At 33.5% G+C, this 72,089-nt stretch overlaps 1 protein-coding gene and 1 long non-coding RNA gene across 2 annotated transcripts; both read right to left on the reverse strand.

The window, feature by feature from the left end:
* Window positions 1–24,572: 24,572 nt before the first annotated feature.
* On the reverse strand, window positions 24,573–25,798 carry LOC120214066 (trihelix transcription factor GT-3b-like). The gene is made up of 2 exons (XM_039212064.1): window positions 25,281–25,798; window positions 24,573–25,191 (listed from the first exon to the last, which is right to left on the reverse strand). The coding sequence occupies exons 1-2, from the start codon at window positions 25,605–25,607 to the stop codon at window positions 24,643–24,645; spliced, it is 876 nt and encodes a 291-aa protein (XP_039067995.1). The 5' UTR covers window positions 25,608–25,798; the 3' UTR covers window positions 24,573–24,642.
* Window positions 25,799–48,171: 22,373 nt separating this feature from the next.
* On the reverse strand, window positions 48,172–51,489 carry LOC120214088. The gene is made up of 3 exons (XR_005524838.1): window positions 51,319–51,489; window positions 50,780–50,786; window positions 48,172–48,182 (listed from the first exon to the last, which is right to left on the reverse strand). It is a non-coding gene; the product is annotated as an uncharacterized LOC120214088 (long non-coding RNA).
* Window positions 51,490–72,089: the final 20,600 nt, after the last annotated feature.

Consider the following 72,089-nt stretch of genomic DNA (forward strand, 5'->3'; position numbering starts at 1 on the left):
AACGCTTGCGTGGAATTCTATTTGATAAAGAAACAAAAAATTCGTAACTTATAACATTTGACCTTTAAATGCCCCCCTTCTTTTTTTTTTTACAATAATATGTTTTTTATGCGTTCCTAGATTTTCACCTTGTCTTGGCATCATTATCAAAATCTTTTTTCTTGAGTTCTTCTGTAAATAATGAGACCCTTTCCTACAGAGTCAAATTCATCCATAAGGTGCTTCTCATACGAGGATAAAGAGTTCTAAACTTTATCAATTGTGAGATACTTACGATGTTAAAGTATGCACATAGATGAATTATTAGATAATTATAAAAAGGTAATAAATAATATCAGGAGCAGTTGGAATAGTATTTCTCCCTGAATTAGCAAATAGCCAGAAACTGATTAGGGAAAGAAAATATGGCTCGATTCAGAAAATCCAAGATAAGTTCCTAACAGAAGCAGAACAGAAGAAAAGAGACAGGGCTCAAAGAAGACAGAAGAAAAAGGAGAAGATAGCGGACTCACCAGAACTAGAGGGATGATCACTTTTAGATTCTGATATGCAGGCGAGGTGGAAGAGCTACACAAAAGAGGCAAAGAAGGCACTCCTTCTAGGTAAAGAGCTCGGCATTGAAATTAGGGGAGACGAAGAGGAGGCAATAGAAGAAATTGCAAGGTTTGTGGAATTATATCAAGGAAGCAAGAAATTTGACTGAAATAGATTCGACAAAAATTTACAGCTATGTCAACGGTGTAGGTTTAGAATGGCAACGGGGAGCATTTGTTTTCGATGAAATTAGGTTTAGAATGAGATTTGAAGGGGTAAATGCTCGCGTAGGATTTAAGTAACAATTGCGGCGTTTGTAATACAAACGCAACTAGAGTTATACTCTATTGGGGTGTTTTTTAATAAACGCAGCTAATGTCCATATATATTGCGGTGTTTGTGTCTAGAAACATCGTAACAATTCAAATATATTGCGGCGTTTTCTAAAAAATGCCACTATATAGTACACCTATTACGGCGATTGTTATAAACGCCATTAATAAACAAATTTTGCGGCGTTTTTATTTAAAAACACCAATAAAATACAAATATTTTGCGGCTTTTGTTATAAGAACGCGACTATATAATACACCTATTGCGGCGTTTGTAAAAAACCGCCGCTATTGTACTACTCATTAGCGGCATTTATATCTAAAAACGCCGCAAAATGTGTAATATAGAGCGGCATTTTTGGATACAAACGCCGCTAAATACCTTTATTTATATAAGATTAACATATTTTAAATATTTCGTTTCTTCTATACATAACCTAAAGTTACAACCATACATTTTAATTAAGACAGAAGTACTTATGCATAAAACTACTTAACAACAAAATACATTATAATTTAGAAACATTAAAGTACTTATGCATAAACAGTCTTCACCATACATTATAATTTAGAAACATTAAAGTACTTATGCATAAACAGTCTTCACCATACATTATAATTTAGAAACATTAAAGTATTTATGCATAAACAGTCTTCACCATACATTATAATTTAGAAACATTAAAGTACTTATGCATAAATAGTCTTCACCATATTGTTCAGTACAATTTAGTCTTCATTGCTCCTTCGTGGGGAAAGGACGTAGGAAAGCTGTTTTCCTTGTTTGACGACGCATCGTTAAGTTTTTCCTCCATGTAAATTCTATATGGAGAAACTCTTCATCCATTTCACCAAATAAATCTCCTACCTTCGGTTCACCAAGAAGACTCCTTGCGCGCTTCAGTGCTTCACTTGAAACAGATAACGACCCTCCACCTACAGTATAAAACTTAATTGGAGGTGCTTGGGAATTGAATCAAACATTAAAATATATTTAAATAGATGATATAAACGTTTACTTGGAGTAACAGTAGAGGCAACATCGTCTTCATTGAGGATCGATACTGCTTTTGCAATTGAAGATTCTTTCAACGCCACAGAGTTACCAAATTCGGTTCTAAACATAGGGTATTTATCCATTTCTCTATCATCATTCTCAATAAGCTTCGAAGATCCTACATGCGTACGATCTATGAAATTTGAGTGACCGTACAAAAAGGGAAATATAGCGGCATAAAGATTCATAGAATTTTACCTTCAAGTAGGAGTTCGGCCATGGAAGGGTATGGAGCAATATGAGTTCCTGTCGAGTCATCATCGAGTTTCGACGGCGAAACCGGACCGATAGGATCCCAGCGATAATTTGATCCATCGTCAGAGCAAAGACGCCACGTAGACATTCCGACGATAATTTCTCTTACTCAAGGCAAGACATGTTCTTTTTTTCTCAAATATGTTAGCTTTCTGGGTTTTCCCCATTTTCAGAATACCAACCAAAATAAAATTGAAAAAGATCATTAGTGATAAGAGGGATCAAACCGTAGAATTGTGTTATAGTTCGTCGGTGAGAGGGCCGATTTGGTCGCCGGGATAGACAAAAGATGACGTCGCTTGGAATCGTGTGAGGGTCGTTGTTGTACCAGAGAAGAAACTGTGAGGGAAGAAGAGTTGAAATGATTTTAGGGTTTGGGTGGGAGAAAAGGGAGGACATTATATTTAACATTTTGCGGCGTTTTTAAAAAATGCCACTATATCACATGTTTTTTGCGGCGTTTATATACAAAAGGCCGTAAATTTACCACTCTATTGCGGCGTTTTTTGTATAAACGCCGCTAAATTAACACTATATTACGACGTTTTAGCTAAAACGCCGCTACATGTCTACTATATTACGACGTTTTTACTATAAACGCCACTATTGTTTAACCTTTATGTGGCGTTTGTCTAAAAACGACGCAAAAACTATTATTAATTGCGGCGTTTGTTGAAAAACGTCACTATATACCATACTATAGCGGCGTACGCCGCTATATTTATACTCTATTACAGCGTTTTCACAAAAAAAACGCCGCTAAAGTCTCAATTTGTGGCGTTTGGATTGAAAACACTGCTATATGTAATACTTTTGTGGCGTTTTATCAACAAACGCCGCTAAAAACACCACTACAGAACAGTTTTGTTGTAGTGATGGTGGTAACGAATGAAGGTGAAGACAACAAATGATCCTCTGTTGAAAAGTCGAATAAATATAAACAAAAAAAGATTGAGTTAATTTGTCCACGTCATGACGTTGTTAGATATTTAACAGCGGAGTAACAAAAAAATTAATCATAAATTTTAGTGAGTAAATTGAAACAAATTAAAAGTTCAATGAGTAAAATATGAGATATAGTAAAATTCAGTGATGAACTATGTACTTTATCCAATTAATAAATAATATCTGAAAACTGGGAGGAGTTTCGGTAACCCAAAAGAATTGGATTCAAATTCTAACAAAAAGAGGTAATTTGAAGTACAAATCCCTAAGATCTTTAAGATTTACAATTTTTCCTATAAGTTCTAAGAATTGTATAAATCATCCCTAAATTTTTGTATTTTTTATAATATAATTTTTTAAGTAAAATTCATTTAAACTTTTAAGTCATAATTTAGGGCGTGACAATGTCTACATGGTATGACTGATGTGTGTTGTTAATAGGTTAAGAAAGTTCTGAACATATACTACCTTGTAAACTGTAATCACCACCGATTATTAAAAAATGAATCCTTGAAAAATATTTTTCATAAGTGGTTTTCAATTAATTGATTTGAGAAGCGCTTTTAAAAAGCTAAAAGTTTTAGGTTTAAATTTTTCAAAAAACAACTGAGCAACATTATTCGTTTGCTCTTATTTATATCACCTTTATACTTTCAAAAGCAATGTCTAAAATAGACATTCTATATATACTTAAAAGCAATTTTTAAAAGAATCTGATATTTGAATATTTAACTTTTTAAAAATACTTTTAGAACATATTTTTAAAAGCACTTTTCAAGAATATTACTAAAGCGTAATAAAATAATATTTCTTAAAAGTGATTTTGGAAAGTGCTTATGGGTTGTTTTGTTTAAAAAAACATACGCCTTGGAGTGGCTTTTGGTGTGGCTTAGGGGTCCTGGACTACGGTGTTGCTGGCTAATGGGGTAGGGTATCTGTTTGGACTTGGCTGGCCTTTGCTTGGGTTGGATCCCTCTGTCCCACTATACATGTATGTGCCTTTTTTTTACTTTGGCGTAATTATAAAAAGGTTATCATTTTAGGCACTCGGACAGTAAACGTTGTTAATTTTTTTTATTAACATATGTCATATTCTACTAATTAAAATTTGTTTAATTAAAATTAAAATATTCAAATTATATATTTAAGAAAAACATAATTTTTGAAATAGCCCTAAAACTTTGAAAACATTCATTTTAACCCCTAAATCCACACCGACCACCGTCTTTTACCATCAATGAAGCTTCACTCTATCTCACCTCCCCTGGCAATCAATACCCCTATGAAATCACGACCAATTAACGAACAATCGATATTTTGTATCCACGAACTTTAGGATAAAAATCACAATCCCATTTAATTTTAATGACTAACGATGACAACTACAATCGCGTATAACCATGTTCCAAAAGTTTGGCACTCATAAACTTACAAAGAAAAAAGGAGCAAAAGTCGGCCCAAGTTCCTATATTAAAATATTTTCTTTTCCTCCAAGACATAATCAAGTGAGCTATTGGATGATGCCATATCTGATTAAAGTAGTAAATAATCATTCATTACCATTTGAATTGGACCCACCGTAATAAATAATAAAATCACTCTTAACATATTTTCATGGATTTGTTGGTTCACCGACTTCGGTTTTATTCTGGGTAAACTAGATGATTATTACTTCAATTATCATTTTTATTTCATTCTCATTCTAGTTATTTAACTATTTTTTTGAAAACCATATATAATTTTTAGTTTTAATTTTTTCGCCCACTATTAAAAGAATAACGATAATATTGATGTGTCACCATAAGATAATATCACGTTATCATTGAAAAATAAAATATCACGTCAACGGTTTTATTATTTTTTTTAATGGTGTGTGATCAAAATAAAATCAAAACGTAAAGTAAAATATGAGCCTGAAAAAAATAATTGAGTTCCTAAATGAAACAAAAGTAATAATTGAGGTACTAAATGTTAGTTTATTTTTTATGATAAACTACGTATTTATTACCTAAACTATTAGTTTGGTTCGTTTTAGTACCTAAACTTTTTTTCATAAGCATACGTTTAGTTTTTGTTTCATTTTAATAACCAACTGTTAAAAACTTTTCAGACAGAATGACATGACATAACTCCGATTGATGGACAACCAACCTAAATGGTGAACCACAAGAGAATGATCAGTCAACCCACATAGTCTAGTTTCAGGCCCATCGGACGGTGCACCATGGAGATAAGAGGATGAAGAAATCAAAGAGTCCATCATTGATTTAAGGAGATTGAGATATTTCCCAGTGAAACGGAAGTCGAAATTGCGTTTAGGGGTCGAAAAGGTACGGGTTGAAAAGTTTGAGCTTCATCGGCTGACGGATGTGACGACTGACGAGCACACACGTTAAATTTTAACGACAGATACTAAAATGAAACAAAAAAACTAAATATTACGTATGATTTTGAAAAAAATACAAGTTTACAGATTAAAAATATCAAAATTGATAGTTTAGGTACTAAATACGTAGTTTATCCAAGCTTATAATATCATTAATTGGTTTAGATATGTAATATCTTTGGTTGGTTGTCCCTTTTTTCCCATATGTATGGAGTAAGGGGGAGGTAAGATAGTAGGCTGCCCCTAATACCAAATTGAGTGCAGCTTCCGTAGGAGACCTCCGAATTATGAAATGCCCTCCGTGGAACTCGATCCCACGACCTCAATGTTAAGAACCTTGTGCTCTACCAACTGAGCTGGATGGTCATTTCATATGTAATATCTTTAATTATCTCAATTAAAATATTGATTTGGAGAAACTAATCAAGAACAGGCAGAACTCCCTCGATAAAATTATTCTTTTAAATCTCTCAAAATCGTAAAGTTATCAATAGATCAAACCGTTAATTTGTATATAATAGAAATTCTAAAACCATAATTGGATTAAAAACAAAAAAGTTAGAATAATTAACAGCCACAATCCTTAATAATGTTCATCCAATTAACAAATTGAAAAAAATGAGAAAGTAGGCGATTGTTCCCAAAAATCACCAGTGATCGGTATATATACCGATCTAACACCGGTCAGATTATATTTTTTGATCTAACACCTGTAGCAGTAAAGCGTGCCCCCTAAACCGCGCTATATGCTGATTTGGCGCCACGTGGAGTATAGTGCACCCCCTGTACCGCGCTATACACTGACTGAGTTACACGTGGGGTATAACGCGCCCCCTGCTCCGTGCTATACGTCACGTAGGGTATAGCGCGGATCAGTTGCCGCACTACACGCCGTACCAAAATTATATTTAACGTGGCCTCAGATCCGCGCTATATAATAATTATATATAACGCGGTGCAGGTACCGCGCCTTATATGTTTATAAATACCTCTCGTTCTCGCATCTCTCCTCACATCTCCTCGCATCTATCCTCTCTTATAAATTAATACAACAATTCCGTCAACGAGTAATAATTCTGGCAATCTTCTTATATTTGATTTAGAAGTTCGTGCGATTTTTCGTTATAAGGTAATTTTGTTACAATTTTTTAATTATACTTATTGTTTATTATCATTATTTGAAAAAATATTATACTAATTATTTTAATTAATTTTTATGTTTGTAAAATTGAAAAGCGGGAGCATACGTCGAAATAGTTTTGCGGTGCAAGTAATAATATAAAATTATATTATTTAAATTATTTACGTTGATGTGTAAAAAAAATTTGTGTTATATTTTCGTTCATATATAATTTATTTAATCAGGTTTGTTTAAGCTATTTTTTTGCAGATATAATATTGTCGCACTTTTAAACTCAAAGAATGACGCGACTTTCAGCTATTGTTTATTATGATGGTGAAATTCGAGAAGATGAAACAGACGTTGTTTTCGTATCAAATGAGCATATTAAAATATCATTAAAGAGAAACATAACTCTTGAGGAGCTGATAACGAAGATTTCAAGGAAGATTCATGTTGGAAGTAACAGAAGAATGTCGTCGTTGCAGTACAGATTTCCAACATCATTGTTGCCATTAACTTATACAGCGTTCGAACTTTCGAACAATGATGATGTTCAAATTATGGTTGAAGCTCAAAGTAATTATTCAGACGCCGCTATTGAGATTTATTCACATTTTGTTCAAGTGCGTGTTGTTCGGGGTCAATCTTTGAGCTCACACTATGGGCTGGCTGAACAAGTTAATCAAGTTGACAGCCCGACTACAATAATGTGTAATGATTTTAATGTCATAATGGGGAGACATTCATCCGCAACTCCTTACGATATGTACCGAGGTGGGTCCACGAACAATCCGTATGGCAACACTGCTTCCAGTTCAAGAGGAAGGCATTCATCTGCAAATTTCTTTGACCATATGGAGATGCCATCGACGCAACCATCTGTGTAGTTTCCATTTGACACGATGGCTTCAAGCTCCAGGGGGAGGCATTCGACTGCGAGCTTTTTCGATCTCAATGTCGATATGCCTTTCAGTTCAAGGGGAAGGCGTGCAAGTAGTAGTAGGTTCTTCGACCTAAATGTGGAGAGCATGGAGGAACCATCATCTCCACCAGAAGAATCGCTTCGCGAGCCTGGTGCGGATGGTGCTGAGACTGGACTATTCATTCACCCAGAATCACCGTAATTCAACTCTGATGATGATGAAGTTCCATGAAATGTGACACAAACTGACCCTCCTGCACACATGTATGAAGCTGATTATGGTGCAATGTATGGGCCAGAATTTGCGGATATGCCTCATCTCGGTGACTATGGATATTACTCATCAATAAATAATGGTGAGTTATCTTTAGGCATGGAGTTTTCAAGCAAAGAAGAAGCGATGATGGCTATAAAAAATTACAATATCTGTAATTCTGTTCAGTCCAGAGTCAACCGATCAACGACTAAAAAAATATGTATGCTACTGTACCCGATGCGAAAACAGATGCAATTGGATGGTTCGCGTATCGAAAATGAAGAGGAAAAACAACATATGGGAACTAACAGTATACAACGGTCCTCACACATGTTGTGCTGGAGGGGTCAACCAAGATCATCCCAACTTGGACTCTGAAGTGATATGCCAAACCATCATGCCCATGGTAAAAGTAAGCTCTCATATAGTTGTTGCAGTGTTGATTTCAGCTATACAATCGCAATATGGGTACACCGTCTCCTATAAAAAAGCTTGGTTGGCAAAACAAAATGTCATTGTCAAACTTCATGGCGAATGGGATGCATCTTACAACGAACTTCCAGGTTGGTTTAGGCTGGTGCGGACGTTGAATCCTGGGACAATTGTGGACTTCGAAACCTCCTATGCATACCATAATGATCGAGTTCTTCGCGATCGATGCCAATTCTACCGGGTTTTTTGGAGTTACCCACAATGCGTTAATGCTGCCAAATACTGCAAGCCTGTGGTCCAGATCGACGGGACTTTCTTGTATGGAAAATACAAGCAAGTTTTATTATTGGCAGTTGTCCAAGATGGAAATCGCAACATTCTTCCAGTTGCTTTTGCTCTTGTCGAAGGAGAAGATACATATTCTTGGGCTTTTTTCCTCCGAAATTTACGTGCACATGTTATCACGAGGGAAAAAATCTGTGTCATTTCATATCGCGGAGCTGGGATCAAAGCAGCAATGAAGTCTTTGGGTCAAATGTGGCAACCACTCTTTGTCCAACATAGGTATTATCTCCGACACATTACTGCGAACTATCATGGAAGGTACAAAAAGAATGATGAGCATCAATTAATTGTGCGCATGGGTAAGTGAAAGCAAGTTAGTAAGTTATACATTTTTTGATCATTTTAATTTTGCAAAGAAAGCAAGTTAGTAAGTTATACATTTTTTGATCAGGTTACGAATTACTTCCTCGAACGTTTGAATCAATGCTTCAAGATTTGCAGGCGAAGAACGAGGAAAGATACGATTACATCAGCCTCTTCGATAAAGAAATGTGGACGAACGCATATGATGGTGGATATCGATATGGACACATGACGACCAACTTGGCTGAGGCAATCAATTCAACCTTAAAATGTGCATGTCACTTACCTGTAGCGGCTTTGGTAAAAACTACATATTTTCGTTTGGGGGTGCTTTTTGTGAAGCTCGGGGGACAATCTCAAACCTGGATGCAAGGCGGTCATGTCTATCACCCTAGATTAGTTGCAGATCTACAGAAAAAAATTCCTGCATTAAATGGAAAATCTATAACAAGCTTCTCAAGAAGACATGAAATGTTTCGTGTCACAGAGTTGCCGCGACCTCTTCAAGGGATTGAAGCTGTGTCGTTAAGAGTAAATCTAAGGGACAGAATGTCTCTGTCCACGAGTCGAGGTCCTGCTGGTGCAACTGAGGATGAACCGGAAGCACCTGCTCTCCGTCCACGAGTCGGGGGACGATGGTGCTGTGTCGGTGAACATCTATGTTGACGTTGTGAAAAGGTCTGCCCTCGTGCATCCTCGGGAAGTAGAAACGGTTTCCCGTTACTGTTGAACCACTCATAATAATCCTCAGCATACATCAAGAGGTCATCAAAAATGGGCTCTCTACGGGGAAGGCGCCGATGTCGATCCTCCCACAACACGACCCACTCATGATGCCTCACCAGCCAATCTGTATCTGTCTTGCCGCGTCTATCTAAGCTATGCAACTCATCCATATTGCGAGGTGCTTCCGGAATTGGTTGAAAACAACCAAACTGCCAGAGCATGCGATCAGTAGAATGCCACTCGACAGTCGCATAACATATCAGAGGGACCATCGCCTTCCAAACATCTGATGGACCCCTCAACTCAGGTGAGATCACCGCCCTCACATCATCAGTAGAATATGGCACCCATTTAAACTAAAACAAATAATATATAATTTTTATCAAAATAATAATCTAATTATATAACTATAATCTAAAATCAATTTTTAAACATTAAAATTCATACCTGTGTGCCAGTCTTCTGATCGATTAGCACCCTAATTTTTTCTAAATCATCAGGTAGCTCCTGATGATTTTTCCTATCAGTAGACCACCTATTCAAGGGAAAAAATTTGTTATACGCTGTATAAAATTATCAATATACAAAATCAGTTTTATAATTACCTCAGAAGTAATGGAAATACGAATGGGTTCTTCACAACAGGACATAAAAAGGGAAATCGATACCATGCCCAAGACTACAACAGCAGGAGACATCCGCTGATAGCATTACGTCTATAGTCAGTGGCTCCACACATCTTCCTGTATAGCAAAGCCAAAACTGTCGAGCCCCAACTGAATGATCCGGCGAGACGAAATTCGCTAAGATGTCGCAACCACGTGCAGTGAACTAGGTTGCGCGATTTGTCCGGCATCAGCAACCCTCCTATCAACTACAGTATGCATGCCCGTGCATACATCTTAACCTCATCCTCAGAGGCGTCTGCGCTCAACTCCCGAAAATTGGCATCTAACCAATTTAACGGTATCCTACCTCCGGTAAAATTTTCCGGGACACGTCCTAGACTATCCCAACACAAAGTAGTCCAAGAACCGGAAGCTATCCCTGATATCACATCTCCATCCACCGGAAGCCCCAGGTGCATAGAAACATCCTCAAGCGTGATCGAGCACTCTCCGCACGGAAGATGGAATGTGTGGGTCTCCGGCCTCCACCGCTCTACTAAGGCAGAAATCAGGTCTGGCTCTATCTTACAGTGACCTTGATATCTACCTATGTAACCGAATCCAGCCTCTACTAAATACGACAAGACACGACTGGGTATCACTAACTTAAGATTCCTAATAAAAGGATCTAATACACGGTCCTTCTCCTAAAAATAAATAATTACAAAAATTAATTCTTACTCTAATAATCATGCATTAAATAAATCAACTAATTATTACTAATAATTTAAATTAAATTAAAACGTTAAAATGTTACCGTATCAGCAAAGTGTCGAGATATTTAATTCTTAATCTAATAATCATGCATTAAATAAATCAACTAATTATTACTAATAATTTAAATTAAAATAAGACGTTAAAATGTTACCGTATCAGCAAAGTGTCGAGATATTTAATTCTTAATCTAATAATCATGCATTAAATAAATCAAATAAATATTACTAATAATTTAAATTAAATTAAAACTTTAAAATGTTATATCAGCAAAGTGTAGAGATATATGATTTCCATCCGAGCGAAGTAGACTGTCTTCCATTATATATCTGCAAAAGAATTATATTAGTAAAATATTAAATAAAGTAAATACATAATAGTAAAAATATTATAAAATATACCTTAAAAAGATAGAGTATTTGAGAGAAATTTAGAGAATTTGAGAGAATTTGGTGTGATAAAAGTGATTGAGGATGAGGGTATTTATATGGAGGTTGGGAACGTAAAGGGATGGGTATTTAGGGGTATAGCGTGCCTCCTGCACCGCGCTATACCCCACGTGTCAGATACTCATGTATAGCGCGGATCAGGGGGCGCGCTATACTGACGTGGCGCCAGATCATCGTATATCGCGGGGCAGGGGGCGCGCTATACCCACGTGGCGTCAAATCAACGTATAACGCTGTTCAGGGGGCGCGCTTTACTGCTACAGGTGTTAGATCAGAAAATATAATCTGACCGATGTTAGATCGATAAATATATCGATCACCGGTGATTTATTGGTAAAATTGCCGAGAAAGTAGATACGGAAGATAACCCCTCTAACAGACAGAAAAAACAAAAACTAAATATTACGTATGATTTTGAAAAAAATGCAAGTTTACGGACTAAAAATATCAAAATTGATAGTTTAAGTACTAAATACGTAGTTTATCCAAGCTTATAATATCATTAATTGGTTTAGATATGTAATATCTTTAATTATCTCAATTAAAATATTGATTTGGAAAAACTAATCAAGAACAGGCAGAACTCCCTCGATAAAATTATTCTTTTAAATCTCTCAAAATTGTAAAGTTATCAATAGATCAAACCGTTAATTTGTACATAATAGAAATTCTAAAACCATAATTGGATTAAAAAAAAGTTAAAATAATTAACAGCCACAATCCTTAATAATGTTCATCCAATTAACAAATTGAAAAAAATGAGAAAGTAGATACGGAAGATAACCCCTCTAACAGACAGAAAAAACAAAACAAGAAACAAAAAAAGTGGTTGAATCTTATTGCATTGGGATCGGTATGTAATAATTGTGGTTTGTGTAGAATCTTGCTTTCTCCCCTTACATTTTTTTTGTGACCCTTGACATTATGGGTAATTTTGTTACACGGTAGTCTCATATTAGACTGTTTTTACTTATATATCCTCTGATATAATTGTTGCTAATAACCAAGTAATTTGTTACTTTTATGCTTTCTTTTGCTAATTAAATTTATCTTTATATTAATTTCATGTCCAAGAATTGTTTAATTGTTGGGTAAACTATATATTTAATACTTAAATTATTAGTTTTAGTTTGTTTTAGTATCTAAACTTTTAACTTTTTCAGAATCATACTTAACGTTTAGTTTTTGTTTCATTTTAGTACCCACCGTTATAAACTTAACGCGTTTAGTACTTAAACTATCAATTTTGGTATGTTTTAGTGCTTCAACTTTTAAATTTTTTCAAAACTTACATTAATGTTTGAACGTGGTACTAAAATAAAATAAAAATTAAACTTTAGGTATGCTTTTAAAAAAGTTGAAAGTTTAGGTACCAAAAAGGATCAAAACTGATAGTTTAAGTACTAAATGCATAATTTACCCTTAATTATTTTATCACTATTCCATTTTCTTTTGCTTTTTTATTCTCGTTCATGGAGATCTTTCTCGTATGAGTTTCAAAAGTTTGATTCTGGGTTTAAAATGAAATATAAAAGAATCAATGAGTAGGTAATTAACTCATTAGTAAGATTTCATACTTAAATGAATATAAAAGTATAAGTTGAATGTAAATTATGTTAAATTAACTACGAACCTACGAGTTGAAGATTTAAATCATAGACAAAACTCACACACTGATGTATAAATTGTTCAGTTTAGATTTGTAAACTTCAAATCTCTCTCTGTTTTAGAATTATCATAAAATTTAACTTACTAATAATTAGTATAAAAATTAAGTTTGATTTAAGAAAAGATCATGCTATTTTTAAAAAATAAAATTGCAACGTTATAATTTCTGAGCACGTTAAAATTCAATACTCCATAATTAATTGAATTGAAATCATAGTTTAACTTGGGATATAAAGTTTTGTTTTCTAGTACAGCCGTTTCTTGAAGCATTAACATCTAGGCATGTAAACGAACATAACAAACATGAACGGGATATGTTTGTGTTCGTTCGTTTAACTTTAACGGAATAAATGAACGAACATGAACATAAATGAACAAAAAATTTATTGTTCGTGTTCGTTCGTTAAGGAATGTTGTTTGTTCATGTTCGTTCATTTAAATGATAAACGAACAAAAATGAACGAACGGATGTAAACGAACATAAATGAACACAATAAACGAACGTAAACTAACATAAATGAACGTAAACGAACACAAACGAACAAACATAAACAAACACAATAAATGAAGATAAACAAACGTAAACGAACATAAATGAAAATATATTTTTTTCCTTTCCTAACAATTTTAGGATTATATTATATTTAATTGTTTTGGTTTTTTTATTTTAATTTAAAATTAATTGAATTTTAAAATATTTATGGGTATCAGATTAAAATTTATTGGGCTTTAATATTTTAAATGGGTCTAGTGAGATTGAATTAAACATAAATGAACTAGCATAAAAGAATATAAACGAATGACCATAAACGAACGAACATAAACGAACATAAATGAACAAACATATTACCGAACGTTCACGAACGTAAATGAGCGAACGAGTCATATGTTCGTGTTCATTCATTTAATTAAACGAACACAAAATCTTGTTCATGTTCGTTCGTTTAATAAATAAACGAACATAAACAAACTTCAAGCCGAACGGTTCACGAACTATTCGTTGAACGTTCGGTTCGTTTACGGTCCTATTAACATCAGGTCAAACAAGAAGTTGGTTCATGTGGTTAATATCATTACGATAAGTACAGATTAAGCTGGCTTTCACATGCAAAAAACATTTCAAGAATAATAGTCAACTTGCTATAAGAAAAAAGAACGCAAGCAGAATAAGAAAAAGAAAACAGCTTCTATAATTTGGATCGAATACAAGATACAGTAATACACATTTCTGGTGAGATAATCAAAATCCCCATGGAACACGCTTTCATTTAATTAATTCAACTAAAAGAATAATATTCATGCCAGTGACATCTTGTTCATTGGTAAGATCTAAGTTCAAGGTTTGAGTTGTATCACACATTTGTAATGTGTGATTCTTAATCTAGATTTAAAGATTAGTATTTTCGGATTTAAACCAAATAAATTAATATATTTGATTTGACATTTTAAATTTGAGTTATTTTATTAGTTTTATTAATCATTTTAGTTAATTTTTAATTTTATAATTGAATCAATTATAAAACTAATCTATATATCAATTTTAATTATTTTAAATATATAAAATCTCCAAATTGAACCCTAAACCACTGAAATTTATTGTTTTCTTCTTCCCAGGAGATGATGTATGATAGGATGTGTGACATTATTTCTCATGTAATATGATGGTATCATCATAATTGTCTACTTTACCTACCCATCCATTAGGACACTGTGAAATCTAGGTTCACGTCATATTGGATTACCGGAGAAATGAAATGTCATTTCTTCGTTTGATTGACAAACATTCTCAATCATCAGTAATCCTTTATTCACAATAGTGATATTTTGGGGGTATATTACCGGGAATGTGATTACCATTTCCCTTAGATATTGTTGGATTATCGGTGTTTTATACTAAAATGCCCTTAATTTTTTTTCTTCAAACATAGCATTCTTCTGTCATTGAATAATAAAAATTCTACGAAGGTTAAATTACAAATTTATCCTTAAACTATTTTAGATTTACAAAAAAATACCATAATTAGAATTTTAAATAAAGTTCAGAGGTTAAAATAAAATTTTATTCTTTCATTAAACCTATTTATCTTTTCAATTTTTTTTAAATATATAAATTTTATGAATTTAATTTTTTTTAAAGAAAATATATAAATTAATTATAATCAAATTATAGTAGAATTCAACTGGTTAAAAAAACAAATATATAATAAGGACAATTTGGTAAAATATACATTCCAATAATTTTTTTATTCCTTTAACCAAACACTGTAATCTTACATTCATGCTAAACGAACTAAACACAAAATATAACATTCCCAGTAATTTTATTCCCACCAGTAATTCTATTCCCACTGATAATCTTACATTCCGTGAACCAAACGCACCCTAATACCATTTGTTATAGTGATATTATCCTATTTTCCAAAATACATTTTCGATAAAATATGCAAAGTCGCTATCAATATCACCCATTTTCTTTCGGATGTGAGATTAATATGATCTTTTTCTTTTTCAAAACGTTATATTAGAAACTAATTTGAATATATTTTATAGGCGTTTTTCTCAAAAAATCACCGGTGATCGGTATATTTATCGATCTAACACCGGTCAGACTATATTTCTTGATCTAACACCCTTCGCAGTAAGGCGCGCCCACTGCAGCACGCTATACGATGATTTGGCGTCACGTGGGGTAAGGTGCGCCCCCTGCGACACGCCTTATGCTGACATGGATACACATGGGTATAGCGCGGCCCCTGGGGCGCGCCTTACGCCATGTAGGGTATAGCGCGGGTCAGGGGTCGCGCCTGACCTTTATAATTATATATAGCGCGGGGCAGGTACCGCGCCTTGTATAATTGTTACGACTTTTCTCGGCTATAAATACCTTTCTCCCCCGGGTTAAGTTCCTCACATCTCCTCAAATCTCTCCTCTCAACTTAAAAATTAATACAACAATTCCGTCAATGAGTCAATAATTCTGACAATTTTCTCATATTTTATTCAGAAGTTCGTGCGATTTTTCGTTATAAGGTAATTTTGTGATACTTTTTTTATTATATTTATTGTTTATTATAATTATTTGAAAAAAAATATTATGCTAATTGTTGTCAATTAATTTCTGTGTTTGTAAAATTTGAAAGCGAGAATATACGTCGAAATAGTTTTGCGGTACATGTAATAATATAAAATTATATTATTTAAATTATTTACGTTTATGTGTAAAAAATTTATTCTGTTATATTTTTGTTCTTATATTATTTATTTAATCAATATTGTTTCAGTTGTTTTTTTTGCAGATATAATATTACCGCACTTTTAAACTCAAAGAATGGCGCGACTTTCAGCTATTGTTTATTATGATGGTAAAATTCGAGAAGATGAAACCGGCGTTGTTTTCGTATCAAATTAGCGTGTTAAAATATCATTGAAGAGAAACATAACTCTTGAGGAGCTGATAACGAAAATTTCGAGAAAGATTCATGTTAGAAGTAGTAGAAGAATGTCGTCATTGCAGTACAGATTTCCAACATCATTGTTGCCATTAACTTATACAGCGTTCGAACTTTTGAACAATGATTATGTTGAAATGATGGTTGAAGCTCAAAGTAATTATTCAGACGCCGATATTGAGATGTATGCAAATTTTATTCAAGTGCGTGTCGTTCGGGGTCAATCATTAAGCTCCCACTATGGGCTGGCTAAACAAGTTGATCAAGTTGACAGCCCGACGACAGTAATGTGTAATGATTTTAATGCCATAATGGGGAGACATTCATCCGCAACTCCTTACGATATGTACCGAGGTGGGTCGACGAACAATCTGTATGGCAACATCGCATCCAGTTCAAGGGGAATGCATTCATCTACAAATCCGTTTGACCTTAATATGGAGATGCCATCGACGCAACCATCTGTGCAGTTTCCATTTGACACGATGGCTTTAAGCTCCAGGGGGAGGCATTCGACTGCGAGCTTTTTCGATCTCAATATCGATATGCCTTCCAGTTCAAGGGGAAGACGTGCAAGTAGTAGGTTCTTCGACCTAAATGTGGAGAGCATGGAGGAACTATCATCTCCACCAGAAGAACCGCTTTGTGAGCCTAGTGCGGATGGTGCTGAGACTGGACTATTCATTCACCCATAATCACCACAATTCAACTCCGATGGTGATGATGATGTAGATGAAGTTCCAGCAAATGTGGCACAAACTGACCCTCCATCACACATGTATGAAGTTGATTATGATGCAATGTACAGGCCAGAATTTGCGGATATGCCTCATCTCGGTGACTATGGATATTACTCATCAATAAATAATGGTGAGTTATCTTTAGACATGGAGAAGCGATGATGGCTATAAAAAATTACAATATCCGTAATTCTGTTCACTCCAGAGTTGACCGCTCCACGACTGAAAAATATGTATGTTATTGTGTCTGACGCGAAAACGGATGCAATTGGATGGTTCGCGTATCGAAGAGGAAGAGGAAAAACAACATATGAGAACTAACAATATACAACGGTCCTCACACATGTTGTGCTGGAGGGGTCAACCAAGATCATCCCAACTTGGACTCTGAAGTGATATGCCAAGCCATCATGCCCATGGTAAAAACAAGCTCACATATAGCTGTTGTTGTGTTGATTTCAGCTATACAATCGCAATATGTGTACACTGTGGTTGGCAAAATAAAATGCCATTGTCAAACTTCATGGCGAATGGGATGCATCTTACAACGAACTTCCAGGCTAGTTTAGGCTGGTGCGTAGGTTGAATCCTGGGACAATTGTGGACTTCGAAACCTCCTATGCATACCATAATGATCGAGTTCTCCGCGATCGATGTCAATTCTACCGGGTTTTCTGGACTTACCCATAGTGCGTTAATGCTGTCAAATATTGCAAGCATGTGGTCCAGATCGACGAGACTTTCTTGTATGGAAAATACAAGCAAGTTTTATTATTGGAAGTTGTCCAAGATGGCAATCGCAAAATTCTTCCATATGCTTTTGCTCTTTTCGAAGGAGAAGATACAGATTCTTGGGCTTTTTTCCTCCGAAATTTACGTGCACGTGTTATCACGAGGGAAAACAGCTGTGTCATTTCAGATCGCGGAGCTGGGATCAAAGCAGCAATGGAATCTTTGGGTCCAATGTGGCAACCACCCTTTGTCCAACATAGGTATTGTCTCCGACATATTGCTGCGAACTACCATGGAAGGTACAAGAAGAATGATGAGCGTCAATTAATTGTGCGCATGGGTAAGTGAAACTGATGTAGTTTGTTTTCTTTCGATCATTTTAATTTTGCAAAGAAAGCAAGTTAGTAAGTTATACATTTTTTGATCAGGTTACGAACTACTTTCTCGAACGTTTGAATCAATGCTTCAAGATTTACGGGCGAAGAACGAGGAATGATACGATTACATCAGCCTCATCGATAAAGAATTGTGGACGAACGCATATGATGGTGGATATCGATATGGACACATGACGACCAACTTGGCAGAGGCAATCAATTAAACTTTAAAGGGTGCACGCCACTTACCAGTAACGGCTTTGGTAAAGACTACATATTTTTGTTTGGGGGAACTTTTTGCGAAGCTCGGGGGACAAGCTCAAACCTGGATGCAAGGCGGTCATGTCTATCACCCTAGATTAGTTGCAGATCTACAGAAAAAAATTTCTGCATCAAATGGAATGTTTGTAACAAGCTTCTCTAGAAGGCATGAAATGTTTCGTGTCACAGAGTTACTGCGACCTCTTCAAGGGATTGAAGCTATGTCGTTAAGAGTAAATCTAAGGAACAGAATGTGCGACTGCGGGTTTTTTTAAGCTCTTAAGTATTCATGCTCTCATGTGATAGCAGCTTGCTCGCATACACGTCAAGACTATAACCATTTTGTGGATCCCGTATACCTACTATATGAAGTTTTTAAGGTATACGAATTTGAGTTTCCCCCCATAGGTAATGACAAAGACCCTGATGAGGTTCAAGATTGGCTTCCGATTATACCAAAACCGAGTTTATTGAGGGAGCGTGGTCTTCCAAAATCCAATCGAATTTATTGCGATATGTATATTCGAGAAAGATCTAGACAAGACAGAAGATGTGGGCATTGTAGAAACCCAAGACACACTAGAAAAACATGTCCACTTCTGTTGCCATCAAGTAACAATTGATGAGGAAATGATGTATTTGTTTATCAAATAATAATTCTTGTACTTTAATTTGCATTTACTTCAAGATAATGTCATTCGATAATCGCTGATGAAGATTAAAAAATGATACAATAATACGAGATTGGACGTTTGCGTTATATGTGATTATAATAAAAGAGATAATAAGTGACAAACTTAAGAAAGTTATCAAACAATTTGGTATTTCAAAATAATTTTAAATAAAACAATCTTACAATAAATATTAAATGGTAAATGATAACCAAATTACAATATCTGATATTAAATGGTAATAAACAAAATTAACTGAAATACATTAAAAAAAGTCAAACAAATTTAACAAAATAAAGTAAGTGTTAAATGAGAAATAATAAAAAAATAAAATTAAAAAGTCCAATAAACTAAATACAAATATAATAAAAAAACAAAATCTATCGATGCCTGTGACGCGAATGTGTTCCTCAGGGCGGTGGCTGTCGGTCTTGAGGAGGATTTCTTCGTATCACTGGTTGTGACTCCTCACTGTCATCATCATCACCATCATCATCGTCGTCCTGAGTAGGTACATTAGGTTGACGAGGAGCTGATGACGATGAAGCACCTCCATAGAATAAGGACCCTAGAGGTGTATGACTGACTATCCCATCGGCCTGCGAAAACTGGGAAAACTCATAAAACCCAGACATCGCTGAATGTGAAAATTGTACAGGAGGTGTCTGTGCTGCGACCATGGGTGATGAGGTTGAACCCGCCAAATATCTAGTATATGAACCCCAAGTCAGATCTACAAAATAGACCCATAATAGCCTCCAGGAGGGGTCATCTGTGACGGCGGCGGCGGCGGGGTCATAAAAGCAGGTGAAGGTGGCAGCGACATCTAGTAATGGAAAGGCGGTGGTGGCATCATATATGGTTGCGGTATGTAAGTCGCTAGATACGGTGGCTGTTGTGAAGGTCCGGCTGGTACAACTGAGGATGAACCGGAAGCAACTACTCTCCGTCCACGAGTCGGGAGACGATGGTGCTATGTCGGTGAACGTCTCTGTCGACGTCGTGGAAAGGTCTACCATCGTGCATCCTCGGGAAGCAGAAACTGTTTCCCGTTACTGTTGAACCACTCGTAATAACCGTCAGCAACCATCAAGAGGTCAAGTAAAATGGGCTCTCTACGGGGAAGGTGTCGATGTCAATCCTCCCACAACACGACCCACGCATGATGCCTCACCAGCCAATCTGTATATGTCTTGCTGCGTCCATCTGTGTTATGCAACTCGTCCATATTGCGAGGTGCTTCCGAAATTGGTTGAAAACAACCAAATTGCCAGAGCACGCGATCAGTGGAGTGCCACTCGACGGTCGCATAACAGATCAAGGGGACTGTCGCCATCCAAACATCTGATGGGCCCCTCAACTCAGGTGGGATCACTTTCCTCACATCATCAGTAGAATATGTCTCACCCATTCAAACTAAAACAAATATATATAATTTTTATCAAAATAATAATCTAATTATATAACTATAATCTAAAATCAATTTTTAAACATTAAAATTCATACCTGTGTGCCAGCCTTCTGATCGATTAACACCCTAATTTTTTCTAAATCATCAGGTAACTCCTGATGATTTTTCCTATCAGTAGACCACCTATTCAAGAAAAATAATTTCTTATTCATTGTATAAAATTATTAATATACAAAATCAGTTTTATAATTACCTCATGAGTAGCGGAAAAACGAATGTGTTCTTGACAACGGGACATAAAAAGGGCAATCGATACCATGCCCAAGACTGCAGCAGCAGGAGACATCTGCCAATAGCATTACGCCTGTAGTCAATGGCTCGACACATCTCCATGCACAGGCAAGCCAAAACTGCCGAGCCCCAACTGAGTGATCCGGCTAGATGAAAGTTGCCAAGATGTTGCAACCACATACAGTGAACTTGGTTGCGCGATCTGTCCGACATCAACAACCCTCCTATCAGCTGTAGTATGCATGCCCATGCATACTGTTTAACTTCATCGTCAGACGCGTCCTCGCTCAACTCACGAAAATTGGCATCTAACCAATTTAACGGTATCCGTCCACTGTTAAAATTTTCTGGGACACGTCCTAGACTAACCCGACACAAAGTAGTCCAAGAACCGGAAGCTATCCCTGATATCACACCTCCATCCATCGGAAGCCCCAGGTGCATAGAAACATCCTCAAGCGTAATCGTGCACTCTCCGCATGGAAGATGGAATGTGTGGGTCTCCGGCCTCCACCGCTCTACTAAGGCAGAAATAAGGTATGGTTCTATCTTACAGTGACCCTGATATCTACCTAGGTGACCGAATCCAGCCTCTACTAAATACGACATTACACGAGTAGGTATAACTAACTTAAGGTTTCTAATAAAAGGATATAAAATACGGTCTCTCTCCTAAAATATAAATAATTACACAAATTAATTTTTAAACTAATAATCATGCATTAAATAAATTAATTAATTAAATTAAAACGTTAAAATGTTACCGTATCAGTAAAGTGTCGAGATATATGATTTCCATCCAACCAAAGTAGACCGCATTCCATTTTATATCTACAAAAAAATTAATTAAATAAAATATTAAACAATTAAAATAATTAAATAAATTACTAAAAAATACTAAATATAATAAAATATACCTTAATAAGAGAATATAAGAGTATTTGAGAGAAGTTGAGAGACGATTTGGTATGATGAAAGTGATTGAAAATGGGATATTTATAGGGAGGGATGGTGGGTGTGAACGGGCGGGGGTAATTTGGTAATTAAGGGTATAGCGTGGACCAGGGGCCGCGCCTTTCTAACGCGTGTCAGAATCACAGGTAAGGCGTGGCCCCTGCGCCGCGCTATACCCTTAATTACCAAATTACCCCCGCCCGTTCACACGTGTATCCATGTCAGCATAAGGGCGACGCAGGGGGCGCATCTTACCCCACGTGACACCAAATCAACTTATAGCGCGTTGCAGGGGGCGCGCCTTACTACAAAGGGTGTTAGATCGGGAAATATAGTCTGACCGATGTTAGATCGGTAAATATATCGGTCACCGGTGATTTTTTGGGGAAAACGCCTATTTTATATGTTAATTTGATTGTATTTTTAATAATTGATTCTTGTGATAATAATTCGGATACTATTTACTTGTATTTACTGTAACGTTGAAAATATATATGGGATTCAAGGGACCACCGGTAACTTGAGTCAGCTGAGGAGCCAAATCTGAATCTGACTGAAAATTTACAGCTACTAGTTTATATCTTAGGGTTTTTTCTGACAAATCCATGCACGAGACAGCATGTGTGTATATATACGTCGGTGAATTTTATATATCTATTTCTCCTATGAGAAACACGGTTATAACGATAGCTGTCCAGCAAAGATGAAGCTTCTTTTTGTTGTTTGTTTTTAATTTTAACCTATTTCTGTATGTTTTCAAATCATATCTGAATCTATGGGTGGATTGAGTAGACGGTGAAACTGTACGAGGCATGTTTGTCTTCGATATCCAATCAAGAATGGTAATAAGTCAAATTCATTTGAAAATCAAATCAGCAAACATATTTTCGAAGAAACAACCCATCGAGCTATGATGATGGGGAAAAAAAGCTGTTTTGCAGTAACTGGAAAAAAATGAAATGATATCAATACAAGAAACATGTATGTATGTATGTACCAAAAAATATATCATCACCATTAGTTGTGGGTTTGCAATAGGGACAGTAATTTACAGAACTCGTAAAGAATATTGTCGACAAAATGCCATAACTCATTGCTTGAATCACTTCTGCAAACAATGAGAGAGCAAAAATGCTATGTGAGATGTGAAATAAAACAAAACTCCAGCATACAAATATGTCTTGCCTTCACATGAGGACTCATAGCTTGCTTTCACTCTTTTTCATATACAGTGAAAACTTTCATTATTTCACCTGAAGACAGTTTATTACATGGAATGACCATTAGAAACAATATTTCATATTTCAATAGAAATAAAGAAAATTGATATATTCTATAAAAAAAAGTGATATATCAATAAGGATTATTATCTCATATGTGGCGAAAACAAATTCCATAAGAAATGTTGAACGGAGTTATGTATTTTATTTAAGGTTTAGGGTTTAAGATTTAGAGTTTGAATTTTAGAATTATAGATTAGAGTTTAGAGTTGAGGGTTTAAAGGTCTCTAAATATAACACATGAAAGTCTTAAAATCTGTTTGTAAATTATTTTATTTTTATAATGAGTGCATGGAATAATAACCCTATCTAGATGGTACATGATATTCTTGTTCCTATCTAGTTAATTATCTCCCGTATATTATTTTCTCATGTTTGAAGCTAGCTAGGCAGATGTAACATATATAAACCCTAGAAATCAGCCCCACATACTTGATCCATCTGTTATCATTATCTCTACCACTGAATCCTAAGATAATTATTGTACAAAGATCCTCAGATCGTTTTAATAGTTCTATTTTTTTAAAAATAAAAGAGCTTTTAAGAATAAATTAAATTCCATATGTTAATTGCTACTCCAAATAAGATCTTCTCCTTAATTGCTATTCCATATGTTAATTGAATGTAAAGTGTTAATTGAATGTAAAGTAATATGCTTAATGAACATAAAGATAGCAAAGCTTAAAGTTAAATTTGGGTTCACATCACATAGTACATAGGTGTGCAAGAAACAATTCATCTTCAATTATTCCTCATAGTGATAAATATGAACAAGGAAAGCTCGCATAGCAAGCCACCCATACTCCATCAACTTACAGTGAGACAAATACATCAGTTAGACAATGACTTAATTTAACAAGTATGACGCTCATGTATAATATATATATATATATACCTACTTGTATAAATTTAATATATGATTTTCAAGCTGGCACACAAGTTTACTAGATAGGTAATAGTTTAACATATAAGCAAACCCGTGCATCTATAGTCAGAAATAGAATTAGCCGAGCTTAACAAACAGGTTAAACTCGTTTCACCTAAGCTGCTAATTGACATACTTTGCCTGTTCTAGTTTTGCGTGGAAGGTTATCATTTTAGAGTGGATGACTCATTTCAGGTAACCTTTATCGCTTAATACTGGTTTACCCTACCTAAACTCATCAGAAAATGCACCACACACATATGGTAAGATTCTAATATGGGAAAAGTCATGCACATGTTTCGACATCCATCACTTTTACTGTAATAAAACTTATGTTACTGGTTGAGATTATGAATAACGTGATGAACATATTGTTTCGAATAGAGATTCATCTTTCGCTAAAATATTGAATAAATAAAGATTTTGTAGTAGTACTCTACATGTGATGATCTTCTCTTCTGACCTTGTTTAACAGTGCTGTGACAAGGGCATCTCGTTTCTCAGCCCTAGCTTCTTCTCTTATTCTTCTTTGCTCTTCCCTTTCGTACCATCTCCGGTCCATTAATAACCTTTCGTTCTCTAATGCTTCCATCTTCTCCCTCCATTCCATTTCCTTGGATCTCCTCTCGTTTTCCCTCGCCTCGAACTCTTCCCTCCATTGCATTTCCATCTCCGTTTGTTGCTTCATGAAATCCTCTAGAATCTCCTTTATGCTATAAGTATTGTTCCCGCTTGTACTTCCTGCTGCACCACTGCTTTTTCTTTGCTTCTTCTTCCTAACGCTACTCTTTTCTAACTCTTTCTCCTCCTTTATGTCTTCTTCCTCGTCCGAAGATAGCTGCACCGCCTTCCGTTTCAACCCGGTCTCCCCTCCTTCGGCTTCCGATAACATCTTACTTTGCGTCCTTGCTAAGAATATGGATTGCAATTCATTGTAAAATGGGAACTGTTGCCGCATAGCTTCTTCCTCCATCGTTTCACATCCCTGGATGAATGCTACCAATATAAAAATAGGGTTTCCAAATTACAAACATATATATTAGGTAAACGAAACAGAGAAATAAAAAGGGTTACCTTGTAACGAGTGAAAATGTTTTTCCACTTGCACTTGCACTGTTCAGCGCTGCGGTTATAACCCATTTCCCTCATCCGGGTGGAGATAACTTCCCAAAGCAGCTTGTTCCTCTTGGTCTCCAAGAAACTCCGATCCAGCTCTGCTCTGATCATGAGGAATTCCTTTGTTTCTTGAAGACTCCATTGAGGGAATCTATCGCCATCGTCGCTAACGCTTCTGGTAGGTTGTTTTTGTTGTTGATGATGATATTGATACTGTTGTTGAAGATGTTGATGATGATAATGATGATGATGATGAAGCTGGTGGTGGTGTGGGTGCCCTTCCATTACAAGTAATCACACGCAAAAAGGATTAGTTTTTGTTTTGCAGCCACCAAAAGGATTAATGAATCTGAAAAGAGATAAGATGGATTGATGTTTGAAAGAAAGAAGAAAAGTTGGAAAGAGGAAGAGAAAGGATTTATATGGAGATGGTGTGAACAACAAGTGTGAACCCTCCAGATAGAAAGGCAAAAATCCTGAAGAAACCTAAAAATAAGAGAGAGAGAGAGAGAGGACAAATAGATTTGCTATATGCTTAGATGTCAAAAAGAGTTAATTTAATATCGTTCAAATTCAAGAGATAAATGGTTTATTTGTAGGGATTACTTCCCATTACAGACGTGCATATGAGGACTGCATATGAAGATTGTTCACATATGTATTTTATTTATTTATTTAAACATGCATTGTATTTTATCTTTATTTTTAATTTTTTTTACTGTCGGAGGTATTTCACGGAAGCTGCTCTCAGTCTGGCGTTGGGGAACAGCTTACTACCCTACCTCCCTTTTACTCCATTACATATGAGAATAGAGTTTTATTGTTGTTGTTGCTTCTTCTTTTCTCCTCCATCTGCTTACGCGGAATCTCACCCTTCTTTTCATTTGCTTTTATAATATGTTCCAATTGCGTTGACGCGGCGTCAGCCTGACGGTCCACAAAGCCTCACTGTTGAAGCCTGATGGACTAGTGGTGGGCCTTAATTTCCACAACCGCTCGTACTGAGATTTCAATTAATTATTTTATAATTATATCTATTTAATTTATTAGTCAATTAATTTAAATTATTTTTGACTGGCAATTAATTTGAATTAAATACTTTAATATAAGGACGATTCTCTTGATTTAGTTTGTTTCATTCGTAAACATCATTATTTAAACTCTTTAACATTATTGAAGAGATTTAGAATCTCACTTTACTAAACCAACTTATCATTGATACTAAGATTTTACTTGTTTACACTTGTATTAGAACTAATACATGTGTAATTGTATTTAATATGTTTAGATAATTGAAATTATATTCATTTAACTAATAAAAAATATTTATACTTTGTAGGACTCATCTTATCATCTTAAACATTAGGATTTGTTTACTTCATTTTAATTGGATTTTCAAAAAATATTTTTCATATTTTTTAGTATTTAGTTGGTAGAAAACAGAAAGTCAATGTAATTCCTTTTTCAGAATAAAATTTCATTTGAATTTTTTGAAAATATGACTTACATTTTGATTTTCGTCAATTATTTGTAAACTTTTCACTTTAAAATAAAATATTTAAAATAATATTATCTTGTGTATTTAATATTAATATACTATTTTAATATTATTTTTAAAAATATTAATTATTAAAAATATATTTATCAATAATATAATATTTTTAATGTTAAAATAGTTATTTAAATTATATTATAATAATATATTATATTATATTTTTATTTTTTGAATTAATCACTGGTATCCAACCTATTAACCGAGTAATCCAGATCGAATAATGCAGAGGCAAGGGCCTAACTTAAAGGATCTAGTGCCTCATCAAAGTAGATCAATTAGTTGTTGATTATTATATTTTTATTTTAACATTATTTAATAAATTATTAATAAAATTAATTTTATTTATTAGTTTTATAAAACAATATTATTAAACTATTAAATATTTAAAATATATTTATTAATATTTTACAGAATACAATTTAATATTATAATAATAATTTTATTTTAATAAGTAATTAATACAATTAATAATATAATATTTTTTTATTAAACTAAGGTGATTACAATTAATAGTATAATATTCTTATTATAATAAATAATTGATATAACTTATAAAAATTGTATGGTAATAAAATATAATAGTCTTAATAATTTTCTTCTATAAAATTATAAAAATAATATTTTAATAATAAAGTTGACATAAATAATATTAAATAAATTATTTTATTATTTAAAACAATATTATTAATTATTTTTATTTATTGTATTCAATATTTATAATAAATAATTTAAAAAAACATTATATAACATTGTTTAAACACTGTAAAATAATTTTTAAAATTTATTTTCTAAAAAATATAATTTATTTTTCAAAATATATTTTTCATGAAATTAATAAACCCTAAATCAATTATAATAAATATTAATTACTCAGCATAGAAAATGGACAATTTATAAATCGACAACAACTCAATAATTTGACAAGGACTATAAATCTAATTTGTACAAAAAGAATTTGTACCAGTCTAGAAATTATATCGTACACCCTACAATTCCTCTTAATCCAAACAAAATATAAGAAAACACCCAAAACAAACATAATAATAACACGAAATACAAATATAGTAAGTAACCTCAATAATAAAAGAAAATATCATTTTTATAAAAATTTTGTATTCGATGTCTGAATAATATATGTTATAATTATTAAATATATATATATATATATATATATATATACTATTTTATGATTATTCTAAAATATTAAAAAAATTGTTACACATAAAGATCGAATCTTAAATTTTATGTTTAATATAAAATTATTAATTTTATACAATTAAATTATAATTAGGAGGAATAATGTAGCGTCAACTTTATGATGTACTAGCTTTTGAAGTGAATAGTAACACTTTTTACACATTTTGCATGGATTTCCCAAAGGTATGCATTCAAGTTACTATTTAATTTTGCAAATTCTTTGTTTAGTTTTTATTATTTCTTAGCTGTTTATAAATTAATTATTGTTTTCGCATGAACATCACAGACGCGTTATTCAGTCATGTCCCACGCCTCTCCCATTCGTTCACGTGGAAGCATGCATGTGAAAGAGAAAGAGAAAGACCTATGGTTCACACCTATAACTATAAGCCTAGTCTCAAAATAAAATAAAATAAAATATATATGAAAAAACGTAGGAGAATTTTATAATATGGTTTGTCTATTAAGGACCAGAGATGAATTCGAAGTCCAAGATATTTTCTTATATGCTAATCGAATGAACTTTGAAGTGGAGAATTTTAACTTATTTATTTTGGCAACTAAAAGAATTGGATCTCTCTTTATAAAAAAAATTAGCTCTATTAATGATAACTGATATACTCTGCACAATATGTTGTGGAATAACAAGGCAAATTCCATCAGAGAGGTCGGCAAAAACACCCTTGGATTGTCGACAGGGAAGGTTAAGGAGCATAAAGAATCGTGGTGGTGGAACGACGAAGTCCAAACTAAGGTGAAGACAAAACAAGCTTGCTTCAAGGAGTTTCTACAATGCAATGAAGACGAAGAAAGATCGAGAGCTAAACAAAGATACAAGGAGGTGAAGCGGGAAGCCAAGAAAACGGTGGCAAAAGCAAAGGATAAGGCATACGAGGAAATGTACAAGAGATTAGACACCAAGGATGGACAAAACGACATCTTCAGGCTAGCAAAATCCAGGGAAAATAGGAAAAAAGATCTAGGTAGCATTAGGTTTTTTAAGGACAACAATGGTGTTCTTTTAGTGAAAGATCATGATATTAAGAGGCTTTGGGGTAGATACTTCTTTGGCTTATTTAATGACGGTGCCTCTCCATGTAGAGATAGTACCATTGATGGGTCAGCCGACCATCATACTACGGTCAATGACTGCCCTACTAGTAGGATTGGGTTTGAGGAAGTCAAAATGGCTCTTAGAAAGATGGGGAAGGACAAAGCTGTCGGTCAAGATCAAATTCCTATCACTGTATGGTTGGCCTTAGGAGGAGAGGGAGTTAAGTGGTTGACTAATATCTTTAATATTATTTTAGAGACTACCAAGATGCCAGATGAGTGGAGACAATCTACGGTGATACCAATCTATAAGAATAAAGGAGATCCCCAACGTTGTGGCAACTACAGAGGTATTAAACTACTCAGTCATACCATGAAGATATGGGAAAGGGTGATAGAAGCTAGGTTGAGACAGGTTACTAGGGTTTCGGAAAACCAATTTGGCTTTATGCCAGGTAGGTCTTCTACGGAGGCGATTCATCTTCTTCGACGGCTTATGGAGAAATATAGGGAAAAAATAGAGATCTTCACATGGCATTCATTGACCTTGAGAAGGCGTATGATAGCGTTCCTCGCGATACGATCTGGAAGACCTTGGAAACGAGACGGATCTCAACTGCTTATATCCGGGCGATTCGTGATATGTACTGTAGAACTACTTCATACGTCAGGACTACAGTTGGCGACACCGCGCCATTCCCGGTGGAAATCGGACTCCACCAGGGGTCGGCTCTTAGCCCTTACATCTTCGCCTTGATTATGGACGACATCTACTGTGCGACACCAGACGGTGTCCCATGGTGTATGCTTTTCGCTGACGACATTGTCCTAGTTGCTGAAACAATGACTGAGCTGAATAGTAGACTGGCTACCTGGAAGACTGCTTTGGAAGAAAAAGGTCTAGTGATCAATATTGAAAAGACTGAGTATTTATGTTCAAACTATAGTGGGAACCAAAACGATGAAGATGTAGAAGTATGCATAGAAGGACACGTTCTCCCCTCAAAGGATTGTTTCAAGTACCTAGGGTCTATGATACATAAAGATGGGGGTGTGGATGATGACGTTACACACCATATAAAGGCGGGATGGCTAAAGTGGAGGGTTGCTACCGGAGTTTTGTGTGACAAGAAGGTGCCTCTAAAACTTAAGGGGAAATTTTATAGAATGGCAATAAGACCAGCGTTGTTGTATGGATCAGAATGTTGGGCAATCAAGAAGGATCACGTAAGGAGGATGGAGGCCGCAGAAATGAGAATGCTTCGATGGGCATGTGGTAGGACTCTGTGGGACATGACACCAAACTCTGCTATTAGGATGTCCTTGGGGGAGGTGCATATACCCAAAAAATTGAGGGAGGGAAGACTACGGTGGTTTGGGCATGTCCTTAGGCCACAACCATCGGATGCGGTCAAGAGGGTGGAGTCGATTACAGTCGACGGTGCCAGAAGGAGAGGACGACCAAGGCGGAAGTGGGAAGACTGCTTGAGATTTGATTTAAAGGATTTAGCCCTTACTGAGGACATGACCTCTGATAGGAATGTATGGAGACTTAAGATCAGGGTAACTGAGTAGTACATATCACATCCATAGGGTATATCATCTCTGTCTTCTTTTTATGCAATTGTAGTAATTTTCATGACTTCTTTTTATACGTTTCTGTCATTGGAATTTATGAAGGCTTAGAACTACGGTAGCGGAGTAGTGTTGCTTTAGTTTAGGTTTTAACACATTTGACTTTATTCCTTCTCGTTGTTTGCTATCGTTGAATTTTGTGTATCATTTACTTCAAGTTTTGCTCTTTTTAAATATCAGTCGGGTCTTACGTTTCTGTCTATATGCAGAGATTTTTATGCAGGGATTACTTCACATTTCAGACGCACATATGTAGACTGCATATGAAGACTGTTCAACTATTTATTTATTTATTTATTTATACATGCATGGCATTTCTATCTTTACTTTTAATTTTTCTAACTGCCAGAGGTCTTCCACGGAAGCTGCTCTCAACCTGGTATTGGGGGCAGCCTACTACCCTACCTCCCCCTTACCCCATTGCATATGGGAATAGGATTTTATTGTTGTTGTTGTTATTGTTGATATACTCTGCACGAGATAAGATTTAAATACATATAAATCCAATAAATTTAGGGATGAGATTCAAACCTAAAACAATTATTAAAATCTAAATTGATGATTAATTCGTTCTAATATATTTTCATAGGAGTATTTTCAAAGTAAATAAAAAAATGCTTTCCATTTTGAAAAGTGCTTAAATCTTAGGGGTGTGTACGTCATTGATTTTGAAAGAATATTTTTGAGTTAAAAGTACTTTTAAAATTATAAGCAACGTTTTCAAATATTTATTTCTTAACTGACTTTTTAATCTAGTACTAAGCATTTGAATTTTAAATTAAATGTTTTAATAATAATAATAATAATAATAATGTCTTAAAATCAAATTTTAAGAATAATGCAAAATGAACCCTCAATTCCAAGGGAAAAAAAGGAGGAGAAATTGTAGAGAAGAGAGGTGGCACGGTGATATATACGATTTGTGCGGGCAGAAGATGAGGCGTTCGAGACCTTTTGATATTTCCTATTGGCTGGCGTTGGTGGTAATGAATAGTTTCAGTCAACTGTCCGAGGAACTTCTACGGAGGGAACGTGTACCACCGTCCTCGATCGTACATGTATGTTTACTTCCCCTTCCCGTTCCATCTGCATTAAAATATAATTTTGTTTTATTTTTGATAAAATATAATTATAAGGAGTATATGTTTTTGTATTATCACTTAATTTATATTTAAAATTTAAAATCTAGATTCTCAAAAGTTACTCCAATAAAATCAATAACCGTAAGTTATATTCGGTAAACTATATCATTGACCATTCAACTATGTAGTCTTTTTACTTTTACACCGATCTTTTAATTTTGTCAAACAGATCACTTAACTGTTTAATTATGTTCAATCAGATCACTTGCCGTTAAGAATTGACAGAAATACCGACGTCGTAGTTAAAAAAATTGGTATAATTTAACATTTAGTCTTTAATATTTATATATTCTATCAATTTGTTCCTAATTTAAATTTAATTTAGTAAATTAATCATACAATCAGGAAGTGACATGTGCCAATACATGATTGAAAATTTTTATTTATGAATTTTTACTTTTATGAATTTTCTATCTAGGGAAATGAGGGAACAATCAGGTGCCTGAACCACTGGTCCAAAGGTTCCCAATGGTTTAGAATATGCAATAAATAGTATTTGTGTTTTGAAAGCTTGTTAATGATAAAACAAAGTAGAAGTAAAAGAAATAGAATTATAACCTACGCAAATTATAAAATAAAATATCACATAAATAATTAAACAAATCTAATATTTTAAATTGTAATTGACAAAAGATTTATAATAAAATTAAATTTAAAATATAAAAAGTTTAAATTTAAGATTTTCAATAGTGTTTTTATATTTTAAAATTTATATGTGTCACCACCTAATTGGTATTAAAAAATATAATTATAAAAGTAAATATAAAAATTTTAATTTTAATTTTAAAATATAAAATATAAAATATAAAATATAGTTTATGTGCTCTTTCATTTTATAATTTGTTTAGCTTCTAATTTTAGTTTTTTTTTTATTTCTTCCCTTTTGCCATTAACAAAATGTCAAAGTTAATATAATTTATTGTAATTTTTTAACTCTTTGACTCAGTGGTTTGCGCGCCTAGCTAATCACACCTGCTTTATTCACTTCACTCTGGTGATGACCTGATTGGCTAAAAAAATATTTAATTAGATAAATCAAAATTTATAAATTAAACTTTCTAATCACTTCAGAATTAAATGATTAATTTATTAAATTAAATTTAAATTAGGAATAAATTGATAGAATATATAAATATTAAGGACTAAATGTTGAATTATGTCAATTTTTTTAACTGGTCACGTCGGCATTTCCGTTAATTGTTAACAACAAATGGTCTGATTGAACATAATTAAATAGTTAAGTGATCTGATTGATAAAATTAAAAGATCAGTGGTAAAAGTAAAAGGATTACATAGTTGAGTGATCAGTGGTATAATTTACCCTATTTTGTTAATTAAATTAATATGGTGATGGTTTTAGAAAATCGTTTTAATACCTAACGTGATACACTTGAAATTCATATTTTTAAAAAAAGAGAGAAAGTTATGAGCAAAAGAAATTTCCTTTCAATCTTTCCTTTAACAAAATAGAAACAATTAAAAAAAATACTTTATCAGACACATACGTAGACTGTATCAAATTTCTTGTGCGTGGAACATTTTATATTCAACCCAAACATGAGGCTATTAAAAAACACATGTCCAAAGACTTGACCCCTTTTAGAACCATTCTAGAAGGTTAAGAATGGTAATCCAAATTTAAGCAAAACAGCACTATATAACATTTTGAGATTATATAACTCACAATTTTTTTTATCTTGACCTATTTTAAATTAATCAATAACTTACGGTTTTAATTTATTTTAACCAATTTATCTCGGTGGTTAAAGGAATCATTGTTGTTTCTAGAGGTCACGGGTTCGAGCACCAGCGGCTGTAGCAAGTTAATTGAGCGTTTATTGTCAAATAATTGAATGTATTTAAAACATATATTATTTTGTAATCAGCTTAATTTAATAAAAAAATCATGACACATGACATATTCTTAAAATATTATATCATCACAAGGATTAAGATAAAAACAATTATCAAGTTAATTAAGTAATGTGAATAGAACAAGTACATTTGGTCGGTTGGCTAAGTTGTTCATCTTTGTTATTTTATATTTTCATATAGCATGGATTCTAAATCTACTAGGAGCACTCCCTTTTCTTCCTCTGGAGTCCCCCCTTCTCCTCTCCTTAGGTAAGATTATGATTAGATTTAGAATTTGTCAAAATAATAATAATGTGTATAAAAAAGGATAAACTACATTAGATACCATTGAACTTTAGATCATGTATCGTTTATACCATTGAACTTTCAATTTCTTCAGTTATAAAACTGAAACTTAGTTTTAACTCAAATTATGTCATTGCGTCGTTAAAATTTAACAGGCAATTACGTGGATAAATTTTTCACTCATTGTGATGACATAGACAAAACGATCATTCTAGGCACCAGTTAAAAGAATACATCGATTTTGCCACTAAACTTTTAAACATCTATTTTGGCACCATACTTTTCTGATTTTCGTCGACAACTAATTATTGAACGTCATTGATCATCTATTGTGGAAATATTGGTACCGAAATATTCAAATTTTACTCCTCTTTCTTCTCCTAAGATTGGGTTTTCACGAAACTCACTCAAAATTAACAGAAATCTATTTAAAATTTTTATGTGATAATACTCTGATATCTTTTGATGACAGTACGATGAGACTAGTTTTGAGGAACGTTATTCGTCTTCTCAAAATAATGCTTCTAACCATTCAGTTTTTCTTATTTAATTTTATCTATTTTGAGTAAGTTCCGTGAAAAACTAATCATATGCAATGAAAGAGGAGTGAAATGCGAACATTTTGATATCGATCTTGCTACGAAAAACAACTGATGACCGGTGATGATTAGTTGTTGACGCCAATCGAAAAAGTGCAGTACCTAAAATGAAACTGCTTAAAAGTTTAATGAAAAAATTGATAAATTCAATGTCCAAAACAACGATATTTTAAGCATAAATAGACATTGCCAAAATGACATTGTTTTGTCCATATCATCACACTGTTTTGATTTAACAATTCAGTGACATAATTGAAGTTAAAATAAAAATTTAATACTATAATTAGAAAAGTTAAAAGTTTAATGATATAAACAATATTCCACCTAAAATTCAACAATATGTGGTGTAATTTAACCCAAAAGTATCCCTAAAACGTTTTTCACCCTTGATTCTTAAACCAAGGGGCGGTGGTTGAATTGGAAAGCAGAGGAGAAAGCATTTGACTTTGGAGCGGGAAACCCTTCAAAAATTACCACCTAAATTCCAAATTCATATATATAGAAAAGGGGTTTGTTCAGGAAAATACTTACACAGTTTTAATATAAGGCTAAAATAAGATGATTTATTATAAGATTAAAATAAGGCGTTATGTAATAGCAAAACCAGTAAAAAATGACTGGAAATATTATTAGGCGCTATCAATTTTTTTATTATTGGGCATTTTACCGGATTTGGAAAAAATGACCGAAAATATTATTAGTTGCTACTGATTTTGTTATTGTTGCGCATTTTTACCGGAAATATTAAAAATTGGTGTTTTAAGTAAAAATAAAGATATTTTAGTTAATTTTTCCTGACTTTATTATTATATAACGCCTTATTTTAATCTTATAATAAAGCGTCGCACTGTAGAACTTTCGGTTTTTTTCAACGCATCATCTCCCCCAATGCATATCTAGCACGTCTAGTTTTGCCAATTTGCATAAGCAAGAAAAAAGAAGACAAAAATAGTCAAACCTCATCGTCTCCTTTAAAAGAAAGTAACTTGAGTGACCGAAAATGTCTTATAATATATGATTTTAACTAATTTTTTTTGGGTTTGCAAAAATAACCAACGAATTCGTAACTCAATTTCGAATTCGCAACACGAAAGTCAAATTCGTAACATAGTTTTCGAATTCGCAATAAGAATTTACATTTCGCAACACGAATTTTTCAAATTTGCAACTCAGTTTTCAAATTCGTAACTCGAATTCGCCAATTTCGCAACTCAATTTTACCGCATTTACCTATATAGGTAATTATAAACCAATGTTTTGATGTAAGTTGCAGAATTTAAGTTACATATTGTAACAAAATGACAAAAAAAGAAAAATAAATTTCAAAATAATAATTTTTATATTTTTTAATAATATCATATATATATTTATTTTGAAAAGTTGTGAATTTGACAGATTCGTGTTGCGAAATGTAAATTCTTGTTATGAATTCGAAAATTGTGTTACGAATTTGGTTTTCATGTTACGAATTCGTTGGTTATTTTTACAAACCCAAAAAAAATTAATTAAAATCATATATTATAAGGCATCTTCGGTCACTCAAATTATTTTATGCGGTATCATTAAAATAATGGGACAATAAGACAATGAGATACTGAAATGTTGTACCCTACTGTGAAAGACGACAATTTAGATAACGTGGGATCTTAAAGCAAACACTAAACCTAGTATTATATGGTCTTTAGCAGGAGTGAAAAAAAAAACATCATAACATCAACTCATTTAATCACAGCTGATTAAGCTTAAGTAGCTTAGTTAAATATCTACAAATATATGAATTACCATTCCTAAGTATGATTGTAAGATCACTGATTTTTTAAATTAAAATTTAAGGTTCTTACAAGTGATATATATGTTCATAAAAACTTTTATTTTCTTACATATCTTAATTATTGGTTTAGTTTATGTATGACGAAAAAGAGCATTGGAATGGTCTTAGTTCCTTAGTATTCAGATAATAAAGAGACAATAATAATAATAATAATAATAATAATAATAATAATAATAATAATAATAATAATAATAATAATAATAATAACATTAAGTACAAATTCCATCGAATTTCTCTTACTTGATCAAACAATCCAAAATTTTGCTATTTCAGCTACATTAAATGATCTTTTAAATTGGTCAAGAATCTCTTATTTATGGCCACTTCTTTATGATACCAGTTATTGTTTTATTGAATTTGCTTCATTAATAGGCTTATGATAATCTCTGGTGTTCGAATATGTGACATCTAATAATAACAATTATTCTTTTAACTACTGAGATGATTTGATTCTTGTGATTAGTGTATTATCTTTAAATGATTTAAGATGATTATAAAATAATATATACTTACATTTTTTAAATTAATTAATAACGCATGTACATTCTGTAAATAAACCTATTTTGAATTCTAATTCAAGAAAGAAGATAACACTTAAACGCGTACGGAGAGAATTAATGAAGTAGGAGGGTTATACCTAATTTTAAGGTTGATAAAGGGTGTTAATGTTATTGTATTCGTTTGTCACGTGCTAATATAACTAAATTTTAAGTGGTCGAAACTGGAAGAAATCGATAGGCCAACAGTCTAGTAATGAAGACTGTCGTTTTGGTAATTGCACTAATGAATCATATACCTAATTTTTAAAGTTGATAAAGAACAGTCCTAAGATAAAGGATAATATATATTTGGGTAAAATATAGTAATGGTCACATAACTTTTCTAAAGCTTTCATTTAGGTCCCCAACTTTTAAAACTTACAATACAGTCCTCCAACATTTAGTCTGTTTGCAATATGGTCCCCGACGTAACCGTCCGTTTGACGCCGTTAGTACGTTTGCAATATGGTCATTGAACTTTTTAGGCACTTGCATTTAGGTCTCCCAACTTTTAAAACTTGCAACACAGTCCTCAATTTCCAAAACATGTAAAAAAATCCAATTCGTTCACGATATATCAGTCCCATAATCAACATGAACTTATTAAAAAGAATACGAGCTCACAGGACGCCGAAAACCATAGGTCTGATCAATACAATTCCCTGTAAACTAGTACCAACAATCTCTCGGATTGAGCCTGACGATTTCACTATGTCAATACTCACAACCAATTCCCTAATTTAAAGAAAAACCAAACAAGAAGATCAAAAAAATTTAGCCTAGGACCCTCTTTCACTTCTATTCTAATAGGCTGAATATCTTCATAAGGAGTACTAAAAGTTTTTATTAAGAAGAAAGAAAGAAAATTAGATAGATTTGGTTCAAAACTAACACTGAATATCCAGATCATTGACATGAAGTTCCAGAAACATAAAACTTTCAATAAAAAACACACAATGCGAGCTGAAAATGGGAAAGTGCGAAAGAGGAAAAAGCTTACTTTCGGATAGCCCAAAAGAGAAAATAAATACCTTCTCACAAGTGAGAGGAGAGGCTAAGAAATAAACGCAATCGGTGTTGCTTTCCAACAATTCTTCCTCCATTTTTTCTTTGTAAATAAAAAGCTGAAAGATTGAGCACTACTTGGGTTTACAATTTTACATGGCAGAAAATTGAAGAACAAAAACCAAACAAGAGTGCATGTGAGCGAAAGAGACTGAGAGGTGAATGCACTGTTTGGGATTTCATTATATTTGATCATCTGTTGGAAAATCTTTAACCACAAGGATTAAACGAAGAAATTATTATATGCCATTTATACAAAATAATTACAGCTTTGTTGGTGACTTTCAACAATGATACTTAGTTCATCTTAGTATTATTTGTCAACCCTGCATTTCTATCCCCATTTTTTCTCACAAGAATTTCATCGAACATCTATGCTTCACCTGAGATGACTTGTATCTACATTACACCTTGAATCGTTGATGGTCCCGATAGTCCCTTGGTCGGGTCTTCTCTCAATGGACCCTTATTTAAGTCAACACCTCCACATAATTCAAAGTTAGATTAGAATTTCCCATGCATCCCCGACTGAAAAGTTACGCTGGAAATGAGAAGAGAGAAGCGAAAAAGGAAATTCGAGATCGAAAAAGAATTTGGGGTTTAGAATGAAATTGCGGAATGTGTTGCAAGTTTTAAAAGTTGGGGGACCTAAATGTAAGTACCTGAAAAGTTCAGTGACCATATTGCAAACGTACTAACGGCAGTGTAACGACGTCAAATGGTCGGTTACGTCGGGGACCATATTGCAAACGGACTAAATGTTAGAGGACTGTATTGTAAGTTTTAAAAGTTGGGGGCCTAAATGAAAGCTTTAGATAAGTTCAGTGACCATTACTCTACTTTACCCTATATATTTTGTGATTCAAAGAATATTATTTATAAAATATGTATAAATTTTATTTAATTTAAAATGGAATAATTAAAATATTAATTTTTAACAAATAAAATAAACTAATTTTATTAAAAAAGAGAAAAAAAATTAAAATTATAACAAAGGTTTACAATAAAAAATGTAAACTAAACACATAACTAGGGTATTTTCTATAATTATTGGCACAAGAAATTAATCTATTGAGATTATACTAGGACCATACAAAGAAAATGTTAAACATTTATCCAAAAACTCAAACAAAATATAGATATAAACGAACATGATTGTATCAACAAATGAAACACAAAAAGTGTTCAAATTATTGAAATACCAATGTCAATCGCAAATCAGAGTCGAGTATCGAGAAAACTATCTCCGAACGTGAATTATTATCTAAATCCAATTTGAGAGTCTAAAGCAGAAAATATCAATATGATAACAAATAAATATCATATTGATCAGTCGATGCGATGCTAAATCCAATAATGAACAAATTTAATTGCAAAAAATGATCAAACATCTAATAAAAAAGACTTAAAACGTATCAAAAAGCAGAAGAAAATGTGACATAAAGATATAATTATTAAAAAATTAAGAAAGTAAAAAAAATAAAAATATAATATAGAAAAATAAAAATAACGATAATCAACTATTAACACTAAGATTAATGACTGCCAATCACCAAAGGAGGAAAAGCATAAGCCAAACAAGGACACAACTAAGGCGATTAATATACACAGATCTTGAGGATATAGGTTCGAACACCATAGATGTTATGCGTGTGAGCGTTTAATATTAAAAGGTTAAAGATTATCTTTAAACAGATATTACTTTGCACTTATTTCAGATTAATAAAAAAATAGACCCCGATCCTTTTTTATTTTCTCAAATCAAATACTCGAAAAAATTAATGAAGGCAAATTAATGATGAAAGGACATTTTCTTCAGCCCGACAATGGTAGAAGGATGCTGCATGGTTAGCTGGTACATATCGTAGACGTACCCCTCAAACTAGCATGGATAGATACACCTTAAAATTGTACCAGATTTGTCGATACAAGTAAAAATCGATTGGTCCAACATTTTAAAATAATCTTATTTTAAAGAATTGATTCAAATCGGTCAAAAGTTGAAAATTGAAACATCGTGAAAATCCTGCTCCAATTGATTTTATTTATGCTTTGATTTAAAAATAATAATTTCGGCCTAAATTTTGTTTTCAACTTTGGCCCAATTACTACCCAAATTAATGATATAGCCCATTTAACAATAGCAATACACCTTGAACAAATTTTATTTTATGAGGTGAAGTTTAAAACAATATGAAAAGTATTGGTACGATTATAGGAGTTTACGAGTAGTATCAAATCGGATTTGGGTTAGACTTATATATGATACTAATATATTTTTAGGTTTTTATAAGTCCAATATGATTTAAAATCTGAATTTTCAATTTTGTTTAAGCCATAATTTATATTATAATATTATATTGTTAAAAAGTTAATTTTTTGATGTGATATAAATTATATAATATTCAAAATAATATTATATTTAAAATACATGATGTATATGAGCCTTGAATATCGAGACTCGAGCTTAATCCGTATTTTAAATATTTAAAATTTTATCCAAGTTCATTTTTCTTGCCTAACATTTTTGCTGAAATCTTTTCGAATTGGTCCTAGAATTGGTTTTGTCTTGTAGAAAACTGTCTTGTAGTGCACAAAGCCAGAGATTGGTCCTAGAATTGGTTTTGTCCTGACCGTGGGTTTCGGCCCAATAGGAATTTGTGTGATTGGTTTTTTATTCAGAGTTCTCTTATAACCTTCTACCCCAAAGTTTAGCTGCGCATTATATTACATCTCATTTGTTTACACAATATATGATGTTGCAGTGTGTCAGAATAGGTGTAAATCCTCGTCTACTTGTTGTCGTGGCAGCTCTATTAGTTGTTCAGTGCTTATATTCCCTTGCAATACTAACGAAGTTGGCTCAACTTAGGAGATTATCGATGAAAATAGTTAAAATTTTTAACAAGAAAATGAAGCCGAGGTAGACCCAAAAAACAAGTAAAAAGGTAAGTGTATTTAGATCAAACTGTTTAGTTAAGACATTTCAACGTTATTCAAACTCTCATTCATTAATTTAACAACTTATCAAATGGATGTTAAGACAACTTTTTCAAATAGAGAGTTTGATGAGGAGATATACATGGAACAACATCAAAGTCATGATATTAAATGGATTTAGAATTAATGAGTGTGATAAATGTCTGTGAAAAAATGATTGTTGATGCATATGTAATTTCATGCTTATATGTTGATGACATAGTCATAGTTGGAAGTAACAATAAAATGATAAAAACATATAAAAAAATATATTAAATTCAATATTTAACCTAAAAGATATGAGACTCGTTCACATAATTTTAGGCATCCAAATCAAGAGGCCACCTGAAGGTATTGTCTTGGCCCAGTTGCACTACATAGACAAGATTCTTAAGAAATTTGATAAGATGATTCAAGTGTAACCAGAACTCCGATATATATGACTACATATGTCCAAAAAAATGTGAAAGTGTTAACCAAGTGAAATGTGCTAGATTCATAGGTATCTAATGTAACTTATGAGTTACACTAGACATGATATCGTTATCATTGTTAGTGTTTAAGCAGATTCACAAACAATCCATGGAATAATAACTAGAAAACAATTGCAAATGTACTAGATTTCTCAAATATACTCAAAACTATATATTGCATTGTTCCAAAGTTTTTGTTGTGTTAAAAAGATTCTTTGATACTAATTGGATATCTAGTATTCAATATACCAAAGGTACAAGTGGTTATATTTTCACATTACAAGGAAGAGTTTTGTCATGTAAATCCTCAAGACAAATGTGTTGAACCAATTTTTGATATAACATGATGAATTTTTAAATGATTTAAGTTGTTAAAATTTGCATTTCATAATTTTATAAATAATTTGCCATAAACAATTTTAAAGTGTTTTTAAGTTTGAAAAATAATCATAAGTGTTATTGAGTAATTTCACAAATTGTAAGTTTTATTTTAAAGCTCAAAACACTTGTATTTTAGCCAAAACCCCTCTTAGTCTCGAGACCAGTGTGATAGTCTCGAGACCAAAATCCCAGAAGAGTTTTAAGTCTTGAGACCATGGTCTTAGTATCGAGACCTGTGGTTGAGTATCGATACTCGATACCAAGGGTTCAACGGCTATAAATTTGACTGTTAAGATGCTCGGTCTCGATACCAACATCTCGGTATCGATACCAAATGTGTAGGTGAGCATTAAATGATCAAAATTAATTATTCCAACAACTGAAATCAATCCCCAATGGCTCCAAACAACTATATTGATGTTAGAAGACATAAAATGGACCAAGATTCAAATGGAGAACAAGAAGAAAGTCAATTGCAAGATCAAACCAACATCAATAGAGTTTTAGAGCAAAACTTGTCAAATTCTTTGTAACACCTTGTTAGCTACTTTGTTAAATTTACTCAAGTGTGATTTTTGTTGAATGCTTAATTTGTGCAAACATATTTGCCTTTGTGATGTTTTTCTTTTATTTGCTAAATTTTTAATTACCCTTTAGGAGAGTGTGTATTCAATGTTTTGGGGTATAAACTTTGAAGTGTTTATAAGATCGCACCTTGTCCTTAAAGGTTTTTAAATCTAGTGGATTTGAGAAATCCATAGTGTGGATGTAGACTTTGGTTTAGAAAGTTGAACCACTCTAAATTCCTTGTGAAAAAGTTTAATTTTTGATAGCTTCCACCATAAAGTTTTTAAAAGCCAATTCACCCCCTATTGGTTATTTCGGTTGATCAATTAAGCCAATAATTGGTATAAGAGCGGGTCACAATTGACATTTTAACAACCTTATGAAGATCCAAGAAGAGCTCTATCAACTTATTCTATCAACCGATAAAGATGACTTCAACTTCTAGCTCCTACAATGTTGAAGACCCTCAATCCATTATAAGACCACCATACTTCAATTGTTTAAATTATTCTTATTGGAAGAACAAGATGATTTTGTTCATTCAAGCTACCGATTACTCGGTTTGAGATGTCATCATTGGTGGTTCACTTACTCCACCAAGAACCATGTTGGAATAGACCAATGAAGATAGGAAACTAACTCAACTCAACGCCAAAGCATTACACATTCTATTTTGTGCACTTGGCCCCAATGAGTATAGTAGAGTGTCCTCATGCTCAAATGCTAAAGAAATTTGGGACAAGCTTGAAGTCACTCATGAAGGAACAACTCAATTCAAGAAGTCTAAGATTGGCATTCTCCATTTTCAATTACGAGAACTTCAAGATGAAGCCCGATGAAGACATAAAAACGATGTCTGATGTGTAGTTTAAATAATCGTTATTTTATCCTTAATTACTCCTCGTTGTTTAGTTTTTGTTGTTGATTTGGGCTTTTCTATTCATTTTATGTGTAGGACGTTAGATTTCAGAAACAACACTAAAATGACAATTTTGCAGAATTTTTTGTTTTCTGGAGTCAATGCTGGATTAATGGGCATGAATGCATCCGACCTATCAGCTTCTAGAAGATCCAATCGGTGTCTTCCAGAAATTCCAGTGAGCATTCCTGAAAGGCGGACGATCAACTTCAACTTCAAATTCCAATTCGAATTCGAATTTATTTTTATTTTTTTAGGAATTATCATTTAGAACTATCACTTAAGAGTTATTACTTAGAATTATTTTCTATTTATTGGGATTTATCTTTTAGGAGTTATTTTTCTTGTATAATCAATAATTATATGTTGATATTTCTACGTATTTTTAGGATTTTTAGGACTTTATAAATACCCCATCAGGGTAAGCCAGAAAAGATATATCTCAATTCTCGAACTACTTTGTTATTTGATTTCTTTAGCTAAATAAAACTTTCTTTTCTTTTCTTTATTTTCTTTTCAATTTCTTTATTTTTCTTTTAATATCAAGAATGAATTCTATTGTGTTTGGATAATTTTTCAATAAGCTGAAGGTTAAAGGTGTAACTCAATCCAATCTTGTGGGAATCAAAAAAAGGTACATAATTTCTTTAGATTATTTTCTTGAATTTTCAGCAAACCAAGGAAGACAATCAACCTTTCTTCAATATCTCGACATCTTCAATCCAAGAAGTGCACATTGGCTTGATTGACGTTGTGATTTACAGTTGGGGAGGAGAATTAGCATGTAGCAAGTTTAATTCTCCAAGAACAAACTTAGCAGCGGTCCACTAAGGGAAATCAAGATCGGGTTCAATTCTCATTGAGACACCATAATCCGAGCACATGCTTTTCCTATTCTTGAACTGGTATCGACGTTAATATCAATAAGTGTTGTTAATCCGAACAAGGGTTTTTTCTAAGGGTTTTATTCTTGTAGAATGTAACTGGAAAATATATAAGGAAAAATCTATTTCACTGATCAAGATAGGATTGAGACAAAGCAAAGCTGGTGGCTATCTTTCATTAATCATCTTTTCTACAATTTATTTTTTATTACTTTAGCTATTTAATTATAATTTAATTGATTATTTCAAAACCCATTCTTTTTAATTATTTATTTTTACAAGTTTCTTGGTTAGAATCAAATCAAATTAAGAACATATATTTCCAGAGTACTTGTGGATCAACCATTCTTCTCACTATTTGATAGGAAAGCGGTGGCGGGTTAATGAACGTTGCTCTTGTTGAAGAATCAAACCTAGAAAGCTCTAGACTCGATGAAGAACAATGATGAATGAATAGAGAAGGTGGCGGTAATAGCTAAGGTTCTTTTAGGGTTTCTTTTTGGTGCTGGAAACAAGGTAAAAAAATAAGATTAAAACAAGATAAAGAAAAGATAAAGGAATTGCAAATAAAATAAGATAACCAAGAAATCAAAAGATCTCCCTTATGAAGGTGAACGGTAAAGATGATGATGGTGAGGATGGATTTGTGGAAAATAGATGGATAAGTGTCCTATCGAGCCCTCCTAGTCGCAATGAAAAGGCAAACACGATAATGTGGCTCTAACCAACCCTCCTAGTCGCGATGAAAAGGCAAATTGGAGTGTGAAGATTAATCTCCCTCACAAGAACTTGAAAGAACTCAAGGAGAAGAAGCTTCGAAGGCACAAGGCAATCAACACTTGCAAAAACGAACTCTCGTTGTATTATTAATCAAGGAAATCTTGCCTTACAAAGTTGAAAGAAGCCTCCTTTATATAGGGGCTGAGTTTTAAAGGTCCTAGATAACTAATGAATAAAATAATAATAAACTAAACATGTTTTAACTCTAATTCCTAATAAAATAATAATAACTAAAGATAATATTTTAACCCAACCTTAATTCCTAATAAAATAATAAATCTAATCCTAAAAGATAATGCATCATCCTATATTAAGTTATATTACAAATAATCAATAAAAAATATTGAAAATTCGTAATATTTACAAAATCCCGTATTAATCCCGTATAGGATTTTCTGCATGCACCGTCTTCAGTAAAATGGCTATATCTTGAGTTCCCGATATCGGATTGATGCGATTCAAAAACCGTTGGAAAGATAAGGGAAAGAAAGCTGTATCTCCAGAAGCCATGTCGACCAAATAAGATCAGGATCCCATTCAAAAAGTCGTCGCAAGTCTGCTTCTGTTCTGATCTTCTTTTCCAAAGCTTGGACGAGTGGATCATTTGAAAGAGTTATTACTTCTTCCTTTGATGTGAAACTTGTGATGCATGTATCACTATTCTACATATATTATTTCTTGAGATTAAGGATAATTTATTTGATAGGAAAACGGTGATTGTCAAATTGGCGCTGTTGTCGGGGACTTCTGCAAAGTAACTGATTTTTTTTTTTGTTTTTGATTTATGACCAGGCAAAACCTAGGCATACTAGAAGAATTTGATCTAGAAATCGAAGCACGAGTTAGAAGAATTCACGGACAAACAATTCAAGAGAAAATAGGACGACAACAACAAACTGAATTGCAATCAACCTTCAAGTCCGACGTCGCAATCACCACCGATACACCTAACGATAATCGTACGTATTCCAATGCCGATTTCATACCTGATGCACACCCGATGGACGAACTCACCATCCGGGAATCACCCATATCACATGCTGTTCAAAAATAGCTCTACATCACCTTCTCTCAAGGTGAAACTCTGTTTCAACTAAAAAAGGGCTGATTCATCTTCTTTCTACCTTCTACGGGATTTCCAATGAGAGTCTACACAAGCATCACACAGAATTCCATATGGTTTGTTCAAGCGTGAAACCATATGGATTATCCGAAGACCAAATTAAATTAAGAGTTTTTTCTTTTTCTTTATATGGATTAGCAAAAAACATGGTTATTTTATTTGCCTCCTAATTCAATAAATACATGGGTTGATTTAAATCGTATTTTTCTTTACAGGTTTTCCCAACAGTAAAGGCAAGCGAATATTGAAGAAGCATGCTAGGAATTAAACAAAAAGATAGGGAATTGCTTTACGACTACTGAGAGAAATTCAAGAAGTTTTGTGTAAGTTGTCCACAATATGGATTAACGAACAAACACTTCTCTAGTACTTCTACGAATGACTGCTTCCCGTATATATGAAGATGGTCGATGTTTCTAACAGAGGAGCTCTCGTCAATATGACCCCAAACGCATCAAAGGAATTAATTTCGACAATGACAACCAACTCTCAACAGTTTGGCTCTACAAGTGAACCCATTAGACGAGTTCACGAGGTAAGTAACATTTTCCTTGAAAATAAAATCGATAAATTAACTGACGAGGTTCATGCCCTTGTTGCAGGTAAAATTGGACCAAAAAAGAGTATGTACGATGCAAGATCATCCGAAAAATTGTTGCCTTATGCTATAGGAATAAACTAGCGCACAAGCTAATACAATGGGGAATTTTCCAGGACCTCACCAGAGGCCTTACAAACCTCACGCCAATACATACAACCTGGGGTGAAGATATCATCCAAATTTTAGTTACAAACAAAACCAGAGACCAAATCAAGTCTATCAATTGATGCTACCTCCACCACAGTCGTATCAACCGCCGAAGCCATAATTAGAATCCATCGTCGAGCAATTTGTTTTATCACATGAGAAGTTCCAGAATAGAACTAAAGCTCACTTTCAAGAGCTCACAAAGCATATGAGTCAACTAGCACAAGTTGTGAGTCACTTGAAATCACAAGGTAAACTTCCATCTTCAACTGAGGTGAACCCACGAGAAAATGTAAGTGCAATCACCCTCCGAAGCGGTACAATTTTCATACAACTAGTCCCAGAGGGAAGAAAAAGTAGTTGACACAGGATCCCAAAGAAATATGACATACAATTCAGTTCCATGCCATCTCTCTATACCGTTCCATATCCTTTTCCCTCGTGGTTAGTAAAAAGAGATAAACAAGATGAGGAGAAATAATTTTTTGGATATTTTTAGGAAAGTGAAAATCAACATACCTCTCCTTGAAGTTATCCAAAAAGTTCCAAAGTATGCTTGATTTTTCAAAGATCTTTGCACCACAAAAAGAAAACTTATTGGACACGAGAAGGTGAATCTAGAGAACATGTTTCAATCGTTTTTCAACGTAAACTTCCACCAAAGTTAAAGGACCAAGGTATGTTTGCTATACCTTGTAAAATCAGTAAGGTTAGAATTAAACGTGCCACGTGTGATTTAGGAGCATCTATAAATGTTATGCCATTATCTGTATATAATTTATTGTATGTTGAGCCTTTGAAAGATATAATAGTTACTGTATAATTAGCAGATCGATCGGTAACCTATCCCGAGGGAGTCCAAGAGAACATCTTAGTAAAGGTAAATAAACTAATCTTTTCGGAATATTTCTATGTCATTGACATGAAAAACGATCGATCAAATACTTCTTCTGATATTCTCCTTGGGAGACCTTTCCTTAGTATGAAAAACACACAAATCGACGTAAGAAGCGGAATTCTTACAATGGAATTCAATGGTGAGGTCGTGAAATTTAATGTATACAAAGCAATGCGACATCCAGTTTAAATTTTGTTGATGTTATTGAACATGTTGTTGATAAATTTGTGGACACTAATTTTTCTTATGATTTGTGTAGGGAATCGGAGGTAAAGATAATGAACAAAGGGTGTTGAAAAATATTTTATTTATTGAATCATATTTGCACTTAACTCCTTTAAAAATTAAGATATTAGTTTCCGTTTTGCAGACACCAAAAATAAAGGCGAAACCATCGTGGGAACATTTGAAGAACTCTATTTTTGGTAAAAAAAAATGTTTTGACGACAATTATTTTGGACAGAATTTTAAAACTAGGAAATATCCGAAGAAGTGCTTTTGAGAATGTTTGAATTTCTCATAAGGAATTCCTTAGTTGGAAAAAGAGTATATGAAACAGAGAAAACATCTCTCTCAGAACCTAGAGTCTGAACCAGGTCGTCAAGCTAACGAATTTAAACAAATCACTTTAATGGGAGGCAACACATTTTCATTTTTTTGTCGATTTTCTTTATTTTTATTTTTTGTTATTTATTTATTTTCATTTTTATTTTTAGGTACCCTGGTATTTATCTGATCAAACTCAAATATTCGACTAGGGATGGGCATGGGTTGAATTTTTGGTCCACCTGACCCGACCTGATATATAACTTAAAAACCTGACCTGAAATAATAAAAAAATATTTTTATTCAATAAAAACAGTAACTTAATTGAAAAAAAAATATATATATAGAGGGGTATTATTATAATTATTCCTAAATATATAAGATAAAATTATATATTTTTTGGGTCGGGTATGATATTTCACCCTAAACCCGAACCCGACTCGAATTCATTTTTTTTAAATCCAACCCGATCAGGTCGGATCAGAACCCGTCGAATTTAAATCCCATGCCCATCCCTATATTCAACCATGGCATTGGATCGTGTGGGCGAAAATTTGTTATATATATATAACCCTTTTTTTATTATTTACCCAAAAACCAGTTACACTATTCACCTAATTCAGCAAGCCAAAACACCATATTTTATTATAGAATTTACACAAACCCAAACCCCACCCAAAATTCATGTTTTGAAACCATCACAGCCCTCCCATTTCTCGTTTATATTTTTATCCACCCAAACAATCACACAACCCCAATAACCAAACTAGCAGTTGCGCTTTATCGTTGCACAATTCCTCGTCATTCCTCTAATCTTCACTATTGGCCCGCGCTCAACTCGTCTCCATCCTTCACTCTCCATGTAGTACCGACATGGTTCGAACAAGGAATCAAAGAAACTAATATTACCTTATGCCAAATAACTGCACTGTCAACACAAAAATTTTAAGGTAAATTCCGCGCTTATTTTTATTACCATATTATTGATGAACTATCTTTTGGCTTTGCAGAAAATGTTGACAGCCTCTCCTTTAGGTGATCGAATCCAATTGAGCATATCTCGACGCGGCCGCGGTCGTCATTAAATCAAGGAGTATTTTTGTTCCCTCTCTTGTACATTAATTTTTATATTGGAGCAATATGACTTAAGTGGGGTGGAAAATTGCATCAAATTTTACCTTGCATATTCAATTGTGATTGAAATTGGGCAGTTCTTGATTTTAATTGCTGAAATTTATTGTTGCATATCTCTTGTTCATTTAATTTCTTTGATTTTTCTTGTGAATTTTGATCTCACTTCTTTTGGAATTTGATAGGGAAGTGGTGGCAGGTTAATGAACATTGCACTTGTTGAAGAATCAAATCTAGAAAGCTCTAAACCTGATGAAGAACAAAGGGGAATGAATAGTAGAAGATGACTCTCTTATGAAGATAAAAGGTAAAGATGATGATGGTGAGGATAAATTTGTGGAAAATAGATGTATAAGTGTCCTATCAAACCCTCATAGTCGCAATAAAAATGAAAACTCGATAATATGGCTCTAAGTGTCCTATCGAACCCTCCTAGTCACAATAAAAAGACAAAGACAAACTCTCGTTATATTATTAATCAAAGAAATTTGTTTTACAAAGTTGAATGAAACCTCTTTTATATAGGGGCTGAGTTCTAATAATAACTAAAAATAATGTTTTAACTCAACTTTAATTCCTAATAAAATAATAAATCTAATCCTAAAAGATAATTCATCATCCTATATTAAATTATATTACAAATAATCAATATAAATATTGAAAATTCGTAATATTTACAAAATCACGTGTTAGTCTCGTATAGGAATTTCTGCATGCGTTATCTTCACTAAAATGAACATATCTTGAGTTTCCAATATCGGATTGATACGATTCAAGAACCGTTGGAAATATAAGAGACAGACGATTATATCTCCAGAAGACGTGTTGACCAAATAAGATCATGATCCCATTAAAAAAATCATCGTAAGTCTGCTGCTATTCTGGTCTTCTTTTCCAAGGCTTGGACGAGTGGATCATTTGGAAGAGTTATTACTTGTTCCTTTGATGTGAGTCTTGTGATGCATGTATCAGAATTTAGGATGCATAATAGCAATTGAAATGATTAATTGATTTTCTTTAAATTTTCTTGGCATTCCATGAGTTTGATTAGTTGAATTGATTGCATGACTTGGTACAATTAAACCTTTCATGTGAGTTTTGAGCCTAATGAGCATACATTTACTTTCTAGCTCTTTGTTTAATTTGAGTGTGTTGACTAATTATTTACATTGTAGAACTTGTAGCGTAATACTTGTCAAGATTACACGACTGACTGTGATACTTTAGTGTGATATAAGCATTAGGATTTAACCCTTTCTCTTCAAAAAAAAAAAAATAGCCTACCATTTTTGTTTATTTCCCCCTAGTTACCCAATTTTAAGCCTTATATCCTTTTCTTTGTTTACCACATTATTAAATCGAGCAATTTTATTTTTGTTTTTCTCTTTTTTTTCACCCTTTTTAGAACAAAGGTAAAATTGTTTTGCGAAAAAAAAGCAAAAAGAAGAGTTCGAAAGAAAAAAACAGATTCAAATAATGCATAAATTACACTGTTCGAACAGTGCAGTTTGGTTCAAACTGTGCATATAAAAAATAGTTTTTGTTCAAACAGTGCAAAAAATTTGAACAGTGCAGTGTAGAAAAATACAATGCAGATTCAAATGAGCAAAAAGAAAATAGTGCAGAAAATAATATTCAAATCTGCAAAGAAAAAAACTGAAAAAAAGAAAATGAGAGAAGAAAAAAAGGGGAAATGAATAAAAGCTTGATTATTTGAGTTGTTTTCTTGATTCTTTGCTTTCTCTTGAATAGAATTGAGGAATAATCTTCTATTTGTTTTGAATTATTAACCATATTTTTTGCCTTTATCCTACCTGAGTCTTAGCCCCATTACAACCCTTTTAAAAACCTCTTGATTATTGCATCATGTTCATACTTAGTAGTGGAGATTAGATTTAGTTACAAGCTTATGGTAATTTTTTTAATTAGTTAGGCTTGAGTGATTTTTTCACCTAAAACACTTGAGCGAAATGAGTGAACCACTGTGAGGTAAAAAGTTTTGCTTCTTTAAGATTGATGGATAATTAGAATTTCATGTTTTGCTTAAACTTGCTTTTAGTTGTGTCTTTGCTTAATTATTTCATAATTTCAACATTTTCTATGATTTTGATTTACTTGGAAGTCTTGGAAATTTTGTGAAATAGAAGATGGCAACTTGAAATTTTAACATGTTGATTGGGAAATGCTTAAGGACCAGCATTGAATAAGTAAGAGGGAATTGAAGCTTGAGGATATGTTATTTTATTATTAATTACTCCTCGTTGTTTAGTTTTTGTTATTGATTTGGGTTTTTCTATTTATTTTCTATGTAGGACGTTAGATTTCAGAAACGGCACTAAAATGACACAATTTCGTATAATTTTTTTACTTTCTAGAGTCAATGCTGGATTAATGGGCATGAATGCATTCAACCAACAACTTCTAGAAGATCCAATCGACGTCTTCCAGAAGGTCCAGTTTATTTCAATAATCAACGATTTGAAGAACTTTGGGAAGGTCTATCCCAGTGAAGAAGTAGTGAGAAAGATACTTGCATCATTATCTACATCTTAGGAAGGCAAAGGAACTGCCATCAAAGAAACAAAGTATTTGGAGTTGTACACCCTCGATGAGCTATTGGGTCATTTCTTACTCATGAAATAAAGCTTTAAATGAAAGAATAAGAAGAGAGAAAGAAGGAAAATAAGAAAAAGAATGTTGGCATTGCTCTTAAATCCACCAATGAACACAAAGAAGATTCAAGTGAAAAGGTGGACGATGAAGATGAAGAGATGACCAAGCTTTTCAAGAAATTCAAGAGATTCATGTCATCCAAAGAAAAAGAAAGGAAGCATGAATCAAAGAAAGAGAAAGACCATATTATATGCTACCATTACCAAAATCGGGACACCATTAGTATGATTGTCCCCACTTAAAGAAGAAATGATCAAACAAGCCAAAGAAGAAGACTTTTGTGGTTATATGGAGTGATGAAGACGTCACCGATGATGAAGGGATGAAGTAGCCAATCTTTGCCTCACGACCATCCAAGAAAATTCAAAGGTATCATATAATTCAAATATATATATATTTGATGAGTTGCAAGATGCCCATGATGAATTAGTGTTATAATGTAAGGTCACAATTTCAAAAACAAAAAGATTCATTCAAAGTTAAAAATTGAAAATGACTCACTTTTTAAGACTAATAGTGAATTTGAAGCAAAGTCAATGATTTGCAAGAAAAAATAAATGTTTTTGAGAAAAAGAATTTAAACTTGCAAAACTTGTTTTCCAAAGTTCATGAGGATCATGATGATCTTAATAAAGAAAAGCCTAATTTTGATAAAATTATTAAAAATATATTTGAAAGAGGATATTGCACCAAATAAAATTTTGTCAAAAATAAATTTTACAATAGACATGCTTTCCCCCTAAATTTTATAAAAGAAAAATGGTTAAGAGTATATGGGTCCCTAAAGGACTCATTATTACCAAAAATTTGGACATCATATCTCCATGAATACCTAAGAGGACTAGATTGTTCAAAACTAACATGAATGGACCCAAAAAGATTTGGATACCAAAAATTGCATAATTATCTATTGTAGGTGTGTTAGAGCTATAGTGAGCAAAGTAAAACTATTTTGGAGCTCCAAAAACACACTAAGAAAGAAAACTTTAAGAAAGTGAGACTTAACAGGTCAACCTTACTTCAAGCGGTAAAATGTTTCAATTTCATGCAATTTAGTGCTTTTATGTGATTATATTTATTTTTGTGCTTGATTGTATGTTCCCTCCTAGTGCCTTATTGCATTTAGTTAGGGGGATTTAATATTGCATGGACTCTATCTTGTGGCCTTATATGCTTAATTTGATATCTTGTGGCCTCAAATTTTTTGGACCTTGTTTGATTTAGCTAGTAATTTCTTCAAAAATCCATAACATACAATAAAGTACCTAGCAAAACATTAAATTTAGTATCAAATATTTATCTATAGTGCCTAAATAACTTTCAAATTCTTCCTATAGTCTTAAAATCACTATGTGCTTATTCCGGAATGCTTTGACGGTTTAAAATGTCAATTTTACCATTTCCAGGCTGTTGGTATCGAGACCGTTCCATCAGTATCGAGACCAAAATTCTAGTAGCAAAAATCGGTATCAATATTGCTTATCAGTATCGATACCCGTGAGAGAGTCTCGAGACCACCTATCTCGGTATTGAGATTGAGGCCCCTATACTCGTGAAAAATTCCTTTTTATATCAAAATTCCCAAAACTCTCACTTTTTATTTAAACCCTAACCGACCAAACTCAAAATTCTCTCATTCCACCCTACTAAAACTCTTTTTCACTCAAACTTTCACTCAAATTCTTCATCCTTACTTTGTATCAAGTGGATTTGCATCAAGGGACTCATCAAATTCAATAATTTTCATAAAAAGTTTGAGGTATTTTTGAATGAATTAATTTACAATTTTTTTGAATTTATTTATTTTCAGTGGTTCAAAACATGTTTTTATGTTGTTTTTTTACTTCTAAAATGGATTGTACTTCCTTTGAACATATTTCCATTACATTAGAAACATGTTTTGTTCAAAAAAGTTCAAAATTTTTCAATATATAGGGTTTTGATTTTTTTATTAAATATGCAAAAATTTGTTCAATTGGTTATAATTGAGTTAATTATTAGATATATTTTTGCATGTTTCTCTTGCAGGAAGTTAACTTATTTACCAAATTTTTCTTTAAACCTTTGTTTTAAGATTGTCCACCAAGTGTTCGACAAAATTCCTAAAAGAGTTCTCTCTTGTCATTAGCCATTTTTTGTCCAATATGCCTCCTTGAACGAACTAAAGTGTCTTAGGACTAACGACATTACCGAACACAGTCAATCCTCAAAATTCGCTATTTTTGAAAATGCTCACTTTTAGGATCGTAATACCATTGAACTCTTCAATAGCTTTTTCAAAACTAAACCCCTTAGAATTGGTCGTACCATCGATCCAAACTTTATTATGTCTAGGGATTATCAATTTCTTATTTTTGAAACTTTTATCTCATGGGGTTGATGTATTCATCTATTGGTTAATCTTAACCTTGTTTGTGCTTTCTTTTCAAATGCTATCCTAGTACATGAGGAGGATAATGTTAAAAACGTTATAAGTATTGAGCCATTCTTAATGGGTAATACTTTCACTCTTAGTTCTGCTTCAATTGCCTCTTACTTAAAAATTAATAATAATGATGGTCCTTTTAAGGAAAATGCACATGTTCTTATGGAGCGATTACCTCTCTCGAGTTCCCCGATTGTCTTCTTTTATTTCTTATTACATGGTTTTTTCGTCCTTCGGGTGGTAAAGCTACCCATATGTGTGCTTGCGATTATTGGTGGTTTTATCATATCAAGAATGACACCCGTCTTAATTTTGCCATGATCATTTTCCTTGAGCTTGTTGATGTTGTGTCTAAAGGGTCAAACTATGCAATAACTCTTCCTTATAGTTGTATCCTTGGTTACATCTTTAGGGATAAGCTTAGAGCGTCCACCATCTATGACCCCTCCATTCTTCTCATTAGTATCATCAATCTCAAATTGGACATAAGGCTAATTGAGATTTTGATGTAAGAATGAGTGAGTGGCGTGGCGTGCCTTTAGACGAGATCACAAGGATGTCGTTGAGGAACAAGAAGATGAAATGGATGAGCCACTGATAACCCCTCCTCTAAAGGAGATATAGATGAAGACCATGTATGATTTTATGGTTCAAAGCTTCGGGAACATAAATGCTCACTTGGATGTACTTGAGAATGATGTTCGTTTGATACATCATCTTTTGATGACTCCCTTTCCTTCTCCACCGCATCCAAAAGAATAGGCATATTTATGATGCTTTTCGGATTATTGCATTATGACTTGTTTTCATGCACTCTATGGATTTTATTTTAGCACTTTATGTTTTTTTGTCTTTGATACTATTTTTATTTTGATACTTTATGTTTGAACTACTCTTGTGATGAATTTATGCTTATTTGATCTTATGAACTTGTTTATTTTATGTTAAGCATGAATTTGATCTTATATTTATTGTTGAATATTTGAGTTCCCTATTACACTAACATATCTCTCTTTTGAAGCTAAATTTGATTTTGTTATAACAAAAAGGGGGAGAAATATGTGTAAGTATAAAATTTGCTAGCTAAAAATTGTTTTAGCCACAAATTATTTTACTTAGAGGAGATTTTATTTTTCACAAAACTAAATTGACAAATCAATTTTAAAGCTAAACTAAATTTTCAGAAAGGGTTTTGTTATATCAAAAAGGGAGAGATTGTTGAACCAACTTATTATTTTGATATAACATGAATTTTTAAATGATTTAAGTTGTTAAAACTTGCACTTCACAATTTTATAAATAATTTGTCATAAACAATTTTAAAGTGTTTTTAAATGTGAAAAATAATCATAAGTGCTCTTGAGTAATTTCACAAATTGTAAGTTTTGTTTTTGAAGCTCAAAACACTTGTAATTTAGCCAAAACCCCTCAGTCTCAAGACCAGTGTTCTAGTCTCGATAACAAAACCCCAAAAGGGTTTTCAATCTCAAGACCATAGTCCTAGTATCGAGACCGGTGGTTCAATACTCATTCAAACAATATCAATACCAAGGGCACAACGACTATAAATTTGATTGTTATGATGATCGATCTCGATACCAACATCCCGATATCGATACCTAATGTGCATATGAGTTTAAATGCTCAAAATTAATGAGTTCAATAGCTCAAATCAGTCCCCAACGTCTCTAAACGACTATATTGATGTTAGAAGACATAAAAGGGACCAAGATTCAAATGGATAACAAAGAAAAAATCAATTGCAAGATCAAACCAACATAAATAGAGTTTTAGAGAAAAAATTGTCAAATTCTTTGGAACACACTTGTGAGCTACATTGTTAAATTTGCTCAAGTGTTATTTTTGTTGAGTGCTTAATTTGTTCAAACATATTTGCCTTTATGAGGTTCTTATTTTGTTTGTTAAATTTGTAATTACTCTTTGGGAGAGTTTGCATTCAAGATTTTGGGGTATAAACCTTGAAGTGTTTGTAAGGTTACACCTTGTCCTTAAAGATTTACAAATCTAGTGGATTTGAGAAATCCTTAGTGTGGATGCTAAGGTAGTGGATGTATACTTTGGTTTAGAAAGTCGAACCACTCTAAATTTCTTGTGCAAAAGTTTAATTTTTTTATAACTTCCACCACAAGATTTTAAAAGCCAATTCACCTCCTCTTGGATATTTTGGTTGACCGATTAAGCCAACAAAATGATTATAACTAGATCCAAAATAAAATTTAAGTTTGTAGCTATATTGTACAAATGTAGAGAAAATACAAAATGACTATAAAATTTTTAGAGGATATTTCTTAATGATCAAAGTTTGAGCTCATAACATGTATATAATGTGATAAAAAAACCACAATTGATATAAATAAGCAACAATTGATAGAGCACAAAACATAATGTATAATGATAAGTTAAGACACATATGCATCGATAAAAATATTGTAGACACCTAATTTTGTCTGAAATTAATTATTATTATTTATTTTTAAGTATTATTGATATTAATTATTATTATTATCAAAAATAAAATACTAATATTATTTTCTTTATGGACAGATCCAAATACAAAAAAGGCCCAAATGTTACAAATGATGTAATGTACAAGCTCGCATTACAACCAACCTAGACCCATCTACAGCTACCCATTTTGGTTGAAGCCCAGTAACCCAAATCCCGAGGTGAAGCCCACGCATGAGAGCCCAAGTCATCTAGGGTTTTCTAGACCCTTTCTTTCCTCAGTGCTGACAGTCTACAGTCGTAGGATTTAGACCCATCTAACGGTTCATATCAATCCTAAATTAGGGTTTACCCTAATACATCTCAGCTGTCGCCGTTACCAATAGATCTAGATCGTCCGATTGGTGCATGAGATGCATGTACTAACCCTTCAATAGCCCCATCGCACAAGCCGTCGTCGAAAACTCCTTGAGCCGTCGTCGTCATCGAATTCGATTAAACAGTGACATAAAATAACCAAATTAGTCAAAATAGCAACCAAATCTAAAACCCAATTAAAAGTTAACCTAAATCCCAAAAATTAGGGATTTTATCTACCCAAGCCTAGGGAAATAATGCCATACTGCAAGGCTCATTGTTCCACTAACTTGGCACCACCAAATATGACATGCAAGAAACTTTCAAAAGAAATGGAGGTTTTTTTTGAACTAGGGGGAGAATTCGAACCAACAAAGAACAAAACGGGGGGGGGGGAAGAAAAAAGACTCACCCTTTTGTGCAAAATGCTGCCACCATTACCTCACAGGGAGAAGGAAACCAAAGGTAAAACCCCCTCTATGTTATACCTATAGGTTTCCTTGGATTTTGAATTTTAAAAAGGGGGTTTCATTTTGGTTAAGATGGGTAGTGTCTAGGTTTGTTTTTTGATAAAGACAGAGTAGTTGAGGGTTGAGGTTTCGATTAGATGTGTTCGTCGTCTCCAACACCAGTTGAGGGCGATCGAAGTTCACTTTGTTTCTTCTCTCAGTGGTGGGGAGGAGAGAGAGTTTTCACTCTCTCTGTAATATCCTAAAATCAGGGTTAGTGACTAGAATGAAAGTTTTTAAATTTTGGTGATTAATTTAGGAAAAATTGAAAGTTCAGGGATTTAAAGTAAAATATTTTGGTATTGGATTAATGGTAATTATGGAAGGATTGAAGGGGTATTGTGGTCTTTGCTCTTAAAGGATAATTTTTCCCTTATAAAGAGATAATACGTTTTGGGGTGAGTTATCTGGAAGCTATTTTTCTCTTGTCTTCTTCCTCATGTGGGTTCCATCTCAAAGGTGAGTTTGATTTTAGCTGTTGATTTCTTGAATTTCTAAGTGGGTTTTTTATTCTTTGGGTGTTATATTAGCTTAAGGAAAGCTTATATAAGCTTAAAACATTAAGAAGAGAGAATTAGAAAGGAAATTGTATTAAGGGTGTAAAATTGAATTGTTTGTTTGAAGAGATTTTTGAAGTTCTAATAATAAATTTAACTTGTCATAAGAAGGATTAAGAAGTTTAAAACATTAGAAATGAATTTGGAACACATGGAGAGTTTGATGAAATTCTTTGATTCAAGAGTTATAATAGGATATTGAAGATAATGAAGTGTTACAGTGTTTAAGGAGGGTTTACATATGTATGGATAAGTTTTAAGGTATGAGGAGAGGTAAACAAGTAGAGTTTATTTTGGGAATTATCGGGTTTAAAGAATGGATTCTGGGTTGGTAGTATCGGTACTGGTTGAATGAGTTCCGGTTGAATGAGTACCGATACTACAAGGCAATTTATAGGGAAGTTATCCAAGGGGTATTGATACCTGCATGAACAGTATCGATACCATAAGGAATGAATATCGATATCATTATGGAGGGTATCGATACGAGGGAACATCGAATCTAATTTTGGTATTTGTACCAGGGTAGGGTATCGGTACCCTAGCATAGAGGTATCGATACTGTGAGGGTAGTACCGATACTACTTAAGTTGGAAGTGGAAATTAGTGTTTTATATAGTTTATTTTGGGTTGAATATTATCTATTAATTCAAATTCCGATATTCATTGGACTATATTCGTATAGATATGGATCAGAAACAAAGTTCGGATAGGCCGTTAGAGTAAGATTCACAAGAGAGAACAAGAGTTTGGTAGTGTCAATTGATACCAATGTGAGTACATGATTTTAAGATTAAGTTATGTAAGGGAATTAAGACTTGTGAAGAGTCTAATTCCGATATTAGGTTATATAGATACTGGAACATAAGCATGTAGTGATATGATGTTAAATATATAGGAGTAAATGCATATGTCTAGATGTTAAGTACATCTCCATATATGGTCTATGTGAATGTATGTATGTGTGATAAATGAGGTAACTCTATTAGGATGATACATGATATATATATATATATATGATATGAACATGTGATATGTGAACATAAGAGATTAAGTGACGCGAGCTATGTGACCATATGAAAACAAGAATATATGATATGAAATACAAGATAAGAATATATGTGATAAAGAGCTATGAGTTATATGCCTATGTGATATGAATATGAGAATGTGTGATAAATATAATTAATAATGCCCATGTTATGTGTTATGAGAGTTAGGGGTATAGTTGGCATGCCAAGAGTCGAGGGTTCTACGTGGTCCTTCAAAACATATATGTAATCCTTTGGAACATATATGCGGTACTTCGGTACACTTATTTGGTCCATTGGAATATGTATATGGTTCTTAAGGAGTTGTCATTCGGGATATATGTGATATGTGGTCCTTCGTGACATAGTGGTCATTCGGGACAAATTCTATGCGCCCCTAGTGGGAATTATACGAGCTGTGGTGACAACATATGTGTACAACCTCTATGTACTTGCATACCTTAAGTTCTCATAAGTATACATGGGCTTTAAAGAGAATAAATAAATAAATTGATACGATATTATGTGTGCTCTTTTGTGAAATGATATATGTGTTTGATGATGTGTATGGAAATGTTAAGTATATGCTAATGTGATAAAAATGAATTAGTAATAATAATATAAGTAATGATAAGCATGTTAATGATGATTTATATATGTATACAAGCATGGTGTTATATGATATGTACGTACATTCGTTAATTAGTTATAGTTTACATTATATATTTACATGTCTCACTAAGTCTATGACTTAGCGTGTGAGTGTTTCACACGTAGGATCCGAGAAGTTCACAAAGAGGATAACTGAGGAGACATCATAACTTCTGTGAAGATCAGATCAGAAGAATTAATAGTAGGTTTTATTGTTGTATTATATTATTGGCATGTATTTAAAGAATTTAATGGTAGAAGCTTTGAACCGTTTTGTAAACTTTTGAGTAATATATGTAAATTATTTTGTATGCTTAAATTATATATGAATTTTCATCTATTTTTAAATAAGAAATGGTTTTAAAGGTTGATGTGACATCTCAGACTCGTATTTGGTTCGGATACGGGTTGGGATGTTACAATCTCTAAAATGAAAAATGAGAGAAATGAGATAATGAGGAGGATGGCTGATTTTTTTGCCTGGTTTGCGGCTATATATGTCAGGCATGGAACGACGTCGTTCCAGGGGTTAAATGCGCATTTTGGCATTTGGGTTAACCCCATTCGAGACTATTCATGTTGTCTAACAATTCATTTTGGCCCCTGAATAAAATTCTTACAGTTTAGTTTTAGGCTTTAATTTTTGTTGTGCTTACATTTTGGCCACCATCTATTTATTATTCATTTTGGATAAATGTCTATCATGTTTACTAAATTCTTCATTTAATGCAAATGGATTCTTATTTGCCTTTTGACATGCATATAAGGTTTAATCTCTGATTGTAGTTGGTAATTTATGCTTAAATTCATTTTAACCATTTATGTCCCCTGTATATTAAAATATATGCTCTATTTTCGCTTTATATCCCGTAGTTTTGCCATGTATTTATTTCGGACACTAATCTATTTTAATTTAGACATGAAATAATATAGGTTAGTATATAAATAGTCCCTTTATTTTCTACTTTGATCTAATTTGGTTTTTTATACCTAGTCTTATTTTAGCCCTTACTGTGATTTAATCCTTTGCATAGTTAGGTTTTGTTTCCTTTAACTTTTACCATACATGTATTTATGATTGTTTAGTGTCGTTTATGTGTGTATGTCTTACATCATGTTATGGACGTAAATGTATAATTATTTAACATTTTAAATTCATGTATATATCTACATCACTATATTTAATCTTATCTTATTTATGTTGTATGAAGTATCCACTAGTCAACACCTTTACATTTTATCCGAATGTTTTCAAGAACGCTCAACGTAGAATGATAGTAATATTTTTATTTTATGATATTTTATTTCTATTATGTTTTGTTTAATTTTAGTATTGACAATTTATGTTTTCGTTTTAGAAAAATAATGGATTATTTCATGCAAATTCCAATATTAATTTCTTAAATAATTTAATATTTTAGCAATTCAAAGTGAGAACATTCTTTTACACATAAGAAATAGATGGGATAGTTTTCTCGATGGAGAATTGCAAATCTTGAAATTTCTTTTCAAATAAAAGGATTTTCCTTAATAAATAATTCAAAATAAATTAATTAATATTCAATAAATGGATCATAATTTAACTTTTATATTTGAATTTATAATTTCCACCATTTACGACAATGTATAAGCGATTAGGTACCAGAATTGGGAGTTGTGGGGGTGTTAATCCTTCCCCATGCGTAATCGACTCTCGGATCCTAAAAACTGAATATTTGATAACGCATACCAATTTTTGTCTCAAAAATGATTTTTCTTAAAATTGTTTTAAAAGATATTTTTAGGTATTCGACATACTTAACCCAAAGGTCGATGGCGACTCCTATTCAAAATAATTCAAAATCCCAATTCTTTAAATAAGTCATAATTGTTTTTAAAATAATGAGATTTTTTATAAAAAAAATGGTTATGAAAAATATCATTAGACAACTAATATGAACTATAGTTATCTTTTTTTTTTGGGTAAAATACACAAGTGACCCTTAAATCTAGCCAAACCACCTTGGATCCTTAGATTTTACTACACTTCTCAAAAAACCATTTTTGGAAACCATGATAAAATCTTACAAAATAAGGCTTAATCTAAAGCTTGTAGGATGAGAATTCATGCTCTTACCTTAGTTCAACCAAATGGAAAATGAAATGCTTGGAAAAACTTGAATTTGAGATGGAAGAGGAAGAGAAATGCAAAATACTATAAGGAAGAAGGAGAAGAGTATTTGGTACGATTGTTGGGGCTTTGATTCACGTCAAAAATATAAAAACAAGGGGGAAGATTTTCAGCTCAAATAAAATGGGTAAACTACACTTTAGGTCATTATACTTTCAAGCCCATATGGATAACATCACCTTACATAAGTCTTTTGGGCCCAACACAGCCCAAATCCACTTAGTCTTGGTCTAAGATATTTTTAATAATTATTTTGGGCTCTAAAATGGGTCTTGGGTTGACCCGAACTACTAACTGGGTTTTGAGGCTTTACAACTCTCCCCTCCTAATAAGAAATTTCGTCCTCAAAATTTTTACCTGAATAAAAAAAATGCGGATACTGGAGCTGCATGTCTTCCTCGGTTTCTTATGTGGCTTCCTCGACTCCATGGTTCCTCTAAATCACCTTTACTAAGGGAATTTTCTTGTTCCTTGGCTCTTTCACCTCCTTAGCTAGGATTATAATCGACTCCTCTTCGTAAGTCATGTCAGGACTCAACTCGACTTGCTCCAAGGGTAAGACATGTGATGGGTCATAATGATACATTTGTAACATGGATTCATGGAATACATTGGATGTGTTCTAGCTCTGGAGGAAGGGCTAAACGATAGACTACTTGTCTAACTCTCTTAATCACCTCGTAAGGACCGATAAAACATGGATTCAATTTTCCTTTTTGCCCAAACCAAAGTACTTTCTTCCATAGAGACACCTTAAATAATGCTTTGTCGCCCACGGGAAACTCGATTTCCTTGCGTTTTCAATCTGCATATGACTTTTGTCTATCTGATGCCTCATTCAGTCTACTCTTAATTATCCTAACTTTTTCTTTGGTTTCTCGGATTAGATCTGGTCCCACTATTTTTCCTTCACTAATTTCAGTCCAACAAAGGGGAGTTCTACACTTTTTCCCATTTAGAGCTTCGTATGGAGCCATCTGAATACTTGACTGATAGATATTATTATATGTAAATTCCACCAAACGTAGGTGACCCTCCCAACTACCCTTAAAGTCTATAACCAAGCATCTAAGCATGCCTATAAGTACTTGAATAACCTACTTTGACTGACCATCTGTCTGAGGATGAAATACAGTGCTGGAACGGAGCTTGGTGCCTAAAGATTCAAGTAAAGCTTCTTAAAACCGAGAGGCGAATCTAGGTTTTCTGTCTGAAATAATTGAGGTCAGAACTCCATGTAATCTTACTATTTCTAAGATGTAGAGTTGCGCCAAACTTTCCAAAGTGAAATCCATTCTAACCGACAAAAAATGAGACTTGGTCAACCGAGCTACTATTACCCATATCATGTCGTGCTTACGTCTCGTCACCGATAAACCTATCATGAAATCCATAGTCACTCTGTCCCACTTCCATTGCGGTATCTGGATCGACTATAATAAACACGAGGGAACCTGATGTTCCGCCTTAACTTGCTGATACACCATACATTTTGCTACAAACTCGGAAACATCTCTCTCCATCCCCGTCCAATAATACAATGGTCGAAGTTCCTTATACATCTTATCACTTCCTAATGAACTTAAAGTGGACTGTAATGGGCTTCATGAAGGATCTTTTCACGCAACTGATCAACCTTCGGGATACAAAGACATCCCTTAAAATATAATACTTCTCTTCCACGCAACTCGAACTCTGATATCGTACCTTGGAAAACTTGCTCCACACAAATTCTTATATTATTATCTAAACCTTGTAGTATCTTGATCTCGCTTATTATCTCAGGTTCTACTCAGAGCTTGGCCAATAATCCATCATCACTAAAAATGCTCAGACACACTAAAAGTGCTCTCAACTCTGAAATTGACTTCTGGCTTAGCGCATCCGCTACCACATTGGCTTTTACCAGGTGATGATCAATGACACAATCATAGTCCTTTAGTAACTCAACCCATCTTCGTTGCCTCAAATTCAATTCTTTATGGGTGAGTAGATACTTCAAGCTGCGATCGATGAAAAAATAACATTTCTCCCTATATAGGTAGTGTCTCCAAATCTTGAGCGCGAATACTATTGTTGGAAGTTCTAGATCATGAGTAGGGTAATTCCGTTCGTGAGGCTTAAGCTGACGAAAAGCATAGGCGACCACATTTCCCTCTTACATTAACACATATCTGAAGCCATTTAGTTAAGCGTTGCTATAAACTATGAATTCTTTTATTGACTTTAGTTGAGTTAGAACTGGGGCTAATGTCAAAAGAGTATTCAACTGCTCGACACTACTCTGCTGATTTTATCCCCACACGAACAAAACTCCTTTATGAAGTAATTTAGTCATCACCGTTGTTATCATTGAAAAACCTTTCACAAACCTACGATTATATCCTATAAGTCCCAAGAAACTTCACACTTCAGTTACACTCTTGGGTGGCTCCCACTCGAGTATCGAGCGAATGTTCTGAGGATCGACTCGAATACCGTCCGCATGCTACTATATGCCCAAAAAATAAAACCTCATATAACCAAAACTTCTATTTCCCAAATTTAGCGAAAAGCTGAGAATATCTAAGAGTTTGAAGAACTATGCGAAGATGTTGATCGTACTCGTCCTCTAACCTCAAGTTCCAAGATGTGATCAATAAAGACCACCATAAACTGATCCAAGTACAGGTGGAAGACTCTATTCATGAGATTCATGAATGTCGCTGGGGTATTTGTGAGTCCAAACAGAATCACAAGGAACTCATAATAACCATATATTTTCTTAAACGTCGTCTTTGGGATATTAACTTCTTTAATATTTAGTTGATAATACTCATATTTCAAATCTATTTTGGAGAAAATGAAAGCTCCTTTAAGCTTGTCAAAGAGGTCATCGATTCTGGGAAGAATAAACCCTTTCTCAAGCAACTCTTGAAGTTACGACTTTAATTCTTTTAACTTTGTTAGTGCCATGCGGTAAGGAGCAATAGACACCAGAGCAGAACCAGACATTACTTCGATTCCAAACTCTATCTCTCTATCTGGAAACAAACCTGATAACTCTTCTGGAAAAGCATCTAAAAAGTCTCTGATAGTTCGGATATCCTCAATTCTCAAAATTTCAACTCGAGTGTCAACTATATGAGCCAAGAAGGCCTTACAACCCTGATCCAACATCTTTTGCATCTTAGGAGCCGACACAACCCTTGCACCATTGTACTTCTCACCGAACATTATGATTCTGGATCCATCTTATTTTCTGAGTTTAAGCCATTACACCTCAAGCTCGCATCACGCTTCGACAACCAATCCATGCCCATAATTAGATCAAATTCTATGAATGGTGGCTCTAAAAGATCAACTGAAAAGGTATCGCCCTGAATCTAAACTAGGCATCTACGATAAACCTTGTCTACTAGGACACCTAATACTAAAGGGATGAATACTCGGACTCCTATACTAAGGTTCTCAATTGGGTTGTGTCTTTCTTAAACTAAATCATAGCAGATATAGGAGTGGGTGGATCTAGGGTCTAACCAAAAGGGAAAACAACATAATGTTACTTGAAATCACGTCAGTTGAATCACAGTCCTCCCGGGCTAGGACTGTTACTGGCGAGCATCAACTCTGGGCTCGGCACTAGCTCCTGATCTGGCTGCTCCACTACGAGTATGTCTGGATGCAAAACTCCCTCCTATTTGGGGTCATCTACCCCTTTGAACCATCTAACGTGATCCTTGAGTGGTAGCTAGGATCACCTCCTGAGCCTCTAGGCAATCCCTCACGAAATGGTACAGGGATCCACAACAATAATAGCTTTTGAAACCTTACCAGTACTCTCCCTATTGCCTTTTATCACAGGTAGGACAAGTGGGATAAGATTGCTACCTCGAAGAACCTCTAGAACTCGCTACTGAAGCAGTAGCCAACAACCTCTTATGCTGACTAGATCGGTCTCCCCTCTACTCGCACTCTGAGCAGACCTTCTAGACTGGCCTGCTAGGGCGTTCTAGGACCCCCTAAGAATTTCTCGCTCTCTTCGATTGTTGGATTGATCCTGATGACCCTGTTGTTCCTCTATTTTAGCCTGAGGTAGCCTCTGTCTTTGCTCCTTTCTTATCCAAAACCCTCTCGATATCTTTCGCTTGTTAGACTAACTCAAAAAATACTCTCAGTTGGTCTACAACTATGTGGGTCAAAATATCCAAATGAAGGCTCTCTCTGATTTTTCGGCAGTGGTTGTACTCTATTGACACCAACTCGGGTGCATAATGGCTAAGGCGGAGGAACTCCACGTCGTACTCAAACACTGTACGGTACGTCTGAGTCAAATGAATAAATTGGTCCCTCAAAGCATCCATATATACCTCACTGATATACTTCTGTCGAAATTCTTCTAAGAAGCAATCCTAGGTAGGTCACTCCGATTGTAGGGACATCTCTACCGTCTCCAACTAATAAATAGAGTCACCCTTCAACAAAGAGATAATGCACTCTAACATATCCTCGAGAAAAAGATGGATATAGTGAAGGGTTCGAAGGGTCTCTATAAGCCACTGATCTATGACTACGGGGTCGTTATCTCTCGTGTCAATGATGGTCTATATCTCTAGAGCCTATTAATTGGTGTCTTCCGTGGTGCTATAATAGGTATGGCTAACTGGACTGGTTGGGCAGATGGGGTAGTAGGCACTCTGGGTATAGCTCTAACTATACGTCTAAGGCTCTCCTTCAGATCCCTAAAGAAGGTCACTTCCTTGACCCCCGTATCCTTTGGCTCTTCAACCCCAGTATCAAGAACAAATTCATCACATATCTCGTCTGCTAGGGACACCCCACTATCACGCCTACCCTTCTCACTATGGCTTGGGCTCTCGTTCATATCTATTATCTGAAATTTTAAAAAATAAAGGGGTTTACTATAAACATTTGCAAGAGAAGAAGTACTCTTAACATCCCTAGAGGCATGTATATTCATAAATCGTTACTGACTCTGACCCACGGGCCTTAAGAATGTCAAACTTGACGCTTTGATACCACTAAATGTGACACCCTACACCAATACGACACAATCGACCAATGCATGTGCCACACGAAACCACCGAAGTGGCTAACCAACAAATTTCCTTTACCATACTCACTTGAAATTAAAGCTTCAGGTGTAAATACTTGCAATAAAATCGATAATAAAATCCATATAAAAATAGTTTACAATCGGGAGCTCCCACAATTACAAAATAAATCAAAATATACAGACCATGTATTTAAAACAATTTACGACTCAAATTTACAAAGTAAAAACTTTGAATATGCATGCCCTATAGAAATTTGAGACATACTCTACTCTGTTGTTTGGTCTGGATTTCTTCTAGTCAAAAGGTTCCTCTTCAAATCTTCACCTAATCTGCGTAAGGAAACAAATTCCAAATACTGAGCTAACTAGCCCAGTGCCACACTAACAACTAAAACATACTAACAGGGATACATTTAGAACATGATTTAATAACTAAATATAAGACAAAATGAATCTATCCAAATAATCAATTAAATCATTAGTGAGTATCATTGTGATACCCACTCTCTACGCTATGGTAGACATCATGGTGCGACTGAGGGATTTTTGCATCTCGGAGCTCACGTACCCCTCTAGTCTATCGAGGATATGGCCCCCGAAATCTCTACATCGGACACCACACCCCTGACTAGTCCACCCCTTGTGAGTGTCGGACGTTGCGCCCTAGATAGTCTTTTTAAGGTTCTTGCACCCTACCTAAGGATATTCGAACTGATTCTATACTTCGACATCATGAACTAAAGGAACTCGGGTGTCCGAATTGTTTCCTGAGCATCAAGAAGGGCTAGTTTTATTTGTCTCTATTTTATCTTGTTTCCACGTTGGAATTAATCTTTATTATTCTTCCACTTGTAGTCTTATTTGATGGTATAATTAAGTGTTGGGGTACCTCGACTCTAATTCCCTTAAAAACTGGCCTTTTTGCCCAAAATAGACTGAAAGCATTAATACAAACCTTTCAGTATCGACACTCTTGTAAAAGTTTTGGTACTTTATGTAAGTACCAATACTTTTAAGTGTTTTGTGATGCCTAGTTTCGATACTTCATGGGAGTTTCAAAACTATTACCCAAAGTTTCGATAGTCTTCAAAGAGTATCGATACTCTTGCCCAAAGAACACGTTTTTACCCAGAAATAAAGAACAAATATCGATACTAACCATATAGTATCGATACTCAACCTGCATGATACATAATCCACGTACAAAAATGCTATATTTCACTCCCAAAGACCTTAGTGAGGTCTCCCAACATTCTTTAAAGTCTTATGTGATTAAAAATATTACAAATAAGGCTTTAGGCATGCTCAAACTTTCAAAACATAGAATCTACCATGGATATGCTAAATAAGCTTACTTTTTACCTTCATGTTATTCAATACATTAAAATGAACCATTAATAGTATGGAGAAGTTGTAGGTATGGATACCTTTTATCCTTGGCTAAATGTTAATCCTCAATCACTCTTGATATGCTTTTTTTCCTTTCCTTTTGTATTTGAGCTTCCACCCACTTCTTTTTCTAAACAAGAGTAAGAAAAAAGGAAATTTCTAAGTTGTCTATGTATTGAAGGTAATATTTAGAACATTTCTTAACCCTTAAATCTATTCAAACCACCTTGGATCCTTAGATTTTACTACACTTCCCAAAAACCCATTTTTGAAAACCATGATAAAATCTTACAAAGTGAGGCTTAATCTAAAGCTTGTAGGATGAAAATTCATGCTCCTACCGTGGTTTAACCAAATGGAAAATGAAATGCTTGGAAAAACTTGAATTTGAGATAGAACAGGAAGAGAAACAAAAAATGCTAGAAGGAAGAATGAGAAGAGTATTTGGTGAGATTGTTGGGGCTTTGATTCACATGAAAAATATAAAAAACAAAGGGGAAGATTTTTAGCTGAAATAAAATGGGTAAACTACACTTGGTCCCTATACTTTCAAGCCCATATGAATATCATCACCTTACATAAGTCTTTTGGGCCCAACACGGCCCAAATCCACTTAGCCTTAGTCTAAGATATTTTTAATATTTATTTTAGGCTCTAAAATGGGTCTCGGTTTACCCGCACTACTAACCCGGGTTTCGGGGCGTTACATAATTTACCTAAGATCTCAAGATCTAAGTTTAATGGGACAACCTATTTGCATAGACCTTATAAGAACACTGTGAGAGTTATTGTCTCAAGTCCATTCCTATGATGAAAATAATGATTAAAATGTGAAAAAAGTTAACAATACTTTTAATGATTAATGTGTTTTTTGATGAGTCGAACAACGTAAATCACCTATGTGAAAATGAAGAATGACCACTTTAAATAAACGATTAGAACATAGTTTTCGAAGTTGTTGCAGAACTAAAAGGATGTTCACAACCATATGAACATACCCATGAGAACCTTGCTAAAGAAATATTTGAGTGAGCTATATCATCATTTACATAAACGACATACAAATTCAATAACATCACGTTCAATTAAGTAATAAAGTAAATATATTTTCGCATAAGAAAGTTCAAGGGTTGATGTTTACTTATTTTATATAAAATATGGAACGTAAAATCTACCGCATCATTGAATCTATGAGTCTCGTTGATTTATGAATTTTATTTATGTGGGAGATTATTGAAAAATATATATGAAATTCTTAATTTTAAACCAAACTCAAGTTGTGGTCTCATCACGAGGTTTTTATACCAAATTGAGTATGTACACTCCCACACTTGGCTGTCTTGGTCAGGCGCAGAAAAGTTGTGGTCTCACGAGTCTTTATCATTTTCAACGCAAATCCACATGGAAGGAGCCGAATAAAACCGTACCTCAATGAGATCCGTCCTAAGTGCCAACGTTTTTTTTCCCCTTTAAAAACACGTTCAGACACGGTCGACAGACTGCCGGTTGAAATGCGCGTGCTTTACATAAATTTCTACATGAAATTCTAACCTAATACCTCCAATAATGCATTTGTTCCCGACATCTTTAAATATTGATGGATTTGAACCAATCAACTTCGAATATATTATAATAAACTAAATTATTTTATATTTTATGTTTATATAATTTTAAAAAAATATTTTATTTTCTATTAAAATATTCAGAAATTAGATGGAAATGGATATATTCAGTATCTATAAAAGTAGTAATAGTTTTTAATATTATACATATATAGTGCAATTAGACAGAAAGTGGAGTAGAATCTATCAACTATGAAACTATAAAAAATTTGATAGGATTTGTTCAACTCCACTCCATAGTTATCCTTATCTACAATTAGTGTTTAAGAAACATGTAAATAATAAAATAAATAGATAATAAATTCGACAACTTTAGCTCCACCCCCCATTTGTAATTAATATAAAAATGTTCTGGCAGAAATTTGAAAAACAAGTCAGTTTTTACTTGTAAACGTCGTGAGATTTGATACTATTAGTTCAAATTGTACTTTTATTGAAAACCATCCAACACATTGTTAGAGACATACATTTCTTTAAATAAAAACTTAACAGCAAACGAGTTAGTAATAATATAAAAATATTTGTAATCCGTTGGATTAGTCAAAACACATCACTACCTCGGCCATTTCATGCACGTGTTCTCCAATACATTATCTGCTGGTGAATTCAAACAAACTAATGTATATATTCACACCAAGTGACCCATCTAATATTATATTTAAGAATAAATATATATATTACTTGCATACAATTTTTTATATGCATAAATAAAATTTCAAATTTAAATATGGAGATAAATACATGCATATTCTATAGTAGGGCCGCATCCATCCACCGGTGTACACACCATAATATACATTATCTGTATCAACTTTGAGTGAGAAAGTCAATTCAAAACAGACAAACCGCTTTTAAGGGAAAAAGATTGGATGCCTGTAACGCACCTTTCTAGACTAGGTTTGTGGTTACTTGTAAAACTTGTTCACATTCATCCACGCCTTGTTCAAAACTTGTTATCTCATCCAAGTAAGCTAGACCAGGCAATGGTTTTTTTCCAAGGCCATAAAGTGGCTTCATGGGCGCCACTGTTGAGCACCACGTAGCTTTAAACACGTTGACAAATCAGCTGCTTCTCGTCACCCAGAACTTTGCCTTTCTTTTCTTTCGATAGTCTCATCACGTATATCATTACTCTGCAAATTGTTTTATTACTAGCATGCTACGTAAGTCATGAGGCCATAAATATACAAATTAACATGCCCCACATACCATCAAGATATTTTAATCAGACAAGAAATATAATTAATATGGATAATAATTTAAAATAAACAAAAAAATAACATGTTGTTACAAGACCATTTTCTCACAGAGCGTATTTTTTTTTTATTATTTGAAGTGAAAATAAGGTATTAAGTTTTCACAAACAAAATTGTTTTTTTAAAATATTTTACTCTGTCATTTCGAGTTAAAAGTTGTTTTCAAACTACTATTAAAGGAAAAATGTATTAAGATTTCATAAATAAAAGAGCTATTTATAAATAGGGTATTAAGTTTTCACGAACAAAAATAGGGTAAAAATATGTATAGATAATTTCAAACTACTTGCTCTGCTATTTCAAGTTATTTCTAAATTTGATTCATTTAGGTTTGGCTTCCTTTTAAATTTAAATTTAAGTTAAATTTCAATTTCAATTAATTTGATTTTAATTTGTAATA

Source organism: Hibiscus syriacus, unplaced genomic scaffold (assembly GCF_006381635.1).
Source record: "Hibiscus syriacus cultivar Baekdansim isolate YM2019G1 unplaced genomic scaffold, ASM638163v2 tig00110050_pilon, whole genome shotgun sequence".
Classification (NCBI taxonomy): Eukaryota; Viridiplantae; Streptophyta; class Magnoliopsida; order Malvales; family Malvaceae; genus Hibiscus; species Hibiscus syriacus.

Coding starts and splice junctions, on each gene's coding strand:
- LOC120214066 (XM_039212064.1), bottom strand. CDS start 25,607: ATGGAAGGGCACCCACACCACCACCAGCTTCATCATCATCATCATTAT. Junction 25,192..25,280: donor ACATTTTCACTCGTTACAAG/GTAACCCTTTTT, acceptor GCATTCATCCAG/GGATGTGAAACGATGGAGGA.